General features: G+C 35.9%; 2 protein-coding genes and 1 long non-coding RNA gene across 5 annotated transcripts in view; 2 read left to right on the forward strand and 1 right to left on the reverse strand.

Annotated features, from left to right (window-relative positions):
• Nucleotides 1-23,202: 23,202 nt before the first annotated feature.
• Nucleotides 23,203-54,478, forward strand: LOC106079846 (uncharacterized). Of its 2 annotated transcripts, none has more exons than XM_056010883.1 (7): nt 23,203-23,309; nt 23,410-23,730; nt 46,660-46,891; nt 50,730-50,824; nt 51,587-51,666; nt 52,021-52,246; nt 53,236-54,478. In XM_056010883.1, the coding sequence occupies exons 2-7, from the start codon at nt 23,691-23,693 to the stop codon at nt 53,304-53,306; spliced, it is 744 nt and encodes a 247-aa protein (XP_055866858.1). In that variant the 5' UTR covers nt 23,203-23,309; nt 23,410-23,690; the 3' UTR covers nt 53,307-54,478. The 2 variants fall into 2 exon arrangements, with proteins under 2 accessions (XP_055866858.1, XP_055866857.1); XM_056010882.1 differs by having other exon boundaries at nt 23,264-23,319.
• On the forward strand, nt 30,243-32,293 carry LOC129922879 (uncharacterized). The gene is made up of 3 exons (XR_008774836.1): nt 30,243-30,281; nt 30,519-30,614; nt 30,699-32,293. It is a non-coding gene; the product is annotated as an uncharacterized LOC129922879 (long non-coding RNA).
• Nucleotides 54,479-70,159: 15,681 nt separating the features above from the next.
• The window catches only part of LOC129922878 (uncharacterized), an 11,832-nt gene continuing 9,902 nt past the window's right edge, over nt 70,160-72,089 (reverse strand). For both annotated transcript variants that reach the window (XM_056010878.1, XM_056010879.1), the window contains exon 3: nt 70,160-72,089. This exon is cut by the window's right edge and continues 1,197 nt beyond it. In XM_056010878.1, the coding sequence (XP_055866853.1) occupies nt 70,182-72,089 (1,908 nt within the window). In that variant the 3' untranslated portion in view covers nt 70,160-70,181.

Raw genomic sequence — 72,089 nt, forward strand, 5'->3', positions numbered from 1 at the left:
TGTCGACGTGTAAGAAAGCAGACACGTCAAAGTAGCAAAACCATGAAAGTAACTGATGCAATTGTGTACATGTATGATTGATTGATAGTTGATGCAATTGTGTACATGTATGGTTGATTGATGGTTTATGCAATTGTTTACAGGTATGATTGATTGATAGTTGATGCAATTGTGTACAGGTATGATGGATTGATAGTTAATGCAATTGTGTACAGGTATGATTGATTGATAGTTGATGCAATTTCATTCAATATAGGAGAGGTTTTTGTCTAAAAAGTATTTTTTTGTACACACATGTTCCAGGTAATTTTCAAATGCATCATGAAAAATACGATTGTCTTTCCATTCGTGTACATAGGTTAGTGCGTATTCCTAGGTTAGTGCGTATTCCTAGGTTAGTGCGTATTCCTAGGTTAGTGCGTATTCTTAGGTTAGTGCGTATTCTTAGGTTAGTGCGTATTCCTAAATACTGGTCCATTCATGAAATAAAATCTTAAGGTTAGGTTAAAGAAGAAGACTTAACTCTGTCTATATATTTAACTCTGCGTGCGTGGTTAGCGTGTCATGAGGATTAACAAACTTAAGAGTATGCTAATTTTATAAATCTGTTTTACTTTAGAATTGTTGAGACATGAGGGAAGAGAAAAAAAGGACAGGGAATTATAATGTCACTTTCTATGATTCTGTCAGATGTCTTTCTTGCAGCCAACCAGAACGTTGGATAAATGAAACGCGCGATTACATCTGTGCCGACTGGGTGAAAAGACCTAGAGCTACTGTGTAACATTTAGCTGGGAAGAACAAAAAATAATTGAGAAAATCTCAGCGCAAAGAATCTTACCTTTTTTTTTTTAGCTGCCCCCGAAAGGGGAAAAGGCGCTACTAATTTTGTGTGGCCTGTCTGTCCGTCTCGTTTAGATCTCAGAAACTAGAAGAGAAAATGAAAATCGGACATCATGATATTTTAGATCATTCAAAGTTCTGATGCATCGTCTCCTTTTTTCTTTTCTGAAAGTGAAAAAATCTAATTTTTTAAGTCAATTATGCAAGCAGTTTTTTCATAAATATACATCAGTTTTACAACTATTCACTATTAATAGTAACAAACACTGTAGGCTTTTTAGTAATACAATAACCAAATTACAAGTCTTTGAACACATTTATGCACATGGTTTTAGATTTTTTATCAAAAAATATTATTTTTTACAATTTTACTAAGTTCTGTCAGATTAAATACTTAATTAAAAAATAATGTTAACTTTTTTTTTAAGACAAAAAATCTATTTACTATGCAAATAATTTGGGCATAATTTAAAACAACAATTAATAAGTAGGTTTTCATATTATCGCGAGAACTGCAGTACGGGTATAACATTATGGAACACAAAACTAAAGGAATTTTTTAAAATATATTTTTATTTACGGAAATTTTTTTTTCTTGAGTCTTTGAATAAGAGATTGTCCCTTTACAAAACAATTACATCAATTAGATATTCATTATAAAACATCATTTAGGCCAGGTTCACATCTAACTTCACATTCACTTTCACCTATCCCTTGGTCTGCTGGACCTTTGGGGCACCACCAAGGATCTGTCAACCTTCTTTCTCCATGCTTCTCTGTCATCTTTCTTTGATAGAATTTCATTATGATATTCTTTCTGAAAATATTGAAACCTGCCTTTTTACCTGCCTGGGTGGACCACTTCGGGGGCTGATGATTTTGAGTTTGTGTTTCCTGTATTTCCACACAAACTATCTTTGTAACCCTGTAAATAGTTAAAATGAATTTAGACCAGCAAAAGTAATTCATGTTAAAAAGCTTCAGCTTAAAAGCTTAAAAAGTAAAGGAAAAAATTCAAAATCATTTTACTCATTTTATATAACGGAAAAATATTTTATTTTTTTAGACATTATATATGTTCATTTATTACGTCGCTGAAAAGAATGTATGTTTTATATGTCTATTGTATGTTGTATATGTGTATTGTATGTTGTATATGTGTATTGTATGTTGTATATGTGTATTGTATGTTGTATATGTGTATTGTATGTTGTATATGTGCATTGTATGTTGTATATGTGTATTGTATGTTGTATATGTGTATTGTATGTTGTATATGTGTATTGTAAATGTGTATTGTATGTTGTATATGTGTATTGTAGTTCAAACGTACGTTTGTGTGAAGGCTAAAAGTTTATTTTATCCAATAAGTTTGTTGTGTAATTAGAGTTAATGTCACTTAACATCTTCATATGTGTGTGTTAGTTTTTAATATCAGGCTGAACCCCCCCCCCCCCCAAAAAAAAAATGGATGCAATTTTAGTTCACTGAAAAAAGATGTATTTACTTGACAGTATATCTCTAACTAAATTACAATTTAACAAGAACACTATTAACAATACGTATTGTAAAAAGACAATACCTCCTTTCTCTTCATGAGTAAACAATGTTAGATTAAAAGACGATGGAACATTTTTACCCCACCCCATTCACCCTTCTCCTCGAGAATGTCTCCTGGTTAAGCGAATGTGTGGATCTGTAGACATTATACTATTCCAATGATAGGCTTTTAGATTTAAGAGACCTAGAAGACGATGCGCAAATTGTTTCCTGAACAGTATAGTCAACTCTTCAATGGATGCGGAAATACCCGAAGACGTGTGAGTCCATTCAAGGTAAATGTTGACTCGATGTCCAGACACATTTAAATGGATATCTTTTTTTTACTTTCAAAACTTATAACGGTCTAACTAGAGATTTCTCTAGTTCAATGAGCTAGTAATTCTTTTTCCCAACGATATGCAGCAACTGTCCAATTTCTAGGAAAATCGTTAGAGCCGTTTTCAAAATCTGTGTTCAGCTTATGCCCACTTAGGTGTTTTCCTAGCCAGAAGGTTTTTGTGTCCACGAAGATACGAGTTGAATAGAAATTTAAAAAAAACAAATTGGAAAATGATGTGTGTCACCCAGTGCGTTTTAAACATCTCGCCTATAATTTATGTCATTATCGTGGTTTTGAATAAGAATCTGACTTTTTTATTCATAACATAATCAAAACCTATATTGAAACTTTTATGCCAGAACGTTCAGACCCAAAAATGGCTGTGCCGAAACGTCCCGTACCGTGACAAAGACATTTTTTTGGTGCCAGCTTAAAGGTTGATTGCGTTATAGCTTTCTCCAGGACCCGATTGAAACATCAGTCCTGGCATCAGCTTGTCTTCACTTGCATAGAGAAGCAGCCAAAGTCTTCCAAGAGACACATTTAAGACCTAATGGTGTGTTATAGCCGAAGGCATGCGAGATGAGCAACTAAATCCTTTAGAAAGAGAGATGTAGCAAACTTTTTAGGTCACTATAGATTTGAATGAAAATATTTCTGTTTCTAGAACATCAACATCAGATACATAGTTTATTTTGAAAGCTGCCCCTCTGAACTAAACATTGAATCATTCCTGTGTACATTAAAAAAACAACATATAAAACAAACACCGTACGATACAATCATTTCAGTTGTTATACATAAAAATGTAGACATGGGCCTCCAGAAGCCAGATAATAGCATTAGTTCTACAAGATTTCAAGTCTATGAGAATCATCTCATCACAGTGAAACGACTTTACTTACAACACTGATACATGACGTCACTGCAACAGGTAAACAAGACATTCATTTTTTTCATGTCATAGAAATATTTGATATAGAGTCGAGTTGAACTTTACCATTTTACCTGACCTCTCAGCTTAGGACAAATAAAACGAATTAGATCTAGTAGGTAAACGAAGCTCGAAAATAAATTGTAATTTTTGGCATGCCTTAAACAAGACTAGAGCATTTTGGAGGGTAAAAGTGCAATACTATATGTACAGTGCAAACCGCCTAGTCCCAACGTGAGGCTATTTTGTATGCAGTTAAACCTCAGTGTGGATACACTAACAGTGTAAAGCTATTTTGAACAAAATAGTGTATAGTAAATCAAGCTAAATATATTGGTGCAAAGCCCTAGGATACTTTGTTAAACAGTTCTCTTGTTGATTTCGTCCTAGGTACTTGCTGTTGATTATTTTATTTCCATAATGGCTTTAGTGAGAAACTTAAATGAAAGGCAAAATGTGTAGCTTATAGGGTAAAGCATGGACTTTGGAACAAGGTTAATTGCTGCACTTTTCTGAAATCGACTTGAAAACATTGTGTTAGTTTTTTAAAGAATGTTTCAGCAATTCCATTTTCGGACATAAATGTCGGAACAGAAAGTTTAAATATTGTTATAACTCTGCTTTCACTACGCTTTTGGTGCGCACTAGCTCCCCATTTTAAAAGAGTGATAGACCTCATGTTGATAGGAGAAAGAAGGAGTGTTTGAGATCCGGCTGAAGTGATCAACAAGAGATAGAAGTTTGAGCTGTCTGGAGACGTCCTTCGTGCTACCACTGGAGCAAACACTGGGACAGGACATTTTATATATATATATATATATGTGTGTGTGTGTGTGTGTGTGTGTAGAAATAATTAATCTTTATTACATTCTGACCCTTCATTCTTTCGGAAAACGTTTATTGTACCCTCGAGTTAGTAGGAATATTGTAGACTCCCCGCCATAGCCAGCAAGGGGGTCTGTGGGAGCGCTGCGAGCTCCCCCAGCGGGGTCCGGGGCAGAGACCCTCCGCTAAGCACTATTTCCGGTATTGAAAGCCAACAAAATGCATATTCCGAGGCAGGGGTGGACTGGTTATATGGCCAGTACCAAATGGGCCGGTCTGGTCGCGACCAAAGAAAAAAATGTTTTTCAATGCAGACAACTTTTTAAAAAAGTGACAGCAGCATGACACAGATGGCTGAACACGTTTTTTGTTGGGGTTTTTAAAAATTATTATTACAATTAATTTTTTTTGAAATTCAACATAAATATAAAAAAATTACACTATACACTGTACTTGTTATCATTTGCAAAACGTTAGACCGTACTTTTTGCTATGCACGATCGGCATGGACTTCAACACTGCTTTGATGTCTTCGAGGTTGTGTTTTGCCTAATCATTTTGCTGGTCGGCATGGACGTTTGATGACACTCCCATTTGTTTTTGCTCCTTCCCTCCCTCGTCTTTTGTGGTTCCGTTGACAGATAACGAAGAAGAGGGATGAGAAAGGGTAAGTTAGGAAACAGTAAACAAAATAGGGGCGACAATGAGATCTTTGAAAATATTTGATAGAAATTAATTTTAAGGACAGCTTAAGCCCCCCTACCGTTCAAAATTATCTTTTTTTTTATAAATGAATATTATACAACATTCATTTCTGAACAATTTGGTGTATACAACATGTCCAAATTCAAAGTGGAAGTATTTTAAATATTTGTGTATGTTTTGTATACTAACTTAGTTTTTACCACAGAGGTTGTCCTTTTTTGCTGTTTTCGATTTCTATATTCTTGTATACACAGAGATGGCGTGATAAAAAAATTGTTTATGAATATTTTGCCTTGAAATTTGGCAAAGATAATGTTGTATTTACAAGTATGAAAGTAAAGTAGAATAATTATAAAAAGTTGAAAATTTTTAGAGCAATTAATTTTTTCTATGTCTATCCCCCTTATAAAAACTTGAAATAATGGGCCACAATCATGTTTAGAGCTGTAACTTTTTTTTATATTCAATGAATATGGTTAATTCTGCTTCACAATCTTCTTCTAGTATTGAATAATCAACAGCTGAAGTTTTATTGAACTAGATTTAGTAGTTTTCAAGAAATCTTGACATGAAAATTAACTATTTTTTCATCATTTTAGCTAAAAATAGCCCTAAAAAATTTTTCTGAAAAAGTTGACAAGATATTTAGAAAAATTATTTATTTTCTTATTATTTGCATGCCTACACATAATTAAAAAGCATTTTTTTATTCTTAAAACATGTAATTTCTATATGGGGGTTTAAGCAGTCCTTTACCCACACACACAGCCGCGAAAAAGCAAACTACACAACTTATTCACAGCTCAATATGGGTATAGAGTTCTACTTTCTGCGATTTGTAAAGACAAAGTAAGTTTCCTTTTTGTTTATTTTAATAACATAGATGTAAAAATTCTACACTTAAGGCTTACAAAATAAATATTATTTAATTTTTAAAAAATCTAGATCTAAATATTTTTTTTTACTATTATAATTAAGTATGAAATCATTGATGATGGAAATTTTTATAATAATTATAATAATTTATATAACGCTGTCACATCCGATATTTAATGAAAGGAGACTTATATTTATGTTGTAAATAATGGGTCATGATATATTCATATACTATTCTCGTTTTTGAAAATGTACTACGACGAAGGAAGAGCTTTTCACATTAAGTAAGTGCCTCTCTAACCGTTCTGCTTTCTCTTATCTTTTATGAAATGGGTTGCCTGAGTCAGCCAGGAAAACCAATGACTTAGCATATTTTAAGTCACAGATTAGCATGCATGACTAGATTGACACATGAAATGCGTAGGGCGTAACTATCTTATTTTTTGAAGAAACGTCTGTAATCTATAAGTAATACCAAAAAGTTTAAAACTCATTAAGGCTGCTATTGTAGTGTTTATAGTTTTCAGACAACATAATAATAATGCTTGTCTTCGAGTCCGAAGATCAATTAGGAATGCAGTATTTCCCGTGACTACGCAGCCCCAGCTGTGACCTACATATTTTCAGACTACATACATGTAGGCCTATAAATCAAATACATTATGTAATCCATCGCAAGCATGCATCCCGTTTTAGTTGCGTTATTAAACTTTATATATTTTGAAGAGAAGTAGGCTTACACCTATAATATGACAAATGGGCATAGCCGAGAGGGTGGGGTTGGGGGGGGGGTTAAAACCATCACTTCCCTCAGACCTCATTGTCTGAAGGAGAAACTTTACTTACTTAATTGCTATTTCCATTGTCATTTGTCATACAAGTCTAGCTAGATCTAGACCTAGTTTTAGATCTAAATCTAAATTCAGGATCTAAGTCTATGTCTGGATCTGGATCTAAAGCTATTATAGAATATATGTCGACTAGAACTCGTACGAATTTATTCAACAAATGTACATTGTACTAGACATAAGCAATGTTATGATCATTAATAGTAGGCCTTTTGTAACCACGTTATGGTTTACTATGCTGTTCTTATCCGATTCATTTCTTAATGTGCTACTATTGTTTACATAATAAATAAATCTGCACCCCTAATCTGTCAGAAGATAAATAATTGCCTTAATAATTAAATTTTTTTTTCAAATTATCAATACATATATAGTATATATAGTACGTGTACAATGAGTTAGCGCCAAAACGTCCGTCGCCAAAACGGAGTTGCAAAAATGGCGTCGCCAAAATGTCCTTCTTCGATTCTATCCTGATATTGCGTGCTTACCTTGTGAGAGCCGAGTATGCCTACGTAGTGATTACCCAGTATGCTTAGCTCCCTAATGATTACAGTGTCTTTTCCTGACGATTACCCAGAGTGATTACCTGATGACTACCTTATGTGCTTACCTATAAGGCTCTATACTGGTTTTTTTAGCACGAGCTTCCAATAAACGGCCCGCACTTCAACGATGGCCCTAACCTCGCCCATGATGTCTAGTATGTCTTACACTGTATTGGAACGGCGATCTTTTCTCTCTCTCTCTTTCTTTTTCTCTTTTTCTCTCTCTCTCTCTGGAACTTACTTTTTTGTTGGTTTTAAAAATCCTGCGCATCGTCTGACCTAGACTTATGGATTGAAACGACCCGTTTTATTACGCCCACACTTACACGCACACACACACACATTTAAAACTTTGATGAAAATCACTTTGACTTTCACTCTCTCCACTCTTCTCCCACAACAAAAAAGCTCTACTTACAACTTCTACTTACAACCTCTACATACAACCTCTACTTACAACCTCTACTTACAACCTCTACTTACAACCTCTACATACAACCTTTACTTACAACCTCTTCTTACAACCTCTACATACAACCTCTACTTACAACCTCTACATACAACCTCTACATACAACCTCTACATACAACCTCTACTTACAACCTCTACATACAACCTTTACTTACAACCTCTACTTCTATCCTCTACTTACAACCTCTACTTCTAACCTCTACTTACAACCTCTACATACAACCTCTACATACAACCTCTACTTACAACCTCTACATACAACCTCTACTTACAACCTCTACTTACAACCTCTACTTACAACCTCTACATACAACCTTTACTTACAACCTCTTCTTACAACCTCTACATACAACCTCTACTTACAACCTCTACATACAACCTTTACTTACAACCTCTTCTTACAACCTCTACATACAACCTCTACTTACAACCTCTACATACAACCTCTACATACAACCTCTACTTACAACCTCTACATACAACCTCTACTTACAACCTCTACTTACAACCTCTACTTACAACCTCTACTTACAACCTTTACTTACAACCTCTTCTTACAACCTCTACATACAACCTCTACTTACAACCTCTACATACAACCTCTACATACAACCTCTACTTACAACCTCTACATACAACCTCTACATACAACCTTTACATACAACCTCTACTTACAACCTCTACATACAACCTTTACTTACAACCTCTACTTCTATCCTCTACTTACAACCTCTACTTCTAACCTCTACTTACAACCTCTACATACAACCTCTACATACAACCTCTACTTACAACCTCTACATACAACCTCTACTTACAACCTCTACATACAACCTCTACTTACAACCTCTACTTCTATCCTCTACTTACAACCTCTACTTCTAACCTCTACTTACAACCTCTACTTCTAACCTCTACTTACAACCTCTACATATAACCTCTACTTACAACTTCTACTTACAACTTCTACTTTCCACTTCTACATACAACTTCTACTTTCATCTTCTACTTACGATCTCTTTTTTCCGGCTTCTCCATTTAATATGAAACTACTTCTAGTGCTCTAGGTTGCCCTCCCCCCCCCCCTCGCTTTCACAACTTTCGTTTCATTGAATTACACACCAGAACTATTTATTTTGCACCCCTCCGATTGACCAACCCCTCCCCACACACCTTTCTTCTCTTGAATTCTACTATAGCACCTTTGGTCAGTTTTACCTTTTTTTTAAACCTTTTAATCATAATGCAAAAATTTCTTGTATTAGAAACCGCACACTAATAGTTTTAGCCCTAAAGGAAAAAAATGTATTTTCTGAAGGCGGAAAAAATGCATTTTCTTTTTGCTAAACAGTATTGAAATCTTATCTACACACGCAAAAAAAAAAAAAAAAAAGAAATCATTATCATTCTTTGCTCTATCTAGAAAAAACAAATAGATTCTAGATCTATCTTTATCATGCCACTATGGCCTAGTTTTGTTCTTTGTCGAAAGGAAGCAAAGATAAAACTACAATATACATTTTATCTAGTTCCATGATATAACTTAAGGCAAGCTAAAAATAAGTTGACTTTGGAAAATTTAAAAAAGTGCTCTAAAAGTAGGGCAGTCCTATTTTGGTGCTCTTTCTATTTAGGCTTTATCTATAGACTACGATCTCTTGTGGAAACACCGAAAAAAAAAAGATAAAGTTTTAATTGAAAGCTTGCAGTTTTTCGCGAATCGCGGTATTCAGGGTCTAAACTGTCAGCAAGTGAGGTAAACTAAACTTATGTATGAAAATTCATTCGAATCCGTACGACAGTAGATGAAATATCTATATACATAAATCAGTTTATGGCATTTATGTGTCTAAACTGTTTAGCGCCGAAAACAAATGGGTCATCGAAAAAAAAAAGGCCGGAAAAGGGGGGGGGGGCTAGTGGCGCCAAAATATCCTGTTTTGGGTTAGTAATAAAACAAATTCAAGACATAAAATAAACAGCGTATTCAAAACATAATCCTATGTCTAAAGTGAGGACAAATGTAATTAAAAATAATATTCTTTTAATCTTAGCTGCAATTTTTTACAATACCTCTATTCAAATGAGAACTTCGTGGAACCTTCGGGAACCAGTCTGGGCGATAATCTCAGAAACGGCTCTAATGATTTCCCTAGAAATGTAACAGTTGTTGTATATCGCTGAGAAAAGAATCGCTAGCTTGTTGGCCACATGGGGAAATCTATAATTTTTTAAAAGTAAAAAAAAAAAAATATGTAAATTTGGCTTGAGAATTAGATCTAGAGCCAACATCGGTTTTTGAAGTGCTATGGCGTACTTGAAAGGACTATAACGTTTAGGAATTTCCGAAGCTATGTCATTATTGATTCTAGAGTTTAATAAATCAATGTTCAGGAATATTTGCGCATCGTCTTCTAAGTCTAGATTAAAAGGCGTATCATTGAAATTATTCAATAATTAAAAAAAATCATGGCGTAGTCAGCCGTAGTGTACTGATTATGCGATTAATGAGTGGATTTAAAGTTGCTTCAAGATTATTGAAAGAATGTTAAAGTTGCATTACTATTTTTTTTTAGGTAAATGTAATGTGGAATACATATAGATTTCAAATCTAGAAGTAGTGAACAACGTACGATCACCAAGCTGACGATGTCAAAATCACGTGTTCGATACTTTGTTTGAACTAAACATTTTATAATTAATTATTTTTTAATAATTGATTATATTTTTAGTTATATAATGGAGGTATATTCTTTTTAAGAAATGTATTTTTTTTATAAATATTTTTAGAGTATTAAATACAACGCTAATAATAGCCTACATTTTACAAAAAAAAAATTATATTAATGGGCTTTGTTGCTGAATTATATATGTGTCAGACGCGAATAGCCCAATTTTTCAGTAAAAGAAATTACAAAAGTCATTTCTCTATAGAAGATCTATTTATAATCTAGTCAATCTAGATCTATACAATATTCATTATAATACTTCTACTTATAATGACTTATTTAATAAGTTAGTACTTAGAATTAGATCTATTATAGTTTAATAGATTTACTTTTCAATGCCTAGACCTATAAATAAAATTGCGAATGATGTCTATAATGACTGATTTTTAGCGGCCCTCGTAAGGGGAAAAAGCCGCTATTAGGTTTGTGCAAAATGTCCGTCTGTCCGTCTGTCCGTCTGTCACACTCAGATCTCGAAAACTAGAAGAGATATGAAAAATATTATTTCATCATTAAATCCGGCTTGAAAAGTTTAGGTGCAACGGCTACTTTTGGTTTTCTAAAAGCAAACCGTTTAATTTATAAAATTCATTATGCAAGCGATTTTTTCATAAAAATACACCAATTCTAAAACAATTACGTAAATGTAAGGGAGGCAATGTTACAATATGCTAACAAAGATGGACAATTTGTGTGTATTTTCAGTATCACTAAGTCAAATATATTTTTAAAATGTACAGGAAATGTTTACAACAAATACAAATAATAGTTAAAGACGTTTTTTCTGGTCAACTAGCTGCTAAAATTAAAAGAAAACATTTCTGTTTGTTTATAAAGGCTAATAATGCACTTTGTATGTAAATATCACGCACATTTTTTTTAATGGACTTTTTATGCAGCGATTTTCGTGCAGTAGCGTAACGTCGCAACATGATCAGGTGCTAAACCAATTCCTTAAACTTTTTTTAAAAAATCAGATTTTATTTATTTTTTGTTTAGTGCCCCCATCCGAATAAAAGAAGCTTATTTTTGTGCGTTTTGTCTGTTGGTCGGTCTATCCGTCACGATTAGATTTAAAAAACTAGAACTCTAAAAGCTATTGAAAATCTGATTTACCCTTTAATGTTCCTCCCATAACATCTCAATAGTTTTAAGTATCTAAAATTGATTGTTCCGGATTTTTTTGTGCAAAACTAATCAAGGCCAACAAATGTTTGTTTGCTCTTCTAACTTATATTACATTCAATTTCCATGCTTAAACGTTGCAAAAACACATTATCAATAATATGTTGTTCCGTTTTTTATGTAAATAGCATATTAATGCTAAATCATAATCTCTATACTGACTTATATTTCATTAAGTGTAAAAATGTTCCGGATATTGTTTTATAAAACATGAATTATGCCTAATGATTGTTTGAAATCGCATAAGGCTTTTAAAAAAAGTAATTTACTAGAATTTATTTAAAAATCTACTAACGCCAAATAATTGTTTGAACTCCCTCTTCTAATTAATAAACAAATAATCTTCTCATTTACGAAATAATGTTTTTACGGATTTTTATGAAAAATATTTTAACTCACTACTCTCTTACAGTACATTTAACTTTGTACATAAAACATTAAAAAATCTAATTATCGTTAATATTATGTTCCGATTTTTAAGGAAAACAGAATTCAAACACCAAAGTAAGGTATGAAAATCTCTCCACGTGGCTGTAGTACATCTAATTTTTATACGAGACCATCCAAAAAATTTAATTAACGGTATTACATTTATCTGAAATTCTCTTTTTCTTTTACTATTTATACAAACATCCGGAACAATCTATTATATAAACTTTTCAATTGTGTTCATACCTAAAAATTATTGCGATGTTTTGAAACGTAAAATAAAGGTTAATCAATTTTTAATAACTTTTAGTTGTTTTTTTTATATCAAGATAACGGACAGACCGACTGACAGACAAAACGCAAAAACAATGTGGCTTTGATCCTTTTTAAATAATATCTATTAGAACTCAGTGCACCAATGTCTATGAACCCTCGTTAAATATCTCGTGTAAATAAAGACATTTTTTTTTATGGTACCGGTACTAGCCTATTGTGAGGTAATGGAATTTTTTTTCTTTGACGTCATATGAATGGACTCTTTAAATGTAATGTTAAAAGAACGCACACGGTGCACCAATGTCTATAAACCCTCGAAAAAATTGCTTGTATTAATGAAAACATATTTTAGTCTAACTAAGCCGTGTGACGTAGTGTTTTTTTTTCCTTTGACGTCACATGGAATGAATTCTTTAAATGAAATGCTAAAAGAACGCACTCGGTGCACCAATGTCTATGAACACTCGAGAAATGGCTCGTGTTGATAAAGGTGATTTTTAGTCTAGCTAGGCCGTGTGACGTAGTGTTTTTTTTACCTTTGACGTCATATGGAATGAATTCTTTAATTGAAATGCTTAAAGAACGCACTCGGTGCACCAAAGTCTATGAACACTCGATAAATGGCTCTTATAGATGAAGGCGATTTTTAGTCTAGCTAGGCCGTGTGACGTAGTGTTTTTTTTTCCCTCTGACGTTATATGGAATTAATTCTTCAAATGAAATGAAAAAAGAACTCGGTATAGTAATGTTTATTAAGCCTCGTTATGTGACTAGCGTTTAAAAAAGGAATGATATCTTGATTTAGATCTAATCTAGATTTTTTAAACTAGATCTAGAGTTTTATTACAGTATATCTAGATCTGGATTTATATTCTAATTAAAATTATTTTAGAGTCTAGATCTAGAATTTCTAGATCTAGTTTAGACTAAAATAGACTAGATTAAGATGTAGAATTTCAATTTCTAAACTTAAAGTGTAAAAAAAAAAGTGTAGATTTTCATTTCCAAACGTTTTGATCAATATTGTAATGTTTTAATATACTAAAACTAATCTACTATTTTTTTATTAAATTTAAATTTTAATTTACGGCAAATGAATCTTTGAAACATTATTACTTTTGACCATCGGATGGCTGCCTGGTCGTGCGGTTTGCGCGCTGGACTGTCGTTCAGATTTATGGATGGCCCAGGGTTCAAACCCTGCCCGCTCCCATCCCCCGTCGTCCTGCGGGAGGTTTGGACTAGGAAGTAATTATCTTCAACTCTGAAGGAACATCCGAAACGTGTAAAACATTTTACATCAAAATTAAATCACCTCTTGAATATTATTTGCGAATATGCAGATCCGACAGGGATCCGACTTCGACGGGGGCTGCCTCTGAGTTTGTGTAACACAAACTCTCTTTGTAATCTTGTTTCTTTATAATAATAGGCCTACTAAATCTAGGTCTAGACTCTACTTAAATCTACTTTAAAATAATGACTGTCTAAGACTCTAGATGATTGAGAAGTTCACATAGAGGTGTTGTTAATAATACGGCATGTCGGCTGAAAGTATATAAATTGCTTTTTTTTTTGTAAAAAATAAAATAGGTGCCGGTACTCAACTTTCAACTAAAAATAAATTAACAATTAACGTTGAAATACCAAAAAAAAGTAATAATTTTTCCCGACATTGAAAAATGGTGCCGGTACCCCGTACCGAAGCGTACCGTCAAAAAATATATGTATATCTCAATCTTCTTTCATTATTTTTTTTTTTTTTTGCGTGGTTATTGCTACTTAATACATTTATACCGGATCGATTTATATAGGGCCTAAGAATACAAGCAGGATCTCGAGCATTGGATAAATTTATTTTTTAAATACAAAGTTGTATGGAAGAGGCAATATATTAGTTGTTTGAAGTTTGTAGGTTCTTAAATTCAAGCTAAAAATATCGAAGCCTACATTTTTTACACTCAATGCTAAACAATTAGAAGAGATGGACTGACTCATAGTGTATCTTGTGTACATTAGCAAAAACACAAACTCTCTTTGTAATCTTATCAGTTAGACTTTCAAAACTATTAATAATAAAATAAAAACTTAGTCATTATTTTTACTGTATAATTCTATTATTATTCCTTTTTAGAATTACGATATAAACAAAAATTTGCCATATGACTTTGTCTAACAGAAAAAAAAGGAAACTTACGTCTATTTATACAGTTATTTTTAGTTACCTAGTAATATAAAATATATTGAACTAACACGTACATTCATCATAATGCAGCCATGTGAATTTTCGTTTATGAACATAGCATTATTGAGGACCAATATTTTACAAAGGCTGCTTGGAGAAATCAGGTATACCTATTAGGAGAAAACACAACCCCTTTACTCAAGAAAAATTTAAGAAACCGGAACAGACACAAAATAGACAGTGACATTCATAACAAATTAATATTCAAAATTGATTAGAGTAACACCTTTTAAGTAATCATTTAAGATTTAAAATTGTTTTCAACAATTATTTTGTGTATGAAATTGTGTATCGGAAAATGCCGGGTACTTGAAATAAGCTAGTCCTAAAAAAAAAAAAAAGATCTTGGGTAAAATACTCATCAAATAAAGTACTGTAAATGTGTAGTTTCACGCGCTAGTTTCAGGTCTTTGCTTTTTATAGCCTCTATCGGGTTTGATCCCAATTACCCGTATTTTTGTGCAGAATTTTTTTCTCTATCAAGCACACTTAAAATTATAGCATAATAATGTCATTTTAATTTAAAAAGAGAACTAAAAAATACAAAGATATATAATGAAAAAAGGCACTTCCGGCCCAATTTGTGATTCTACTTTTTAACCAAAGAAACGAAACGGACTAGTCCAACATAGCCCATTAGTTATCGAACAAACTAGTCTTATAATAATTTAGTTAGAACTAGAAGTCAAAAATATGTAAAAAAAAATGTGTAGTTTCATTGGAAGTTCTGTTACACATCATATCTAACAATTATGAAATTAAATTGACTCGATACCAGAACAAAGGACGAGAGACATTTCGATGCAGACTTGGTGAACTGAACACAAACCATACCATGACTAACACGCTGTAGTTGTTCCTCGTACCTGGCCAGTGCTTGAATCCCAAAACAACAACATCTATTTTTAGATGTCTATTTGTCTTGCCTTTCTTTCATGAACTAGCTGCTTGTATTAGAGTTACCTTTAAATCCACACACACACACACACACACGCAAGTGAGAAAGACAATTTCTAAGGTTAAAAATAGCCGGAAATAATGTAATATGGTAGTCGTGACTTCATTGCTATGAGCAGACAACTTAAAGAGCTATTTTGGTCTCGGTTCATTTTCAAGCTCTAAATGACCCAGTTTTTGCCCCTTTTTGTCTTTTTCCTGTCACTACTTGAATACACTGTTTTAAATACACAGAAAGTAGAGGGATTTTAGACAAAACTCATGAGTACACTTTTTTTAATACAGAGAAAGTAGAGGGATTTTAGACAATTTCAAAAGTAGAAACATTGCTAGGGAAAAAAAAAAGCATAATAATAAAAATCTCTTCTTAAAATAAAATTTTAATTTACGACTTAATCTAGTCCAATGGACAATAGACTTTTCCTAACTCGAGATCAAATAAAAATACAGAACCATACACATAATACACAAACACGCGGACATGTACAGAGCATTTTTTTTTACACTATCAAGGAATTTAATGATTGATTTATTATTATTATCATTTTTTTTGCGTTCGCTTGTCTCCCTTCTCCCTTGTTTACAGCTTTGTAAAGATGTCCTAGACAACGTAAAGCTCATTAATAATGTATGATGTCCTAGTACAGATGTTATTACATTTATTTTAACACTTGATCATTGACTTTTTATAAATTCCCTATTATCATAGATTAATATATATATATATATATGTTACCGCAAACTTCCAGGCAAAGTGAGAAATTATTATATTTTATTTTTTTACTTGACCTAGGGTCCTAGGCTTTCTATAGAATGACTACAACTGCTTTAGACAAACTTTTAAATATGATTTCAATTATTTATAAATAAAATAAATTTCTTGGAATAATATTTCTATTCGCCAGAAATCTCAATAATTTAGTCTTGTTCTTTAGACTGTGAAGTATTTTTAATTACCACTGACGAAGTGTGCATGCTTTGTAGTTAAAAAGTTGATACAAAAGATGGTTCATATTGTGTTGTAGGCGACAGAAAATAGGTCTATTATGTGAAGGCAAATCTGACTTCTAAAAGGGAATCACTTGACTAGATATTGATAGATAAAGCTGATAACACGTTTTGTTGTAATGACCTTGAAAAACACAAGAAGTTAATTTCTCAAGTTCAACAAGATTTCAGTGCAATTCATTTTTCGTCTGGCATATTGACACAGATTTTGCCATCGAAAAAAGTAATAATTCATTGTACAGCCTAGAACTTCCTAAGATGTTTCAGTCAATACTTAGTAAGTCTAGTCTTTAACGTTCACTTTGTCTTGTCTTCTGTCCTCCTTGGTGAGGTCTTCTCTCTCTGATTGTCCTCCTTGGTGAGGTCTTCTCTCTCTGATTGTTTTCCTATGCGTTTGAACGTGTCTGGTAAGCCTCAGTAGGTTTCACTGCGTTTTGTTCGCAACATAAGATGATTCATATTTTATAAGAACAAAGGAAAAGCGTACAAATAGATTATGTAGACTTTGCTCTATCGACAGATTTATAAAAATTATCCTTTACAAAATGTGAATTAAGACAACTGATTGGAACATTATTAAATTGATTTTGTAAATGTATTTAAAATGAAACTAACAAAAATATTTTTTAAATACTAGCAGTATTTAAGAATTCCTTTGATTCACTTTTGCTGTTGTGTGTAGACAGTTTTATCCGCTCAATATTTCGGTATCTTTAATGCATCATTTCAGTCAACTTAAAGTAAATATATATATATATATATATCATGGGCGTAGCAAGGGGGGGGGTGGAGTTCGAACCCCCTCCTCTAAATTAAATCTTCCCCCCATAAAGGGGGGGGGGCGGAATTTAGTGACTAATTTTTTGCTTTGATTTTGTTTATTTTAGGTGAGATTTTAATACTCAACCATCACTAGCCAAAAATGAGCGCAGCCAATCCAATGGAAGGTTTTGAATTTAAACCCCCCTCCACCAGAGGGATTTTTTAAAAGTTTAAAACCCCTCCAGATTGTTTTGAGTTAAAAATTCCTCTACAGAGAGTTTTGAGGTTGAAAACCTCTCTCTTCAATAGTATTCTAAATGTGAATTCTAATTTAAAAAAAAACACACACAAAACAATTCGAGATTTTAGTTTAAAACCCCCAACAGATGATTTTGACGATAAAAATTCCCATTTCGGTATAAAATCTAAAGCAAACTACAGTCAGCTAATTCCAAAAGCGTAGCCAAGAGAGGTTACAAATTTCTACCAATTGCTGGGCTCCATTACTAAAGTGCAGTGAATAGTCATCTGCCGAAATTTAAACATTAAATGTGGCTCAACAGAGATGGCTATGACAGATTTTAGGAGTCAGTTATAGAGATCGGGTCTAAATCAAAGAAATCCTATGCCGAACTGGGAGTCGACCCCTTAGTATGGTTGTGAAAGAGCGTCGCATAAGGTTTTCGAGACATGTTCTCCGACAAATAGAATTACGCATAATAAGAGTTGCGATGACATCCTAGTACAATTCGGCGCCACACTTTCATGGAGTTATTCAGAGCAGGTGGGAAGAGGCTTCAGACAGTGACAGATTTTTGTGGAAATAGCTTGCCGTCAAATACGCCGAACGGCGCAGGAGGGTCTAAGTCAGTAAGAATAGCAAATTAGGTTTTTGAAATAGCAGCATAATTAATACACTGTAGATACCTCAGAATATGCATTTTGGTAGCTTTCAATACTGGAAATAGTGATTGGCGGCGGGGCTCCATCCCGAACCCCGTTTGTGGAGCAGCGCTCCCCCAGACTCCCTTGCATGCAAGGGGTGGGAGTCTACAATTTTTCCACTAACTTCAGGCAGAACCTACAATAAACGTCTTTGAAAGAATTAAGGGCCAGAATGTAATTAAGATTAATAACGTACATACACACACACACACACACACACACACACACACACACACACACACATATATATATATATATATATATATATATATATATATATATATATATATATATATATATATATATATATATATATATATATATGTTGGCGGGGGGGGGGGAGAGAAATTTCCCCCCAACCACCCAAAAAAAAAAAAATCCTGGCTACGCCCATGATATATATATATATATATATATATATATATATATATATATATATATATATATATATATATATATATTTATATATATTCTTAACTATTATAAGTAAGTAACTTTACAATGAAGCACATGACGACCTTTTAGACTTTTGAAGCGCTTTAGTTTATTCTTATCAATGTAATAAAACAAAGTAAGTGTCATTGTGTTGACCGAATATTTTATGCCAACAACCATATAATACAGAATATAGGAAGTGCACCTCCTAGCACGGTAACATACACAATTTTTAAGCTCTGACTTTTGTAGCAAAAACTTTTTTTTTAATTTGCTGTAATCTTTAATAGTGTCACCTTGACATTGTTGAGATTGTCTGAGTATTTGAAAGTCTCTCCCGATTGTCCTCTTTTCATAAATGAAAGTTTTTTTGTTTGTTTTTTTTGGTGTCCTTATATCACCTGCTAACGTTTTCCGTATACCTCTTTCGTACGTGGCTAAATTTGATTGGTTAAGGAATATACACCAGATGTCATACAGGGAAAGGTAAACAAAGAGGAAACGAATGTGTTTCAAATTACTCAATTTACTCAATCTCAATTAAAATTTAGCAACGTAGAAAAAGGAGAAAGTTATCTATATATAAATATATACGTTATATATATATATATATATATATATATATATATATATATATATATATATATATATATATATATATATATATATATATATATATATATATATAAATATATACGTTATATATATATATATATATATATATATATATATATATATATCTTCATAGCTCAACACCAAGAAGTAAAGGAAAGATCTCTCTTTTATTTCTGCAAGTTGGACTAGAGTTACCCCAATAAAAAAATAGAGGGGGGGGGGAAGAACAATTAGTATTCACCCGTCACTAAATAGCCGGCCGGATATAACCTTTGTGACCAAGAAGTCATGGAAAGATCACTCTTTTATTATTTTTTACCCCACGTAACTTAAGCGGCGAAAAACAATAGGGGTGGGGGGAAACAAGTGATCTCCTCTGTATTCACCCCCCACTAAATAGCTTGTGGGGTCCTATTCGAAACTAATTTCATGGGCCAAGTTTGGGTAGGGAAGCGGACAATAAGTGAAAATTAAGAGCTTGTATTAGAAAATAAATTCGTCTTCGCATTTTATCCATCCTTTACTACGTACAGAACTACTTTACGAGCCTTGCGTGTGGCGAAGTCATACAGTATATCATAAAAATTATGTTTCCTGTATAGAGATTGGACCAAAAGCGCTCTGAGCATGCTATAAGCATGAAAGTAGCGCTATATAAAAGCTATAATTATAATAATAATACATCATGCTCAATAGCAAGAATTGCCAAATGTTTCAATCTATCAACAAGAATTGTTGACCTCAAGTAATTCTTCACTAGTTTGAGGCTCAAGAAGCTTCTGTCGGTAGATTCCACAATTACGGGTATTGCATAATGCCGTTTTTTTATCGCGCGTAGGTTTGGCGTTTTCCATATTGAATGACACCCCAAAATGACATTTTTTGTCTATATATTTCAGGAGATTTGTATGAGTTTTCAAAAAAATTTTAATAATTTCCGGAGATTTCCAGGACTTTTTCATATATTTTGCAATTTCAGGAGATTTCCAGGAGCTCCTGGTAAATTAGGCGGCCGCGGGAAATCTGTTATAAGTTATAAAATGGTTTAATTTAATAATTTACACTTAGAATTAGCGCGGGTCCTATGAAAGTGCGGTCGCATAGGTTGCAGTGGTCTAAGGCCGGCCCTGCAAAATAGCGGCGTATGCTACGCCGTGGGTGGACTAGTCTTATATAATACACATTTTACTTTAAAAAAAAAGAAGATGATTACGTCCTAAGCGTCATTCATCTAGTCGTGCATGTAAACCAATGAGTTAAATTCTGCCTAGTCACTGGTTCTCCTGGCTAGCTCAGGCAACCCATTCCATGCTCTAAAAGTACTAGGGAAGATCGAGCATTTGTACATATTTGTCCTAGAATATGAAATGAGGAATGTACCTTTATCTTTGTGTCTTTCTGAGTATTTTTTATTAGATTTTGTCTTTGTATTTGAAGATTATGGTTCAGTGTTTTATGTATAATTGCTACTTTACTTTTGAGTCTTTTCTAAATTTAGTGATTTTATTAAAGGATTTCTCTAGTCCAATGTGAATATCACTGCTCTATATTGTGTCTGCTTCAGTTTCTTAATGTTTTCTTGAGTCCAGTGTCCCAAATAGAGGATGCATATTCTATTATTGGCCTAACCAATGTTAAACTTAAACATTATACAACATAAAACAGAGTCTTTTAAGCATCAATTCATCATAGAACTGGAGGATTTATAGGAAATAACAAACTGGATCTTTTTTGTTTCTATGACTAAGCCTGCTAATGATAATCTTGATCTATAGCTGCACTGTTCAACTGAACAAGAATAATATTTACTATTATTTAATAATAATTTAATTCAAATCAAATGTGAATTCTTTTTTATATTAAAACTAAATTAGCTAACTGTTTTGTTTTGTTATGTACTTTTTAAAAAACAACTTTGATTTGTTGAGCTAAATATTTACAAAAGGAACAGTAAAGTCTAATTAAAATAATGACAAAAAATTAGACATTTATTTTAATGTGTATGCTAAAAAGCCTTCATAATAAAGTTCTTGGTTGGTGTATGAAAAGTGTGGGGAAATACTTACTCCCATAACAATTTAAAACAATAAACAGTAAATATGTTCAATGACAACATTATGATGCTGGTCAAAGTGAATGCATAGTTCAGACACACAAAACTGTAGTGCTGGGATATTTGAGAAGAAAAAAAGCATAAAGTCGTTTAATCTTAAGATAAAGGACATTCCTTACAGGCTTTCACCTTGCAACTATAATCCTGTTCAGTTCTGAAGATCCTAGGTGACCTCAATGCAGAAAAAGTAGTGCATTCTAATGATTAATATTCTTTGTCAACTTTATAGATGAGATTAGCATTGCCATAGCTAAGAGAGATGTTAGCATAGACATTCGAGTGGAAAGGAAAAACAAAAACATCCAGAAACAAACAAATAGAATAGATGTCATTGTAACCAATGTCACCATGACCTAGAGTCAAGTGTCAAGTCACAGACGGAAACAAATTCGTATCCGATAATGATCAGATCACAGACCTATATAGAGATCTATATATTGTTATGTACGTAATTCGTTTTCAAGTTGTAAGGAATCTAAGAAAATCAATTTCGTGGGCTATTATTAATATCAATTACACAGATTTATGATATAAGCCATACTAGGACGAAATTATTCAAGTCAGTTGATTTTAAATTATCTTATGCTTATAGAGTGTACTTTTAACTAGATTGATGACCTAGATCTAGGACAGAGTGTACTTTTAACTAGATTGATGACCTAGATCTAGGACTCTTTTTTCTGGATGTGTTCGACTTCTCGACTACGAGATCTTGAGCTAAACATTAAATGCTATCTTACATAGGTCAGGTTTAGAAAAACCAAACTTTACTTCCTATAACTACTCTACAAAACAACTAAAGTTTTTCGCGACATTTCTGTGTAGTGTTTTAGACATAGACATAAATAAATATAGACTGGCCAATTAAAGAGTTTTATGAAACGAAAATGTGTGACTTGCAATTTTGTGTACTTTATTATAAAGCATTTATGAGCAGTATAAAAGTACTTTTTTAACTTTGATACACACCTATATATATTGTAAATAAGGAGGCAGTGTAGCTTTGTTTAATCTCTAAGAATGAAGATCGTGCAACTTTTCATAATTCGGAAATCCGAATACAATAGATATACATGTTTTCAAGTTACATGAAGTTATTTCCTTTTTCCAGTCTATATTTATTTATGTCTATGGTTTTAGATCTCCACGTTCAGTCTAGTCATAATATATATAGGTCTGTGTGTCAAGTACTGTGTTGTATTTCCGGTAAACTTTTAATTTCTGGGCTTTATGAATTGAATCCTTTAATTTAATTACGGAAAGTTTTAAATTTATGTAACAAAATATAACAACTTTACAAAAATTATTAGTGACACATTTTACCAATCTCTAAATACTCTAGTATTTCTATGTACTTTAGTACTTCTATGCACTCTAGTACTTCTATGTACTCTAGTACTTCTATGTACTCTATTACTTTAGCGAGCTTAAATAGAATTCGATATTTTGTTACTATGCACAAAATGGCGTGATATTGTATTATGCATTGCATGCTCATTATTTTAAAAAATGTACTTGGCTTGAATGCAAGTGAAATATGTTCAGGAAATGGTCGCTGTTCACGACTGATACACTGGGAATGGGGGTAGTAGGTGAACATGGTGGGGGCAGGCATATAAAAGTAAAGGGAAGCGACTGCCTTCTTAGGAAGGTGTTTATTTTGTGTTTATGGTGTCAGGTAAGACAAGGTTGTAGAAACATGAAATGCTTGGAGATAACATTTTGTGTTAAATTCAATTGAGTTCAACGTTTTATTCTTTTTTAATTTCACATTTCAGGTTGCCGCGGGCGGTAAAAACTTGAACCAGAACTTAGATGTTTTAAACCATTTAGTTTTTTGGCCAAAGTTTTATTTTATTGCCAAGCTGCACCTATCAAGTCACACAATTTACAGAAATCTGGCAAAGAAAAGTAGTTCGTTCAAATCAGCTTCCAAATTTTGAAAGATTAAAACAGTGTAAAGAAACAAATTCCAGAACCCATCTGACCATCTCAATATCAATTGGTTTGAAGTGGACATTTTCTTAGTTTTAAAAGTACACCAAGATTCAACGTAACAATGAAGATGATCGCAGTTTTATGTTTGAGCTGTGCTCTAGGTAAGTACAACAATACACACGCACACACACACTAGGTAAGTACAACAATAACTCTAGTTTGACAAACTCACAAGCACACACACATACTCAAGCACGCACATAATTGCATCGTACGAAAAAAATGGACACAAAATCTTTGCGTTTTTTCAATTAAGGGTGAGACTCCATCTTTTAGGTCAATTTTGTTTGTTTTACAAGTTTCGGATGTTCCTTTAGAGTTTAAGATTTTACCTCTTAGCTCAAACCTCCCACAGGACGGCGAGGCAGCGGGGCGACGGATAGAATTCAAACCTAGGACCGCCAAGACGAGAGTCCAGAGCGCATACCACACGAACATGACAGTCATCTATGAGTCAATTTGTATCATGTAGTCAAAAGTCATCACTCGGCTAATTGTTTATTTCATGTAGTCAAAAGTCATCACTCGGCTAATTGTTTATTTCATGTAGTCAAAAGTCATCACTCGGCTAATTGTTTATTTCATGTAGTCAAAACTCATCACTCGGCTAATAGTTTATTTTACGATTCTCTTACCACCTTCCCTTTCAACTCGTTACTGTAAGCCTCTTGATTTGTTCATTTACAATGTTTCATTGCCATGCAAGTGTTCCTGTGAAATGAACGTGTATGGAACTAGCCTAGGTAACTTGATCAAGCTAGTAAAGTCTTACTGTAGATTAAAACATCTACTTGTGTGTATTAAAGACAGCTACAAAGAACAAACTAAGGAAATGAATCAAATTATGTGAAGAAAAATCTTTCTCTCGAACATGTGTAACCTATCAGAACTTCACCAAGCTGCATTCAACTTTCAACAAACATACTTATCAGAAAAAGACATTAACCAACCAGTTGATGACCTCTGGAATTTCACTAAAAGCCATCTTAAAAACATTATAGAAAATCAAATACCATCTACATGAATATCAAACAAAATAAATTAATGCTGGTTTTAATACTAAATTTAAGAAACATGGCAATCAAAAGTAAAACCTATATAGAAAATTTAAAGAAACTAAAGCGGAAAGAGTTTGTAAAAAGTATATTACAATTCAATACCTAACCCCCCCCCCAAAAAAAAAAGTAAGCAGACAACTGCAGAGTGAATACAAAAACAGTGTAATATCTATGGATCATGGGCGTAGCCAGGATTTTTTTTCGGGGGAGGTTTTGGGGGGGATTTCCCCCCCCCCCCCCGCGAAATTTTTTTTTAATGTATTTATGTGTGTGTACATAATTTTTATTACATTCTGACCCTTCATTCTTTCGGAAGACGTTTATTGTGACCTAGAATAGGTTCTTCCATGAGTTAGTGGAAAAATTGTAGATTCCCCGCCATTACTAGCAATGGGGTCTGGGGGAGCGCTAGGAGCTCCCCCAGCGCGGGGCGAAGCCCCGCCGCCAAGCACTATTTCTGATATTGAAATGCATATTCTGAGGTATCTACAGTGCATTTTCCTGCTATTAAAAAGTTTTTTTTCAAAAACCTAATATGATATTCTTACTGACTTAGACCCTCCCGCGCCGTTCGGCGCATTAGCTGTTAAGCTGTTTCCATAAAATTGTAGATTCCCCGCCATTAATAGGAAGGGGCCTGGGGGGAGCGCTAGGAGCTCCCCCAGCGCGGGGCGAAGGCCCGCCACCAAGCACTATTTCTGGTATTGAAAGCCAACAAAATGCATATTCTGAGGTATCTACACTGCATTTCAAAAACCTAATGTGATATTCTTACTGCGCCGTTCGGAGCATTTGACGTCAAGCTGTTTCCATAAAAATCTGTCACTGGTAATGTCTGAAGCCTCTTCCCACCTGCCATGAGGACCTCCATGAATGAGTGGCGTCAAGTTGTACTATGATATCATTGCAACTCTTCTTATGCGTAATTTATTTTGACGAAGAACATGTCCAGCAAACCTCATGCATCGCTCTCTCACAATCTTACTAATTTGTCGACTCCCAGTTCGGCATAGGATTTCCTTGATTTAGACCCGATCTCTATAACTGACTCCTAAAATCTGTCTTAGCCATCTTTGTTGAGCCACATTTTGTGTTTTTCAATTTCGGCAGATGACTATTCACTGCAGTTTATTAATGGAGCCCTGCCACTGGTAAAAATGTGTAACCTCTCTTGAATACGCTCTTGGAATTAAGTGACTGTAGTTTGCTTTAGATTTTTTATCGAAAAGAGAAGTTTTATCGTCAAAATCATCTTTTGGGGGTTTTCCACCTCAAAATGCTCTGTAGGGGGATCTTAAACTCAAAACTATCTGGAGGGGTTTTAAACTAAAAAAAAAAGCCATCTGTAGAAGAGGGGTTTAAACTCAAAACCCCCGATTAGATTGGCTACGCTCAAATAATTTTAGTGTGTAATTTGCTTTTTTTTTATATTGAAGAGGTACTTTTAGCATCAAACCCCTCTGAATGGGGGTTTAAACTCAAAACCCCTTTTGGCTACGCTCATAGCATTTTGAGTCCGTAATTTGCTTTTTTTCTTACACGGAAGATGTATTTTTTATCCTCAAACCCCCCTGGCGGGGGGTTTAAACTCAAAACCCCTTTGGCTACGCTCGTAGATTTTAGAGTGAGTAATTTGCTTTTATTTATATTGAAGAGGTACTTTTTAGCTTCAAACTCCACTGGAGGGGAGTTTAAACTCAAAACCCCTTTGACTACACTCATAACATTTAGAATGCATAATTTGCTTTGTTTTTTATTATTAAAGAGGTATTTTTTACCTTCAAACCCCGCTGAAGTGGGGTTTAAACTCAAATCTGAGTCAAAACTCATTTAGCTACGCTCATAACATTTTGAGTGTGTAATTAGCTTTTTTTTTTATATTGAAGAGGGGGTTTATCGTAAATTTTAGAGGGGGTTTTAAAATCAAAATCTTCCTTAACTGTGCTCTTGGAATTAGTGGATTTTCGTTTGTATTTTTTTTGTTTTGTTTTATACAAGAGGGGGAATTAACTGCAAAAACCTCAGGTAGAGGGTTTAAAACTCAAACCCCCTGGTAGGGGGTTTTAAACTCAAAATCCCTGGTAGGGGGGTTTAAACTCGAACCCATCTGGTAGGGGTTATAAACTCGAACCCCCTGGTAGGGGTTTTTAAACTCGAACCCCCCTGGTAGGTGGTTTTAAACTCAGAACCCCCTGTTAGGGGGTTTTAAACTCAAAACCCCTTTGGTTGTGCTGGGGCAAGTGATGGTTTAGTATTAAAAACTCACCTAAAATAAACAAAATCAAAGCAAAAAATCAGTCATTAAATTCCGACTCCCCCCCTCTGTTTATTTGTTTGTTACAGTCTGGTAAATCGTATCCTTGTATTCACGTGAACATTTTCAGTGAATTAACTCGAATGATAGGGAAACTTGCCTACAAAGATTCATCTATCTAATGAATAGTTCATGGTGAAGCCGTGTCATAGTTGAAGCTACTCAAAGGACGTGTTTGGCAAGGTGGTTAGAGCGTCTGTCTGTAGATTCATGAATAGTGTTCCTATCCTGAGTGGGGGTGAAGTACTTGAATCATGTCTTGGGATTTGAACTCATCTCTCTTAGTTGGCTCCAGTGTGTGGACGTGTCCATGTGTGTGTGTGTGTGTTTGTGTGTAAGAATCAGTAAGAGAGTTAGAGTGCGACAGAGAGAAAGAGAGTAATATATTAGGAAAAAAAAATCACTCTTAAAGTGATAGATCAAAAATGTTTAGTGAACAAAAATATAATATTGATAAGCTTTGCTTATATTTGTTTTCGTAAAATCTAATATAGATTACGTCAAGATCATAGACTTATATATTATATCTCGACTGGAAACCTGAAATAAATTCTTATCCGCGACTGATCAATTCACAGAATTATACATATATAGATTTTTTATGTACGTAAACTCTTTTTCCCGGCTCTAAGGGAAGTCGCCCCAATCAATCTTTTCTGTGTTAGAAAAGTAATGATCTTTAGTTTTCAAAGTTTAGAAATAATGCAAAATCATTTCTCGGATATTCACGCAAATATATGAAACAAAACCATTTCCTGTTTGTTTCCATTGAGAAAATGTTTCAAAAATCCTAGATCGAAATAATTCATGTTTATTTAAATTATCTTATGTACATTTAAATAAATTGATTACCTAGATCTTTCTAGATTATGTATCTAACAATTTCATAATGATAATTATGAGTCGAGAGTATTCTTAATTTTGATGTTCAATTACTAGATCTAGATCTAAAAACTAAATTATATGTTACGTAGGTTAGGGTTGAGAAAAAAACAACTTTACTTCTTTTAACTACTTTACAAAACAACGCCTTGATCCAACTTTCTAAAAAATTTTCCCGACTTTTTTTGTAGTGCTAAAAAAACTCCATGTCCAGTCTAGATATAGTATATATAAGTCTATGGTCAAGATTCTAGATCTTTAGAATTTGTGTTTTTGTAAAATGTTTTCGGATGATCCTTCAGAGTTGATGATAATTTACTTCCTAGTCCAAACCTCCCGCAGGACGACGAGGGATGGGAGCAGGTAGGGTTTGAACCTTGCACAATGGATAAGTCCGAAGGACAGTCCAGCGCGCAAAGCGCACGACCAGGCAACCTAGGAACGTAATCATCTTCTTGTTTGAAGTAACGTCTGTATTTTATAACATAAGCTAAGATAGATCTATATCTAGACTAGATCTTAAGAGTTCTACGTGTAATGTACGTACCAATAACTAATAGATATCTTATAGAATCCCCGCGGCCTAATTAGTAGAGTCGTTTAATCAAGAAGCTGATGGTGTCAACATCACGAGTTTGATACCCAATTTGAGCTCACATTTAAAGAAAATACTATATTTTAATCTGTACAATGGAGGTATTTTCTTTTTAAAGAATGTATTTTTTCAAATGTTATTTCTGTTAAAAATCTCGCTTATATTTGTGACATTGTATCCGCTATTATAAATCGATCATGTAATCAATCAAGGAAATTTCTGTGCTGCATTTTCAAAAGCAATATACATATATATATATATCCAAAAAACCGCCAGCTGTTATGCTCCAATCAGAACTATGCCATGACATGCGAGTTCCCACAGCTGCTCTTGAAATAGCTAAGATACGCTCTTCAAACCTTTAACACGTTTATTTACAAGGGAAAATGGTCGTCGAGTCTTCTGTCTAAGCGTCTCTATCTTCCTTTCTTCCTAGCGTCGGTATTGGAACTTGAGCCTTCAGGATGGAATGGCAACCTGTCTATTCACTGACACATTCACGTACTTATAAGTCAAATTTAATTTTTTTTTTATCGAACGACATTTATTCTCTTCCCTTTCCTTATAAACAAAATTAATTAATTATATACGACTAATTAATGTACTAGACTATCACTTTTTAGATTGATTCTTGTTTTGTCGTCGACAGTGAATAATTTGCAAAGTTTCAACTTGATCCGGAAATGGAAAGTGGGAGATATAACGCGTACAAGATTTTGACCAGACAGACTGACAGACGGAGTCCATAAAGCGACAACTTTGATACAGTTAGTACCACTTAACATATTGATAAAAACAAATTCAGTATGACAACAAAAAAGAATTTGGTTCATTTGATTGAGGATGAAAAAGTAAGACTCCATTTTATTTGTCAGCCTGGAGCTGTCAACAACAATTACAAAACTACTTTGCGTAGCGCGAAAACAAAAGGAGGTCACAGCTTACGTAATAGTTTCTAAATCTTCAGAAAAAAATATATTCACGTCACGTCATTTGTCTATGACAGTGTCACTTGAAGTTTATTTCACTTTTATTTCTTCGAAGTATTACGTTACCTCTCTGCGCAACAAGCGTGCTAACAAAAGATTTGTCAAGGAAAGGCCGGAAGTTGTGCGCTGCAGACGACAAGACAAATCAACGTTAAAGCAAGACATACTTTATCTAGCGTGTCCTGTAGAGGCCATGGGGAGATTTCCATTTAAAAGAAATATTTCTATCTTGTTTACATCGTTCAATTCAAAGTACTATTTCTCTAAATAGACGAGTTGCTTCAAAATGTTTTGTAAACTGGGACCAAAAAAAAAAAAGTTATTCAGGTCAGACAGGGACAGCAATAAGATTGTTTTTATCTCTAAACATTTCTAGGTCTTGGGGTTCATTTTCATTTTCTGTTAGTTAAGACTTAATCGTTGATCCGAGGAGCGGCAGTTCTATACTTGCATCATAGTGGTAGTAATCACGTTAGTTACATGACATTATTTAGATATTGTATTGTTTAATCTTGTCTGTCTTGTCACAGTTCTATATGATGAAATAAGTGCATCAACAGTAGTGGTGTGCCGTGGGTGTGTGGAGACAACTTTCCGAATTCGCAGTGTTTCCTGCTGAAAAATAGGCATGACCAATCAGCAGGTCCTGTGAAGTTTGAGATTTAGAAGACTCTCTGTTAGTAGGTGTAAGGTCCAGTGAAGTTAGAAGACTCTCTGTAAGTAGGTGTAAGGTCCAGTGAATTTTTTTAGATTTAAAAGACTCTCTGTTAGTAGGTGTAAGGTCCAGTGAAGTTAGAAGACTCTCTGTAAGTAGGTGTAAGGTCCAGTGAAGTTTGAGATTTAGAAGACTGTTAGTAGGTGTAAGGACCAGTGAAGTTTGAGATTTAGAAGACTCTCTGTATGTAGGTGTAAGGTCCAGTGAAGTTTGAGATTTAGAAGACTCTCTGTTAGTAGGTGTGAGGTCCAGTGAAGTTTGAGATTTAGAAGACTCTCTGTTAGTAGGTGTGAGGTCCTGTGAAGTTTGAGATTTAGAAGACTCTCTGTTTACTAGATGTGAGGTCCAGTGAAGTTTGAGATTTAGAAGACTCTCTGTTAGTAGGTGTAAGGTCCAGTGAAGTTTGAGATTTAGAAGACTCTCTGTTAGTAGGTGTAAGGTCCAGTGAAGTTAGAAGACTCTCTGTAAGTAGGTGTGAGGTCCAGTGAAGTTTGAGATTTAGAAGACTGTTAGTAGGTGTAAGGACCAGTGAAGTTTGAGATTTAGAAGACTCTCTGTAAGTAGGTGTAAGGTCCAGTGAAGTTAGAAGACTCTCTGTAAGTAGGTGTGAGGTCCAGTGAAGTTTGAGATTTAGAAGACTCTCTGTTAGTAGGTGTGAGGTCCAGTGAAGTTTGAGATTTAGAAGACTCTCTGTTAGTAGGTGTGAGGTCCAGTGAAGTTTGAGATTTAGAAGACTCTCTGTTAGTAGGTGTGAGGTCCTGTAAAGTTTGAGATTTAGAAGACTCTCTGTTTACTAGATGTGAGGTCCAGTGAAGTTTGAGATTTAGAAGACTCTCTGTTAGTAGGTGTAAGGTCCAGTGAAGTTTGAGATTTAGAAGACTCTGTTTACTAGATGTGAGATCCAGTGAAGTTTGAGATTTAGAAGACTCTCTGTTAGTAGGTGTAAGGTCCAGTGAAGTTTGAGATTTAGAAGACTCTGTTTACTAGATGTGAGATCCAGTGAAGTTTGAGATTTAGAGATTGTCTGTTTAATAGATGTGAGGTCCAGTGAAGTTTTAGATTTAGAAGACTGTCTGTTTACTAGATGTAAGGTCCACTGAAGTTTGAGATTTAGAAGACTGTCTGTTAGTAGTTTAGTAACATACAGCATTATTTAAAATACCTCCATTCAAGTCTTTCTTTCGTGAAAACGTCTGAGTGAGTGGGCTTTAAAACTTGGTCACGGCTCTAACTATTTTCCCAAAAATCTGACAGTTGATGAATAGTTACAAACAAAAAGTAAAGTAAATTTTTCAGACCTTGCGATCTATAGGTCAGATGATGTAAAGGTTAATCTGTTTCTATGGCCCACGGCTAACTAGGGTGTCATGCGGCCAGCATAACGACCAATCGCCTTTACTTTTCCCACATAGAGCTAGATGACTTGAGAACGCCCTAAATAAAAAATTCCATTCTTCACCGAGATTCAAATCCGAGCCCCTCTAGTTCGGTAGCCAAGCGCTTTACCACTCGGACACCTTATATCGTTGGAAAAAGAATTACTAGCTCGTTGGCCACACCGAGAAAACCCTGGTTTAACCGTCATTATAGTTCAGAGTATAACAAGAAATACATTTAGATTTGGCGAGAGAACTAGTTAATATTGATCTAAACATCTTGTAGGTATTCTATTATTAAGAATAAACTTATGTTCAGGACTATTGTGCGCGTCGTCATCTCAATGGCTTTCATTAGAATAGTATCAATTCTGAGGGTGAGGGTCAGCCAGTGCTAGTATCAAGTCTGAGGGTGAGGGTCAGCCAGTGCTAGTATCAAGTCTGAGGGTGAGGGTCAGCCAGAGCTAGTATCAAGTCTGAGGGTGAGGGTCAACCAGAGCTAGTATCAAGTCTGAGGGTGAGGGTCAGCCAGAGCTAGTATCAAGTCTGAGGGTGAGGGTCAGCCAGTGCTAGTATCAGGTGAAACTATGGTCTCTGTCCACCACCAGCATGTGAAGTCTAGCTGCGGCTGCGTGGTGCTCAGGTCTCCGAATTGAACTACAAGGGTCATCAGGTGTCACCTAGCAAACGTCGTGGAACATGAAGAGCACACTGGTCATCCACTGCACCAAAACATAACTCTGTCTGGACTCTAATCTGCCACTGGATTTAGCTGGCAAGCGGCTTTAACTATTTTTTCGCTTGGCTTCCATGCCTTTGGTCCTGGGTTCGAATCTCGGTGAAGACTGGGATTTTGAATTTCGAGATTTTTAGGGCGGCCCCGAGTCCACCATACTCTAATAGGTGCCTGACATTAGTTGGGGAAAAGTAAAGGCAGTAAAGGCGGTAGGTCGCAGTGCTGACACCATGACTCCCTGCACGTTAACCGTTGGCCATAGAAACAGATGACCTTAACTGTTTACCTTAACATCATCTGCCCCACAAATCGCAAGGTCTGAAAGGAAAACTTTACTTTACTACACTGTTTAAAACCCCTCCAGATGGTTTTGAGTTTAAAATCCGCCTACAGACCGTTTTGAGGTGGAAAATCTCTGTCTTTAATATTATTCTAAAGCAAACTACAGTTACTAAATTCTAATAACGTAGCTAAATGGTGTTTTGAATATAAAAAGAAAAAAAAAAACTCTAGAGATTTTTTAGTATAAAACCACCAATAGATGATTTTGACGATAAAAATTTCCCTTTTCGATAAAAAATCTAACGCAAACTACAGTCACTTAATTCCAATAGAGATTCAAGGGAGGTTACACATTTCTACCAGTGGTGGGGCTCATTTAATTAAATGCAGTGAATAGTCATCTGCCGAAATTGAAAAACACAAAATGTGGCTCAACAAAGATGGCTAAGACAGATTTTAGGAGTCAGTTAAAGAGATCGGGTGTAAATCAAAGAAATCCTATGCCGAACTGGGAGTCGACCCCTTAGTAAGATTGTGACAGAGCGTCTCATGAGGTTTGCGGGATATGTTCTACGACAAAATGAATTAGGCTCGTCAAACGTGGGTCAAATAAATAGATGACCTCAACGTAATCTGTCCCATAGATCGCAAGGTCTGAAAGGGGAAAACTTTACTTTTTTTTTTTACTTTTTCTTGGTACAGAAAAAAAAATATCTAAAAACTATTTGTATATTTTTTTTCATTAAACTAATATGTAATATAAGAGTTATACTCAATAGGTTATACATTCTCAACATTAAATGTTAGTTAATTTCATTATTTAAACAAAGTCAGAGCAGGACTGGCATAAGGCAACTAGGCAGCCATCAAGGGCCTCTGATCGGTGTTGGCCTCGGACAGGATGTATAATTTTTTAGAGAAGAAATAGCGAAACATGTGCCCATTGTTATTGTTGGAGTACACTAGTTAGCGGCCCCCGAAAGGGGAAAAGGCCCTATTAGTTTTGTGTGGAATGTCTGTCCGTCCGTCCGTCGTCCGTCTCGTTTAGATCTCGTAAACTAGAAAAGATAGTGAAAATCTGACATCATAATATTTTAGAACATTCAAAGTTCTGATGCAACAGCTACTTTTTCTCTTTTCTGAAAGCGAAAAATCTAATTTTTAAAATCAATTATGCAAGCAGTTTTTTTTTATAAAAATACACCACTTAAACAAGTATTCACTATTGATAGTAACAAACACTGGAGGCTCTTAAGTAGGGGAGATGACTATTTACCATATTTTGTAACACATTTATGTAATTGGTTTTAGATTTTTGTCAAAGAAATTTTTTTTTATAAATGTATTGCCAATTAAAGTAGGTTCTGTCATACTAACTATTCAATTACCAAAAAAAAAATTTACTTTTTTTTAAAGAGAAATTTTTTTTTTTACTATGCATATAAGTTGGACATAAAATTTAAAACAACTATAAATAAGTAGGGTTTTTTTTTTATAATATCATCTATATCACCACAGTGGAGACAGCAGCAAAACACTGAATTAAACGAAAATTTATTTTTTTAGGATTTGAATAAAAAAATTACCCCTTTGCAAAACAATTTAGATCAATTAGTACATTATAAGACATTAGTTAGGCCAGGTTCACATCTAACTTCACATTCACTTTCACTTATCCTTTGGTCCGCTGGGGCACCACACAATATCTGTCAACCTTCTTTCTCCATTCTTCTCTGTCATTTTTATTTGATAGAATCTCATTCTGATGTTCTTTCTGAAAATATTGTAACCTGCCTTTTTACCTGCCTGGGTGGAGCACTTCGGGGGCCGATTTTTTGAGTTTGTGTTGCCTGGTCGTGCGGTTTGCGCGCTGGATGTCGTTCGGATTTATCGACGGTCGAGGGTTCAAACCCTGCCCGCTCCCATCCCCCGTCGTCCTGCGGGAGGTTTGGACTAGGAAGTAAACTATCTTCAACTCTGAAGGAACATCCGAAACATGTAAAACAAACATTTTTATTTTACACAAACTATGTTTTTTTTTTGTGAATTGCGTTATTTTATTTCAAGAGCTAAATCGTTGTTTCCTCAGTATCATTATAAAAGAGAAGTTATCTTAGTATTTATCTAATTGTACACATCATGTCGTCTTTGTCTAACAAAACTTTGTTCGTTTCCTTAACATTGGTTTCAGAAGTATCACATGAATGAACTATTACACCAACTGGTCTTTCAAGTTTTATCTTCGTATTTTTATTGGACTCTGATGGACAAGCTGCCATGCACATTTACCTTAAATGTGGTTGTCTTTTCTCTTCCCAGGTCCTCATCGTTACCTGAGCTCATTCATCTTAGTCATCAAAGAGGGGGGGGGGGGTTAACCACTCGGCTTCCTTCTTAATAAGTGGGTAGTGGGTTGGTGGGCGGGGGTTGGTCTGTATATAGAAATACCTCCCTGACTCGGCTATTTACTGGTTGTTATGTTGTAGCGAAATGGTGACAGTATTTGGACGGGTCACCTAAATGTGTTGACAGTGTAAACAAAGGTTAACTTAAGGAGGACACTCTATACATCGCTATTTAGTCAGATCACTGTAAACTATTTATGAAGATTATAAAGTTTACGGGAAATATTAAATTCACTTTATTATGAAGGACACTATGTCTTTTGAGAATCTCTACGCTAGAGAAATGTAAAAACAAGTCTATGTTACTTGAGATAATTAGTTGACTTGTCGAGTATTTAAATAATTGTTTAAAGTATCAACTTGATCGGAGAATGAGCGAGGGAGAAATAGCATATACAATTATATACAATTATTTAAGTAGACTAAACCCAACAAATTTAGCCATATATGAGAAAACTATAGTATTAGTTTTCTTTGTTGCTATGAAACAAAATAAGGAATTACCAGTAATTAATTATCCAATCGGTTACTCTTTTTTTATTGATTTATGTATGTCTATGTCAATGAATAATTGTTCCAAGTTTAAGCTTGTTATGAGAATGGGTGTGGGAGAAATAACGGGTAAAAACCTTTTACAGACAGACAGACAGAGTGAGTTGATAGAAGCTTTGTAATACACATTATAAATAGACCTACTCGAATCAAAAGTGCAAGTAACAGATAGCATAAAACTTTGATAGTATGCCAAATATGAGAATCAGAAGATGAAACTTGAAACATGAAATGCATTTAACCATTTTGTCAAAATAAGAAACATTGTTACAAACTTCCCTAGCGGCAACAATGACAAGTAAAGCACGTTATTGCCTGATCAAGTTTAGCCGATAATTTCTAAGTGGGCAACAAATTGTATTCAATAAAGTTCAACGTTATACTTTACATATGTAAACTCACTCTGTAGAACTGTAAACCCAATATATATGCATATCTTATATGACATTGACGATGTCAAAAGATGACATTCAACAAGAGTTTTTATTAGCCACTCTGACGTCATTGAATTAATGAATTATATTATTTCACTTTATGTTTTTGACTACAGTGGCTATGTGTTAATCTTGCCAAATAAAACTATGCACAGTACATTAAACCAAATTAAAAACACAAACAAGTAATTATAAGTTTAAAAAAATAAAATCACACATAAAATTACAACATATATAAAGCTACATAAAAAGAGAATGAAAGCACATAACTCGTAAACAATTACGTTAGAAAATGGATTAATCTTCATATTAAATATAATCTCAAGAGAAATACATTTTTTATCAACTACGAATTCCAACAAGATTTAAAAACCATGTGAGACCAGCAGACAGCACCTCGTCGACGTCATTCGGCCTTGTATCAGAAAGTAATACACTTTCTACGGGAAGTTATCAAATTTCGCATACCTATTGCATCCCCTGTCACTCAGGATGTCAGCAAGTGATTTTTGAACGTAAATGTCATGGCTCTCTGTATCTGCAGTCGTCTTCAACAAAAGACTCTGTAGTCATTAAAGATCCTCTGCCGTGACGTGTAGTATGCACACTGCTTTTTAATGTTGGAATGAAATATTTACATATAGATTGAAATAAGAATGAGAAAAGAAAAAGAAGGGGGGGGGGGGCGAGGGGGTAGTGATCGCTACTAGAACTATTTTTAGAATAGATGAAATTAAGTTTCAGTTTGTCTGAGCCAGCTGACATCCATGACGGAAGATTGCTTGATGTCTGTTGAAGGGATGAATTCCTTATACCGTCTATATATCACAGTTTTAACCTTGATGGCACTCGAGTCTCATTGGAGGTAGGAAAATGATCAGAAAATATGCAATTGTCTATTAACCGACTTACCTTAGATAGACAAAGCTATTTTTAGAGTACATTTACCTGTAGTCTGCCACAACACAATTGACCGACGATCGTAGAGTTTTTTTTTTCTTTTTGAATAACCCAATTATAAATAGCGTACTTTGAAGTCTAAGGCTCAGCGACCTTGAGAAGAACAAAAAACTACCACATATGAATGAAACACAACAAAACAAAAGCGACAGTAATTTATACACAATATTTCTAGGACATTAAATGTACTGTATTTTTCTAATCTAAGTCTTTTTATACTATACACACATTATTCTGTATACGATATGTTAAAATACCTCTGGGTAATAATAATAATAATAATAATAATCTTTATTATCCGTAAGGAAATTTGTCTTACAATTTGTGCATTACACCAAACAAAAAACATAACTATAAGAAACCAAAGTGTACATTCACACCAGACTCACTCATAACTTACATGTGACAAAGTATATACCAGATTGTTCTTATTTAATGATTTGATTGCCAGGGGAACAAAAGAGTGTTTGTGTCTGTTTGTCTTTGCTATCGGTGTCTTGTATCTCTTTTGTGATGGTAAAATCACAAAGTCCTGACACAACGGGTGATTCTTTATTTCGAGGATCTTGTTAGCTTTTTTATAGATGTTTGTCTCAAACAACTGCCCAAATGGGGTTTGTTTTTTGCCAATGATTTTGCCAGCAGCATTTAGGATTCTATTAAGTTTATTTTTATTTTTAATGCTCAGATTGCCATACCAGGCAGTGATATTGAAACTTAAAATATTGCAGATGTGAGCGTGATAAAACATAGCCAAGGCCTTTTCGCTAACATTAAACGAGGACAGTTTTCTTAGTAGTCGTAATCTTTGCTGCCCTTTTTTGCTGATATAATCAGTATTTGCAGTAAAATTTAGTTTATTGTCTAGGATAGTACCAAGGTATTTAAAGGTTTGCACAATTTCAATAGTCTCTCCAGCTACAGAAACAATATCATTTCCCTTCTTGTCCCTACGAAAATCGATTATCATTTCTTTGGTTTTTTTTACATTTAATAGAAAACATTAAGTTTATTATAACTTCCGCTCCATATGATTGATTCATTGAGTTCAGCTTTTTCTTACACCTTACTTCACTTTACATTTCATCAGCTGCGATACACATTCCTTTATATTTCATCAGTTGTAATACACTGTACTTTAAATTTGACAAACCTCTTAACACTTAATAATAATTTTATTTCTAAAGCACTGCTAACAAATAGAATGTAAGCTCAAGACGCTCTAGTGACAATACAAAGATAAACATAAGAGTGAAAATGACAAACTAATCTAAACAAGTTTTGAACAGATAGGTCTTAATGTTCTTCTTGAATGTAGTGAAGCATGCTGTCTGTCTGAGATCGATGGGGAGCGAGTTCTAAACCTTTGGTAAATGCACTGAAAAAGCCGCAGACCGTAACTTTGAAGTCCACGAAGCGCGGAGTGATCGGTTCCCTATGGTACAAGGGAATTGCTTTGTTGTAGATGCACTGATGACAAAGTGTGGCCACCTTGTAGTTGATTCTTGTTTTCACAGGCAGAAAAAGGAGTGTAAGCAGGGAGCTGTAGCAGAATCTCGTCTTGTTTTTCGTAAGACAATTCGTGCAGCGTTCTTTTAAATTGGCAGCAGCCTATTGATTCTGTCATTGGGTATACCTGTTAGCACGGCAAGGCATAAATGCCACAGCTAGTTTTTTGTTGACTCATTTGTCAAGGATGGCTATGACCTAATATGCGAAGCTGCAGATAGAGACACTTGAGAGCTGACATATGATTGGGTCGTAGACAAACTAAAGGGAGCCTAGCAGTTAGTGATGGATTCTGTACTCTGTACTTTTGCCATGTTGTTTCGAGTTCGTATCTTGATTACTTCTGTCTTGTCTTGATTACTTCTGTCTTGTCTTGATTACTTCTGTCTTGAGCTTATTTGTAGACATTGAGGCGACGCTGATTTGAATCTTTTAGTTCGCTGTGTTCTCTGATCCTAAAAGTTTGCTGAGTTTTGTGATCTAATAAAGTAGCAGTGCGGGTTTTAGTAAGTGGAGGCCCTGCTATGGATTTTTAAAAGGAATCTACCCTCGGTTTTTGTTCACTGTAAATTCATGTCTTATTTGTGAAGATGTAGGTTTTTGTTTCTATATTTCCTTTTTCTCCTTAAAAAAAAAAAAAAAAGCATTATTTAAACTCGTTTTGTGTGTAGCTTTTATAAGCCTTCTATGGAGTGTAACTTGCTTTTGTTGACAAAGTAAAAAAAAAACAAAGAAAAAAAAACTTTCTGTCTGTCAAAACTGGGATAGATTCCATATTTTCTAAAACGACTTAATGGCCACAGTCTATATATAAAGCCTACATACAAAAGTTCAATATAAACACAATAACTGCCGTCTTATTTGTTTCAAGCATATTTTTTTCTATTTTTTTTTCTAATTAGGAACTAGCTGAAGACTTGTTTTTGTGCGCACAAAGTTATAAAGAGAAATGAAAGAAAAGGAAAAGTAGGTCAAGCTCTATTATTCAGGGTGGAGCTGACCACAAAAATAAATTGACTTCTTGGGAGAGAGACCATTAAACGCCAAAGTGATGAGAAAATACAATGTTAAGAACTTATGAAATATTTTAATATTCAATTAAAAGCAGAAAAAATGTCAGTGATTGTAATCTTGTGATCTTACGTAAAATCACTCAATGTACACGTCAATATTTACTAGCTATTTCTTTTTAACTTGCCTTGGCTTAAGACTAATCGTTATAAAGGCCTCAGCACTGAGCTTCGACGTCGCAACCTGTGGGCAGTTTAGACAAATAGGTCGTTGCTACGTCACAGGTCTGACGTCATGAACTGTGTCTCGCTTGGCGCGTTTTTTTTGTGTTCTATCCTTGTTTTGTTATAATATAAAAGGCATCTATATGGTTTTAATAGTTAACATTCTTGTCAAGATTCTTCATTGACCTAAATCTAGTAAACTCTCTTGTTGTAGGACATCTCCTAAGATCACCGCTTTTATCCATTAAACGTTCATGCAAAGTACCATTAAGATTGGTCAAAGGGTTTTGAGTTCTATAAAGGACATACATATATACATACATAAATACATCCATACTACAAACATACATTCATAGATAATTACATACATACATACATTAATAAATACATATGTAGTGAGGTGGGATATTTCTTCAGGCCGCACCCCCCACCCAGAAAAACACATGAACTTTCTCTAGATGGCGTCTTGTGTCCGCACTTTAAAGGCAAAACAATGTGTACATTGTCCACTCTACCGGTATCACCTGTCCCTGTAGTGACTGTACCTTAATGGACCTACTTTGTCTCCATTGCCAATTGTGCTTAGTTCAACACTATGTGTTCTGAAATAGGTGCAGGTCTTTAGTGTACAATAAACAGATTTAAACCAGCCTAAGAGTTGTCTTCGTCAATCATTTCTTCTGTGCCAAACCCACCACACATACACACATACATTCATCATATATACATACATACATGCATACATACATACATACATACATACATACATACATTCATCATATATACATACATACATACATACATACATACATACATACATACATACATGCATACATACATACATACATACATACATACATACATATATGCATACATGCATACATACATGCATACATACATACATACATACATACATACATACATACATACATACATACATACATACATACATTCATACATACATACATACATTCATCATATATACATACATATATACATGCATACATACATACATACATACATACATACATACATACATACATACATACATACATACATACATACATACATCATATTTACATACATATATACACGCATACATACATACATACATACATACATACATACATACATACATACATACATACACACATACATACATACATACTACTTACACTCTACTTTCTATATATTAGATATATATAAGAAATATAGAGACCCTCTTCCAGGGTGAGGACCTGAGGGTGGGGAAAGGGGACTGCACAATCTTGTACTGCCGTCAACTTGGCCGTGTCATACATTACTGTTTGAAGTTGAAGAATATTGCAAAGTTTGTATGAGTCACAATAACTAAATATTTAAGAAACGCTTTAATTATGAAAAGATTTTTTTCCTTCAAATTTATGAGAATCATATTTAATTTGTTTTTTTATAAAGAAAGTAACAAGGTGAGTCACGTGACAAAAATGTAAACGTTTCAGGTGAAAAACGTCATTCTGTCTCTTGTGCTACATAAGTTGAGTCCGTAACTGTGTTTGTGAAACAGGAGTAGGTAGGGGACACAAACAAAAACGGAGATCATAATTTTGTTGCCAGTAACTTCCCTTTTCTAAACTTTTAGTTATAGGTGAGGATGACCTCTTTCTTTGTCTTAAGGGTTACAGTGCCATTGAGAGGCCAGTGCAACCTAATTCCTTTTTTTTTTAAAATAATGTCAGGTCATTAACAATAAGACACAGGTGGACACATTCTTACCCTGCGTACATTATTATATTTCTACACTACTATAATTCGCGGAATTCGGTGTAATCAATTCAAACATTTTTAAACGTATAGGAATGTACGTGGGCACTTTTTAGTATTTTCTAAGCACTTCCGTTAGAAGCACAACAATGGTTTCACTAAGAAGGAAGCGGTAGACTTTCACTCAATGTTTTAGGAAGCAGTAGACTTTCACTCAATGTTTTAGGAAGCGGTAGACTTTCACTTTATGTTTTAGGAAGCGGTAGACTTTCACTTTATGTTTTAGGAAGCAGTAGACTTTCACTTTATGTTTTAGGAAGCAGTAGACTTTCACTTTATGTTTTAGGAAGCAGTAGACTTTCACTCTATGTTTTAGGAAGCAGTAGACTTTCACTCAATGTTTTAGGAAGCAGTAGACTTTCACTCTATGTTTTAGGAAGCAGTAGACTTTCACTCTATGTTTTAGGAAGCAGTAGACTTTCACTCAATGTTTTAGGAAGCGGTAGACTTTCACTCTATGTTTTAGGAAGCGGTAGACTTTCACTCTATGTTTTAGGAAGCAGTAGACTTTCACTCAATGTTTTAGGAAGCGGTAGACTTTCACTCAATGTTTTAGGAAGCGGTAGACTTTCACTCAATGTTTTAGGAAGCGGTAGACTTTCACTTTATGTTTTAGGAAGCGGTAGACTTTCACTCTATGTTTTAGGAAGCGGTAGACTTTCACTCAATGTTTTACATCTTAGTGTTTACTAAATGGTCAACTAACTAGTGGTACTAAAAGAGATTTGATTCTAAGATCAACAGCCACACCCTGAGATGGTGTTTAAAACTATAAGCACATTTTAAAAAAAAATGTATTTCGTTGGCAATAGTAAAGTTCCATTTAGTTTCCTTGACATTGTTTAGTAAGTGAAAATCTCCAATACTTTGTTGAGACATCAGGGGAATGAAAGTACTTTTTGTGACATTGAACTTTAACCCGGAAATTGAGCTGAAATTGTCAACCTGCAGCTTCTTGAGTTGAAACGTAGTGGCGCATCTAAATATGGAAATGGAAGGATTTTATAAAAGTAGAACTGCCGAGTATTCAAATGTGGTACAGGCATGCTAAATGAGTCAACCACTTAGTCACTCTCTATATAAATACCGATTGAAGTCAGCTATTTTAGCATCTTATGACAAGAGTCATGAGAAAGACAAATTGAAATAGTTGACTGTTTTGGTCAAGTAAATAAACCCAAAAAAATGTTTGTTGAAATGGTAATCATGTAACGTCAGTGTATTGCCAACTATGTGGATTTCTTTGCTTGCATCTTTTTTAATTCTCTTTACACTTTTACTTTTGTTTTTTAAAACTAGTTCAGTATTCTGGTTATTTACATTGGCTATTTTTAGCAGCTTTGTTAGGGGGAAATGTGCTGTTAGATTTATGTATTCTGTCTGTCCGACAGTCTGTATGTCGCGTCTGTATATCAAAACTAGAAATTTCATTTTTTGGGGCTAGATTATTTCAAGTGCAACAGATAAATTTTTGTCTACTGAAAACAGTTTTGTTGTTCTTGCAAAGATTACATCCTTCTAAATGTGTTCACGTAAATACAGACATTTACAAAAATAGATTTTTAATAGTTCCTGCATCTCCATTATAATTCATCATCATTAATGTCGTCTGTCCCTTGAGTCGCAGGGGTGATGTCATAGCTCACCCAACCCAACCCCCTCCTTCTTAGCAGGATTTCAAGAGCGAGCCTGGTCCATTTTATGATTTCGTAGTGCAGTATTCCTTCATTTATACACAGAGCAGGTCGTTTCAAATGTCATTGACACCTTTGACCAAAAGAAAGGAGATTTCACGTCTACCTTACCACATTACAAATTAATTGGTACAGAGGAGGCTCTCTCCCCTTTCCCTTGTTCACCTCATTTTTTCCTAAAAACTTTCCACGAGTGTATCATGATGAGGGATGGAAATTATTCTATACACTAGATGCCGTCATCAATCTGATTAAACTTGAAATAAGATTAAATTAATAGGGACAATTATTATCTATAGTAGAACATACTTGTTTGGTTTAGGGGATCAAATGCTGTGCAACTACTGTAGGCGTATTATACGGTCAATAAAATAAACTTTTAATAATTTCAACAAACTTCTCTGTGAGCAAAAGCAAGATATAACTTTTATGCTGATCCAACTTGAGATGATATAATGACAATAATAAGACAAAATAAAATGTTGTTGTTTTTTTTAAATTAACAACTATACATTTATACTGTCTCGCTTCTCATAGTCGTCTCCCCACTAACTGTCACCTGATCGTAGTATTTGAAGTACATACCTCATTTCATCGGTCTAGACTGCACAGTCCAATACCAATCACCTTCCCTCTCCGTCACCTTGGAAACACACACACACACACACGCACACACCATAACAACACTCAGCAGGACTCGTTACTACAATGTTGGCATCAAATTCTTTTTCGCCATGCAGAAAAGTATTGAACAGTCTAGAGATTCAGTTGCGGCTCCACTCTGAGTTCAAAGTGATAACCAACATGATTGAATTGATCTAAAACAACTTGTTGACTTCAATAGTTTATACACATATATCATTGCAACGAAATCTATGAATCTATGTTTTATTTCGCCCCCCCCCCTCTAGTATGTTGGCCGATTGGTGGGGTCGGGAGGGGGGCGATGGTATCAATCCCGCCCCCCCCCCATACACTTTCGAGTGGGGGGGGCGGTCCAATTTTTTTGTAGAAATCACAGCTAGCTAATAGAATCAATGTAATATCTATATCGTGTAGACTTGTTATTGATTTTTTAACCGATCTTTATATTATGTCGTTCCTTGTTTGCCGATTGGTGGTGGGGGGGGGGGGGGGGCGAATACCTCTACTGCCGTTCCCACCTAAACCCTTTGAGTGAGGGGGGCGGTCCGTTTTAATGGAGAAATCATAGTTTGTGAACAAAATTAGTTGAATTAATATATACATTTTATATTATGTCGCTCCCTTTCTGGTATTTTGGCCGATTCGGTGGGGTAAGGAGGGGGCGATTGCATGTACTGCCCTCCCCACTATAGCCCCCTGAGTGCTGGGGGGGGCGGTCCTATTTTTGTGGAGAATCATAGTTTGTGAACAAAATAGTTGAATTAATATATACATTTTATATTATGTCGCTCCCTTTCTGGTATTTTGGCCGATTCGGTGGGGTGAAAGGGGGGGGGCAATTGCATGTACTGCCCTCCCCACTCTAGCCCTCTGAATGCTGGGGGGGGGGCGGTCCTATTTTTTATGGAGAATCATAGTTTGTGAACAAAATTAGTTGAATACCTATATAATATAAACTACGTATTGATATGTGACCCATTGTATATTATGTCATACCACAATCTAATCTCAAATAGTATCATTAGTAAATTTCAATGAAAAAGGGTTGTACCAGGAGGGAGAGGCGATACATGCAATCGCATTTCCCCCATCATAATTTATATACACTATAAATTAAATTCTTATATTGAGTCGCCCAACCCCTATTCTTTAATGTCAAATGCAATCTTTAGCAGAAATTATTAAAGGAGCGAGGATTAATCGTTTTCACTCTACCGCTCCTCCCATTTCCAGACAGAGTTTATTTAATTTCACATGAATTTATCATAATTATTTTAAGTAAGACTTTGCATTGGAAAAGTTAGAATTCAAACGAAATTTTTCTGTATTAGAGCCATGATTGAGATGAGTTCTAAACTCAAATAGTACTGTCATAGTCGCCTTTTACCAACCTTTACTCAATCTGATATTTTTCTAGTTAAATAAATTTGGGACTATAATTCACAATTTATACTTCGGTCTTATTGAATACTATTTATTGAATAATAATGTTTTTTCGGCGGCGATCCCCAAAGCCAAAATCTAAATATGTGGGGTATCTTATCTTTTCAATGAACAAATCGGTTTTATTTGCAATGTATAAAGGGCCTATAAATTCATATTAAAATAATTTTCAAGTACAACATTATTCAAAAGGTCCTTTTTTAATAGTATGAATAATGAGCTTGGAACTCCATTGATGAATAATGAGCTGTAGATGTCAGGAGAATACGTTTCTGCAGTGAAAAAAGAAGAAAACGCTTATGGCGTCGGGGCTTCGCCCCGAAATCCATTGATGAATAAAGAGCTGTACTTGTCAGGAGAATGCGTTTCTGCAATGAAGAATGCAAGAAAACGCTTTTGGCGTCGGGGCTTCGCCCCGAAATCCATTAATGAATAAAGAGCTGTACTTGTCAGGGGAATGCGTTTCTGCAGTGAAGAATGCAAGAAAACGCTTTTGGCGTCGGGGCTTCGCCCCGAAATCCATTGATGATTAATGAGCTGTAGAAGTCAGGAGAAGACCCTTTTGCAATGAAGAATGCAAGAAAACGCTTTTGGCGTCGGGGCTTCGCCCCGAAATCCATTAATGAATAAAGAGCTGTACTTGTCAGGAGAATGCGTTTCTGCAGTGAAGAATGCAAGAAAACGCTTTTGGTGTCGGGGCTTCGCCCCGAAATCCATTAATGAATAAAGAGCCGTACTTGTCAGGAGAATGCGTTTCTGCAGTGAAGAATGCAAGAAAACGCTTTTGGCGTCGGGGCTTCGCCCCGAAATCCATTGATGAATAATGAGCTGTAGAAGTCAGGAGAAGGCCCTTCTGCAATGAAGAATGCAAGAAAACGCTTTTGGCGTCGGGGCTTCGCCCCGAAATCCATTGATGAATAATGAGCTGTAGAAGTCAGGAGAAGGCCCTTCTGCAATGAAGAATGCAAGAAAACGCTTTTGGCGTCGGGGCTTCGCCCCGAAATCCATTAATGAATAAAGAGCTGTACTTGTCAGGAGAATGCATTTCTGCATTGAAAAAAGCAAGAACCCCAAAAGAGAACCTTATAGCGCTGCCCCAGTTGTTTTGTTTTTCGCTGAAGGTTGAGAAATGCTGCTTTTTTATAATTCTAATATATATATATATATATATATATATATATATATATATATATATATATATATATATATATATATATATATATATATATATATATGTATGTATATGTGTGTGTGTGTGTGTATGTGTGTGTGTGTACGCACGTTTATGCATAGGGTTAGGGTTTACTGGGCGTTAGGGTTAGGGTTTGGAAAAAAATCCCCCCCCCCCACTTCAAAGTTCTGGATCCGCTAGTGTTTCAGCGTCTGTGATTTCTTTGTTTCAGTGGCTCTAGGTCAGGCTCAGGACATGACGTCAATGATGTTTCAAGCGATGGGCATTGAAATGCCCCCATTGCCGCCTTCTATGCCTCAGTCTCTAAGAGAACACTTGTACCCACAACAGCAACAGCTCAGAAGGCAACAGCTTTATCGACTACAGCAAGCGGCTGCCGCGAGGGCAGCGGCGTATCGGAAGGCGGCAGCCCTGCAAAAAGCTACAAAAAATAACCCGTACAGGTGAGTTGGGGTGGTACAGATAACATTAGTACTGCTTCGTAATGTTTATACATTGCAACTTCAAGTTCAAACTGAGTAGCTTTCCGCCTGAATACACAGTCCAGTTCAACACAGAGCACTTAATTCTTTAAAGCTCATTCAATGTACATGGTCTTTGTTAAACTCGAGAATAGGGACTTGTTAAACCTAGAGTAACATGGACTTTTTAAACCCAGATTAACATGTACTTGTTAAACTCAGAGTAACATGTACTTATTAAACGTAGCTCAAGTTAAGACAAGGTTACAAAAGACAGTTTGTGTGGAAACACAAACTCAAAATCGACCCCCAAAGTGGTCCACCCAGGCAGGCTTCAATATTTTCAGAAAGAACATCCAAATGAAATTATATTAAAGACAAATGAGATATAAGAATGGAGAAAGAAGGTTAACAGATCTTGTGTAGTGCCCCAACGGTCCCGCAGATCAAAGGATAGGTGAAAGTGAATGTAAAGTTAGATGTGAACCTGGCCTAACTATTTCCCCTTTTAGACCTGGTGGTCTATAGGGCAGATGATGTAAAGTTCATCTGTTTTTGTGCCCTACTGTTAACGTGGGTGTCATGTAGCCAGCACAACGACCAACCGCCTTTACTTTTTCCCAACTAATGTCAGGTACCCATTAGAGCTGAGTGGACTCAGAGGCGCCCAAAGATTCCAAAGTTGAAAATCCCAGTCTTCAACAGGATTCGAACCTGGGGCCCCCGGTTTGGAAGCCAAGCGCTTTATCGCTCAGCCACCGCACCTTCCCTGGCCTAACTGATGTTTTATAATTGATCTAATTGTTTTGAAAAGGCTCAATCTCTTATTCGAATCCTCAAAAAAAATAATTATGATGTGGATATATGTGATCAATTAAAGTGAAGGAAAATGAAATTTACAAGATTACTATTCGTTTCTAATTAGGTCTAACTTATAATGCATACTAATTAGCTTTTTCTCTTTAAAAAAACTGCTTGCATAACTGATTTTAAAAATTAGATTTTTCGCTTTCAGAAAAAAAAAGTAGCAGTTGCATCAGAACTTTGAATGGTCTAAAACAGGGGTGGGCAAATGACTGCCCGCGGGCCACATCCGGCCCGCCGGAGTGTTTTATGCGGCCCGCGAACACCTAAAGAAATCACATTACACATAAAATGAAAATATATTAAAAATAAATAATTGTAAATATCTATAGTAAATCATTTAGGTTCTTTGTAAATTAGGAATAGTAGTCTACCTAAGACTGTTCCCTGAGCCCTGAGTTACACCCGAGTTTACTGTTATTGGTTTTTATTCAGATCCGTATATTATTATAGTTTGTTCTCTACCTACTAGAAAATTCTGAATTCATTGATTTTATGAACCAGTAATGCCAGAATATCAGTGCTGTATTTGCAAGCTATGGTGGTAAGCTTTGGTTAAATGCCTTAGAAAAATGTAATAAAATAGCTTCTATTTGCTCATTGTTATTAAATCCTTTGAAAAATTTAGTCCTATGGATGTGGGTATGGAACTAGAATAACATTAACATTGCAAGTTATCAAGGCTTTGGGTATGGAACCTGTATGACAATGACATTTGATGCTTCAAAGACTTGGCATTAATGACAGAAAGGTTAAAGACTTTTTATTTATTTCGGACACACATTTGAATAGTTAATAAGCAGTGCTAAGATTTACAAACTAACTTCCAATGTGTGAAAAAACTGTTCAAGTAACAGTTCCTCTCGGTCGTGTTGTCGAGTGTATTGTATAGGTTGATTGAGCTGTAGAAATGTACGTACATTTAAAAGAAACTATAGAATCAGGAGACATACATTAAAAACAGGCCACCTGGCAAGAATATATGAAAGCTTTAAAAACATTACACAAAAAGTAGATTTAAAACAGAAAATGTAGTGGGCTGTGTTTAATACTCAGAAGGTTCTCACAATTTTAGTAAAGTCTTAGAGGAGAACAACTCATGATATCCTGACACTTAGATTACATTAGATGTTTGTTTTTGTCTCCCTTTGTTTTCCTGTTCTTAAAAGTATCATTAAACACAATTGTTTCTCCATATTCCTCTGTCTGTGTAAACCATATACTTATATATTATACTAGACTGGAAACCAGAAATAAATTCATATCCGCGACTGATTGATTCACAGATTTACATATGCATAGATTTTTATGTACGTAAACTCTTTTTCCCGGTTCTAAGGGAAGTCAACGCAATCAATCTTTTCTGTCTTAGAAAAGTAATGATCTTTAGTTTTCAAAGTTTAGAAATAATGCTAAATCATTTCTCGGATATTGACGCAAATATATGAAACAAAGCCATTTCCTGTTTGTTTCCATTGAGATAATTTTTCAAAAATCCTAGATCGAAATAATTCATGTTGATTTAAATCATCTTATGAACATTTAAATAAATTGATTACCTAGATCTTTCTAGATTATGTATCTAAATATTCCATTATGATAATTATGAGATGAGTGTACTCTTATTTTTGACGTTCAATTACTAGATCTAGATCTAGGTCTAAAAATTAAATTATATGTTACGTAGGTTAGGGTTGAAAAACAACTTGACTTCTTCGAACTACTTGACAAAACAACTTGACTTCTTCGAACTACTTTACAAAACAACTTGACTTCTTCGAACTACTTTACAAAACAACTTGACTTCTTCGAACTACTTGACAAAACAACTTGACTTCTTCGAACTACTTTACAAAACAACTTGACTTCTTCGAACTACTTGACAAAACAACTTGACTTCTTCGAACTACTTTACAAAACAACTTGACTTCTTCGAACTACTTTACAAAACAACTTGACTTCTTCGAACTACTTGACAAAACAACTTGACTTCTTCGAACTACTTGACAAAACAACGCCTTCATCCAACTTTCTACACAAATTTCTCGACATTTTTTGTCGTGTTAAAAAGTCTCCATGTCCAGTCTAGTAGAATATATAAGTCTATGGTTAAGACATTTTAGATTTTTTAAAAGTTGAATTATTTTTCCACAATGAGAATTTATTTGGTTACTTTAACCAGTAAACGAACACTAACCGTGGAAAGGGGGTGGGGGCAATGTCGCTGCTCATAAAGTAATTAAAGAACTGTAGAGAACAAAATTAAAAGTATTTACAAATATTACTAAGAACTGTAGACGATAACGAAGAAATTGACCTATTTAAAGAAGATCTTTGAGAATCGTCAAAAGTGAATATTCATTCTAAAAAAAAAACAACCAAAGTTACGTGACCCTAGGCAGCAATGTAGAGACTAGATAACAATACTGCCATGACATTTTCTTTTTTATTGTGGGAACTTGAATAGCTGAGGTAATGCTAGACTGATACCTGGTCCCTTCTAGTCGATGGTTCTGGTTTGGAGGTACTGGACTCGTAATGGATTTAACTGTTCCGGACCGACTTCATACATGTATCGGTCTGAATCTTTAATCGTGAAATGTGAATCACTCGATCAGAATCGTGAAGTGACTTAACCATGCTCTTTCTGTAGGGAAAGCGATAGAATAATTCCAGTACCTTCAGGGGAATGGCATGAGTAGTGTTCACAACAATGATTTTTCCTGAAGCGTCGCCCCCTCGTCACACGTCACGGTTGACCGCTCGTCTCGCGCTGGCCTGTATCAGCTGAGTACACGCACGAGTACCCCTACCTGCGTCGCCAACGCAATATTTTACATGTCTTGTTTATTTATTGTGAACACTGAGCTTTTACTATTTCTATGCTATGTGTCTAGCGAAAAGATTTTATTGTGTCCAATATTTGAAGGACTATTTTTTGTGTGTTCTCCTACAGTGTTGTGAACAAAGCCCCAGAAAAACCCGAGCTTCTTGTTTCCCAGGCCAACGTCATTAGACAACCAGGTGTTGTCAATGAACTCGTCAACAAAGGTACAAGATTTGGTTTATAGCAATACCTCTGACGCCCAAACAAATTTAACAATGTGTACAAAAAAAAAATAAAAAATTATTGTGTGTGTGTGTGTATGTGTTCACCAAGCACCGCTGAACTGATTGGCTTCTAATGTTGTACACGGTTCCTTTTCATTCTTAGATGTTGGCTAAGAAACGATTTTAATAGATTCGCAATCAAAGTACAGCTTTCTATAAAACCTTTGTTTTTAATTTTAAGTGTGTGTATGTGAAGACATTAATAAGGCTAGTCTTGGAGTCCGAAGATCAGTGAGGACTGCAGTATTTCCCGTGGCTGCGCAGCCCCAGCTGTGACCTACAGATTTTGCCACATCTAGGCAAGCATAACCATTGTCCGAAAGTGGTCAATGTAAAGTGTGTAGCATTGAATAATGTGAGGCAGTATTTCATAACAACTAGATCTATATCTAATGAATTGGCAATCTAGAGTATATATACCTTGGAAATTATATGAAAAACAGAGGGATGAATTTAATCAATAACCCACTTAGCGTATCTTTCATCAATATTTAGTGTACAAATATTACAATATGATCATCTTTGAGATTAAAGACAATTGTTAATATTGTCTCTCACGATGCAATTTTGAACTAGAAACAAACTTAACTTTTATTAAGCTTTAAATCAACTTGGAAAAATTAAAATTTGTCAGTTATAAAATATAAGAAAAACATGTGAATCAAAATCAATATTTGAGAGTCAACTTTTCTGTTTCCACAGGCAATCCTTATAGTGTTTCTAGAGCTGGGTCATCTAACAATCCAATTATTAGGAAAACAGCCTTAGGAGCTCGAAGACCAGTAAGGAAATAATGGAAAACCTATCTATCTATCTATCTATCTATCTATCTATCTATCTAACTATCTATCTATCTGTCTGCCTGTCTGTCTGTCTGTCTATTTGTCTACTGTCTGTCTGTCTATCTATCTATCTATCTATCTATCTATCTATCTATCTATCTATCTATCTATCTATCTATCTATCTATCTATCTATCTATCTATTTGTCTACTGTCTGTCTGTCTGCTGTCTGTCCATTCATCCGTCCACCTGTCTGTCCATCCATCCATCCATTCATCCGTCCGTCTGTCTTTCTGTCTGTCTGTCTAGATCATAATGATATCATATTCAAGCTCACCTATCTGAAACTTTCAGGCCATGCCAAGTATAGAGATGTACAGACAATACAGGCAGTGGAGGGACCAGCCAAGGAAGATTCAGGAAGCACAAGCTGCAGGTTGTAAGCTTCCAGTGGATAGCAGTGCTGCTAGCATACTTATGTTTGGTGACTGTAGGAACCCCACAGCCAGAATGGTGTGTCAGATGGAAATGATGTCATGTGTCAATGTAGGGATGTCAGCAATGTGTTGTCCATTTGGCAGTAAGTAACTTTCTAGTATTCTGTTCATTTAATAGTTAGATGAAAGGGCTGTAAGGGATAAGGGATGAGATCAAATGTAGTTCTATAAAAATGCTCTAAAAATATTTTCAAATGAGATCTCACAAGCATCAGCTATGAACAAATCATAAACAGCTTGAAATTAAACTTAGACTTAAATCCTCCAGTGCGTCGGTTGCCTCAACGGAGATTGGTCTCAGACGATGTTTATAGGGCATAGCTTCTTCTCAACTGGTGTCCACTGACCTGAGATCCTCCAAGAAGTTGCGGCGCCATGTTATACGAACGTGTATCTGTTTGATTGGTCCTAGTTTCCTCCTCCGTGGTATCGCGCTCATTTAGTTCTTTGTTTCCTTTAGTCTTGGTACGACTATGCTAATTCTCAGAGTAAGGAGATGAAAGCCTGGGCATTAGCTATGGTTGGAATGATGTCGCCAACAAGTAGTCCCCCCCCCCTCTCAACTAATGTGTCCAATGAAACGGCAGATAGCTAATACATCACTGTGTGCTACAAGTGGACCGAGATTTCCCCATGTTGACTCCCAAAGCCTTTACGGTGTATGGGTATAGCCACAAGGCAGCAGAGGTTTGAGTTTTCCTTCTCTTAGACCGTCCTGCCTGAAACTTACCTTGACCTTTCTTCTGTCTGTGATGACAGTTCCGCAGCACTCAATATCTGCGCCAGGAGTTGGACTGGTTGTCAGAAGCCCTTTGAGGAGTATGCCATTAGAAGTTTCTTATAGGTAGTGAAGTGCTTATATCCATTACCAGTTCCGGCAAACACACACTTACAGAACTTTTTAAGAATTTAAGTCATCATTGGTTAGCATGTCTAGATTGACCTAGGAACGGGTAGGTCGTAATCATTTTCTTTTTTGAAGTAACGTCTCTTTTGTATAAGATAAGGTCTAAATTTCACACTATTATATGTCTACACATGTTTAGTTCTATTTCTTTCCTTTTTCTTTCAGTGAACAAGTTGGCGATGGACACCATCTCTTACGTCAACAAACTACAGCATTTTGTCTCGGAAGTGGCTTAAGTTGAAACAGTAGAGTCTGGTCAAAGCAATTAGTTTGTAGTGGGGGGTTTTTGTTGGACAAACACAAATATAAAAAAAAAAACAAAAAAAAAAACACACAATTGTCTAATTTGTCTACAAAACATTTTGTTCGCGGCTCAACGCTCTCTCGTGGAGAATAGTACAGCAATTGTATACACGACCTTTATGCTCCTTTGGCTAGATTAATTTCATTACTTTGTCAAAATTTTGTGAGTTATTTGAAACAAGGTTTGATGAGCTAAATATACAAAGCACAGATCTTACCCATAAAACACATTAACGCTAACCACACCTTTGGAGTGGTCCTGAAGTGACACCTACAGAGTTCAGGATCACCAATCAAGAATGATATTTTCTTCAGTTTCAGACTCCACTATCATATTTCTCACTAGAATAAAAAGTGACTTCTAGTTGAAGTTTAAATTTATGTTCTGCTAAACTAGATGAAAGAGTGAATACACTAGGATTACTAATGTGTCAATGTGTTGTTCTGGGTTTTTTTCTTGTACATTGGAATTGTTGAGTAATTTGATGCTTTAGACTTTTTTTATTTTTATACTTTTTCATAGTTTAAATGAACAACAAAATTTATTAGCCAGTTTTTTATTCGTTGATTTGTCTGTCTGTCCGATTTTCTTCTTTCTCTACATTTTTGTCTTTCTTTACATTGGTTTTTTCTTATTCGTTCTTCAATCTTCTTGTTCAAACTAAGACTTTTCCTGTCTGCCTCTAGCCTCTCAAGACTTTTCTGCCTCTAGCCTCTCAAGACTTTTCTGTCTGCCTCTAGCCTCTCTAGACTTTCCTGTCTGCTTCTCTCCTTTGTAAATGTAACGTTAACATGAAATGTTGGTATCGTGTCCCAGAGACTGACTAACCAATGCAGCAGGACATTGTCCCAAAGACTGACCAGCCACTGCAGCAGGACATTGTCCCACGCTGCTAGCATTCAAGTTGACGATGAATGACTTAATGTTGTCTGATTAGAAGATTATTTACAAAATAATGCTTGAAGAAAGAAAATATTATTTGACATTACGTAATATTATTAGCAATGTAAACATTATGACCTAGGCTAAAGATATGTTACATTTTGGGTTAAGGTAATGCACTTAGTTTAGGTAGAGATTAAAAGTTATTTCTTTTAATTATAACTAGGTCACTGTTGTTCTTTTTTGTTTTAATCTACAATATCTACACGTCGTAACTGTCTCTTATATAGGTCAACTGTGACGGATCAAAGAATGTCTCTTGTTTAGCGTCACAGTGTACCAGTAGGGGGAGGCTGCCCTTTAAGAAACCTGATGTCACATATTCGCACCTTGACGACCGCTATTCGCGAAAACACCGCAAACTTTCTATCATCATCATCATCAAACTCTATTTGAGTGAGGGCTTGAGAGGCTTAAATCCTCTTTTGCAAAAGCCCTGGACAGAAACCCTGCTGTCTTGCGTAGTACATACATGTCACCATACAGGTCAAGAATTTCTGGTTTCCCAGACCTGTCGAGACGGAGATCAGCAAACAGAATATGAGGCACGGTTTCCCCTTCTTCCCCGCATCGGGGGCACCGTGAATTTGGCCATAGCCATTGATATTCTTTTATTTTCGATATTTCCCCAAAATACCGCAGTCTACATACAAAGCATTTTTATAAAATATCACAAATTACGTATTTTTAATTTTTTTTTCTTTTTCCCTAAGATGCTTATTTTTAATGTGCCTTACGTCATTTCCGCTTCCTTTTAGACACAAAAACAATCCTACTAGCTTGAAAAGATAGATGTAGAGACTTTATCTTTTTGAGAGAGAGAGAGAGCATATAAATTGTGGCATTCTATTGGGTCCTTCGGAGGATGCATTTTGTTTCTCTCTGATGGTATGAAGGAATGTATTCGGTACCTTATACCATGAATAAAACATTGTTTGCATTAACATTATTCTTTTTTTTTTTTATGCAAAAAAAAAAAAAGTAAAACGAACCAAAAAAAAAAGGGGGAAATCAAAATCGATTGAATTGAGAAGCTGAAAAAAAAGTCATAGAGTGTACGAGGGACTAACAATTTGTTTTGAGTCGGGGTGGTTGTGGGGGAGGGGATAAGTGAAGCTGCTGACAGCGTTTATGGGCCCAAAATAGGAGTGTGTGTATTTGTCGGGGGCGCATTATGAAGCGGGTCTTTTCAAATCAAGTCTATGTCGGGAAACTGACGATGCACAGTGTTATAAAAGAGGGAGTTTTCAGAGAGCGAACAAGAGAAAGAGAGACAGCGGGCCGTAAAATTTCCTTATAACAGAGACACTAATTCATGGGCTAAAAGTATGTTAGGTTGATTGTTCAAATGTGACCGTTGAAAGAACAGAAGGATGTGTTCCGGCCATAATAAGCAATATATAGCCAGGGAACACATCAGCGGGGATAGCCGATGTGTTCTGCAAGTATAGAATATATTTCTACCTTACTACTGACTCATGGATCAAGAAATCTCTAAAACGGTTGTACTGGTCTGCTTGAAATTTAGTGCACAGGTTCCTTTCACCTCTGATGCGCTTGATAAGAAACGGTTTTGACAGATTCCTTACCTGACCACCGCTAGTAGCTAAAAAAACGCAAGCTTTCTGAAACCTTTGTATTTTTTTTTTTGGTATTTTCCCCAAAAGGCCACAGTCTGAATATAAAGCATTGAAAATAATCACATTAATTATGTATTTTTAAGGTATTTTTTATATTTTTTTCCTAAGTCTACTTATTTTTAATATGCCTTAAGTCAATAGCGCTCCCTTTTAGACGCAGTGCAAATAAAATTTTATTAAATAATACAAATACTCTAAAAGCATCAAAGCATAAAAAAAGAAACATCTAGAGTCTATTTCTTTGTTGCTTTATTTTAGAGAGAGCAAGGAATCATGCTATTATTTATCGGCAAATTGGAGCATGTCTTTCCACCCAGAAAAATGTCAGTTGTTAAGAGTAACAAAAAAACTAAAACAAATTAATTCCACTTATCTTATTCAAGGCAAACCAGTAACACAGACTAAAAACGCAAAATACCTAGGTGTTATAATAAATGTAAAAACTGTCATGGAATTCACATAATGATGAAGCTACAAAAAAAATCAAACAAAGCATTAGGAATTATTAAAAGAAATTTCTATAAATCAAATAAGAACATAAAACTAAAATGTTATTAAACTTGGTTAGGCCAATAATAGAATATGCATCCTCCGTTTGGGACCCCTCAACTCAAGAAAACATTAAAAAACTGAAACAGACACAAAATAGAGCAGTGAGATTCATAACAAACGAATATTCACATTTGACTAGAGTAACACCTTTAGTAAAATCACTAAATTTAGAAAGCCTTCAGGACAGAAGGCTCAAAAGTAATCATACATAAAACACTGAATCATAATCTTCAAATACAAAAACAAAATTTAATAAAATACTCTGAAAGACACAAAGATAAAGGCACATTCCTCGTCCCTTATGCTAGGACAAATTTGTACAAACACTCCTTCTTCCCTAGTGCTATTAGAGCATGGAATGGGTTGCCTGAGCTAGCCAGGAAAACCAGTGACTTGGCTGAATTTAAGTCATTGGTTAATATGCATGACTAAATGCATGACGCGTAGGACGTAATCATCTTCTTTTTTGAAGTAACGTCTGTATTATATAAGATAAGAAGATAAGATTCCAAAGGAAATAAACGATTACAATTAAAAAGGTGGGGGGTGTTACGGTAGAAAAGCAAAATATGGCATATGTTGTGGGCTAATCTAATCTGACTTCATGTTGTGCAATTATTACTTTAACATTAGCCACAGAACATTACAAAATAGATATACTTGATAACAACATTCAGTTCTATAAAATGAGACTTTATTAACCACTGGGAAATCCGTCCAGTCTTTCTAAAACGTCGCTATATCTAACTACTATTCAAATACTATTGAAAACACAGCCTACTTCTAACATAACGCCATGTTGGTCTCTTGTTCGCCCAAGTCTACTACGTCATTAGTCTGTCTTACTACGTCATTACCTTTACCGTCGCTAAAACTATACACAATATATTTAACTAACAAAACTAACCTACTCTCTAAACTAGTACATTACACATATTAAATATTGAAGTGAGAAGCCGAAGAGCAGTCATAGATTTTATGTAGGACTAACTTTTTTTTAGGGCGGTGAGCGGGGTGGGGGAGGGAGTGGATACGTTAATGCGATACTAGAATTCACTGACCCAAAGCATACGTGCATGAGCGGGCTGTTTCATTTCATTGTAACACAATATTGTAGAGGGTAAAAAAAAGTATGCTAAGAGTATCGTTCAACTGTGGCCCGTTTATTGAAATTAAAAAAAAAAAAGAAAAGGAGGCGATGTTCCAGCCATTATAAACAATATAAAAGGTAAAAAATCAACGGGTGTAGCCGGTGTGTACTGCTAGTACCGTGGCTATTGATAATTATATTCCGACATATTAGGTCTAAACAATAATGCGTATTAATCTGTATTCCCCTAGGACCAATGAATAAAAAAAAAGCCGAAAAGAATGTATTAAGCCAGCAAATAGTTCTCAGGACGCTGCTACACGTTCTATTGTAGAGTGAAAGTAGTCCTACATGTAATTAAACACTTTCTGACGGAGAATTAGTTCAAAGTGTAGGATTCAAGTTTTCAAAATTTTACGCCCCGATAAGAGAAAGTATTTTGAAACAGTAAGTTTCTTTTCAAATACTAGAACATCTAGATTTGAATTAGAGAATCCAAAAGTAACAATTCATCACAGATAGCTTCAAGTCTCTCTCCAGTTACTATGCACGAATATACCGATGTCTATATTGCGGCGCAACATAGATAAACATTTTTCTACCACTGAGGAGTTAGAATGCATATGATCCTTATAAGGAACAACCAAAGTGCCAGATATTTTTAGATGAATTAGTGGAGGGTCTGAAAATTATTAGGTATCGAAATTGAGGATATGCAATATTACGACAGATGGAGCTCTATGTATGTGAGGAAAGATATATGGGTCTGTTAAAATGTTCAATCAATATACCACTCAATCAATATACCACGAAATATACAACATCATAAAGAACGTAATTATCTTCTTTTTTTTTTTTTGAAGTAACGTCTGTAATATATAAGATAAGCTAGCCATTTTCTATGAAACTGCCCTAAAGATAAAACTCAATGTAACTGTAACACTTGTACTTATTATTCGCTGACGTGGGTTTACTCAAAGACTTATTTCAAGAGACCCATAATTATAATCTATCTGAACACTCTGATTTATTTGATTGCACAAAGGTAAGATGTCGCAGAGTGAGAGGCTGAGAGACCTACAATCAAAGTAATGCACACTTCCATGAACCATTTTAAATAGTTGAAGATTGGCTTGTTCTCTGTTTGTTTATTGCATCTTTTTTTTTACAAAATCTCCCGTCACATGAACTTAACAAGCTTATAGCTTGAGTTCATTGAACTGCAATCAATTCTCTCAATTCTTTCTAAATGTTGAATGGTTGAGAGCAGACCGTTATTTCTAGCACACACATTGGCATGAAGGTTGCTCGTTCTTCTATTAAGCTGGTTCTAGCTAATGTAGAGAAGCTGTGACTATCCACAGCATCATGTACTTCTCTTTCTCCATACACAGCAAAACAATGCAACTCTCCTATAGCGCCGGTATTATGGTATTATAAATACACAGCAAAACAATGCAACTCTCCTAAATCGCCGGTATTATGGTATTATAAATACACAGCAAAACAATGCAACTCTCCTAAATCACCGGTCTTATGGTATTATAAATACACAGCAAAACAATGCAACTCTCCTAAATCACCGGTCTTATGGTATTATAAATACACAGCAAAACAATGCAACTCTCCTATAGCGCCGGTCTTATGGTATTATAAATGTCTTGCATATTGCACCTAACCCCACACCAGAGCCTAGAGCGGAATCAAATTAACTTTAAGATCACAGTTAACAAGACAAATAAAAAACAAGGTTACAAAGACAGTTTGTGTGGAAACACAAACTCAAAATCGGCCCCCGAAGTGGTCCAGAAAGAACATCCGAATGAAAATATATCAAAGACAAATGAGAGATAAGAATGGAGAAAGAAGGTTGACAGATCTTGTGTAGTGCCCCAACGGTCCAGCAGATCAAGGGATAGGTGAAAGTGAATGTAAAGTTAGATGTGAACCTGGCCTAACTAGTTCCCCGTTCAGACCTTGTGGTCTATAGGGCAGATGATGTAAGGTTCATCTGTTTTTGTGGCCTACGGTTAACGAGAGTGTCATGTAGCCAGCACAACGACCAACCGCCTTTACTTTTCCAGAACTAATGTCAGGTACCCATTAAGGCTGGGTGGACTCAGAGGCGCCCAAGGATTCCGAAGTTGAAAATCCCAGTCTTCACCAGGATTCGGACCCGGGAACCCCGGTTCGGAAGCCAAGCGCTTTACCGCTCAGCTATCGCGCCTCTCCTGGCCTAACTGAAGTCTTCTAATTGATGAATTGTTTTGAAAAGTTTTGATAGTTTTGAAATCTCTTCTGTGGAATCTTGCAATATATATTGTGTTTAAGAACATGCTGTTTATAAGATTACTATTCGTTTTAAATTAGGTCTAACTTATAATGCATACTAAGATACTAAATAGCTTTTTCTCTTAAAAAAATTAGATTTTTCGATTTCAGAAAAAAAAAAAGTAGCCGTTGCATCAGAACTTTGAATGGTCTAAAACGGTGATGCCCAAAATACGGCCCTCGGGCCAGATCCGGCCCGCCACATCGTTCCATCCGGCCCGCCGAAACGTCAGCACAGAGCGTAGAAAATCTTCCCCTTTACGAAAATAAAAGATGAAAATGTATTTTTCCCTATGTTAGGACAGTCACACTTTCATAGATAGATTGGTACTATGACCTTTTAAACTTCAATTTGAAATCTTCCTGGAAAAGTTAACGACCTTTACTTTTTTTTTTTAGGAACATGATAGTGAGTCAACATATTTGTTTGATAAGATACTGTGGATGTTTTAAAAAACAAAAACATAATGAAACAGGCATATCTGGTACCGCTTAACTCTTGGTATTTACGGTATAAGCAGCAATATTGCAATAATAGAGGAGTTAATAGCTATAAGGAGGATGCATGGGACCATCACGCAAAGACCTGTTCAAAAAGGTTTCAACCATCATGAATGATATTTTTCTTGGGAGAAATTTATGAGAGAGACTACTGATGGCGCCAAAAGTATGGTTGGATTCCACTGTGGACTGGAAGCAAGAGTTATTAGAAAGGTTGTCGAGTCCAATGGAACCAAGGGTCTGCAGCTTCATTGCTTTATTCACCAACTAAACCTCTGTGACAAGGGTTTGAACCTGGAGCAGATGATAAGGTACTAAAACGTTTTTTTTTTTTAAATCAATATTTGAGACAGAGCATTCAAAGCAAGTATCTCAACTGAACTACCACACAAAGTTGTGGGATTTTGGCTATTTGATGAGACATTACATCACATCGGAATGAACTCAATATCAAACTACAAGTTGATTTCTCTTAGCATGTCTTATGCTGACATAAGCGCTTTCGAACAAAATTGCAGCTCTTCATTCAGCAGGGGAAGGGGTGCATCTTTTCAAGTTCTAGCCTGTACCGCTCTACCAAAATACAAGAAGCTTAATGTGTCTATCCCAAAAGATCAAAAAACTATCAAATTTCTGAGGCCAATGAAGGATTATTCACTGAAAGATTTATCGATTTTTAAAGAATGAAATAAGTCTATTAGAAAATCCATTAGCGGCTGATGTGTCAAGAGCCCTGTTATACCTGTAACTGGAACTGATTGACTTACAAAGCCGGACATCCCTTCTTGATAAATTTCTAACCATGCAGACTATTGATTTCTACTCCGTGTTGCCTGCAGAATCTTGACTAAATCCCCTGAAAAAAGAGTTAAGGATGGTCACCTTGTTTACAAGCACAAACTTTTTCAGTGATGAAACAGGCGAAACCAATATTAAATCCTCTTATCACAGACGAGAGTCTGGATTCAGTGCTCTGACTTAGTGTCTCATCTATGCAGCCGGATAGTCAGAAGTATGTTTTCGAATAAATTTCTTACAAGCAAGTAATATGGAAATAATTACATACAAATGATTTCAAGTCAATTTTCTTTCTTTCTTTTTTATTTGATCATTTCGGTGGTGTGGCCCGCGACACGAGTGTTAAAAATTAAAATGGCACACGGACAGAATAAGGTTGGGCATCACTGGTCTAAAATATTGTGATGTCGGATTTTCACTATCTTTTCTGGTTTACGAGATCTAAACGGGACAGAAGGACAGACAGACAGACGGACAGACATTTCACACAAAACTAATAGCGTCTTTTCCCCTTTCGGGGGCCGCTAAAAATACTTAAAAAACAAGTATACAATTAATAGAGCGATTATTTTGTTCTTGATAGCTAATGAATGTTAAATTTGAAATGGAATTTTTTTTACCCAGCTCCATTTCAACCCCTCCCATCCCCCCCCCGAGAAAAAAATTCTGGCTAAGCTATTGTATAAGTCTACAGGACTTAGTAGTACTTCTATTTAAATCTACACTTAGATGACGGGGCGTAAAACAGGGGCGTAACTAGGGATTTGGGGGCCCGGGGGGATTGACCTCTTTGGGGGCCCCTTGCATTTTGACATTCGACATATGTCATGAGATAATGGTCGCAAAAATATATAAGCCCCAAATCAAATTGGTTCAGTATATCAGTAAACTTAACAAAAAGTAATCATCAAGACTCTTTTAATGAATAATACCGTTGTTTATTAGTTAAATAATGCACAAGTGACAAATCTAAATTGATATCGCTTCACGTCGTGCATTCTGTGCAGCAAAGACATCTATAACATCAACTACATCGATACTTTCTAGTATTTGTGACTTCACTGACATTAAAACCATGATAATCCTTTCTTGCGTCATTGTGCTCCTGAGATACTTTTTGATGAGCTTGAGCTTTGAGAATGATCTCTCACATGACGTAATGTCGTAATGGAAGTGGCCTGAGTTAGCGGTATTCGGAGGAGGTTGCAAAGTCTGAGCACACGTAATTCCCATATGAAGCCTGTTTCCTCAATATGTCTATTGGTGATTGTATTACTGTTTGTTGATGAAAAGTGCTCGTGCATCAATGACATCATTGAAAAAGCTATTTTCCATTTATTTCATCATACAAACAGGAAAAGTAGCACAGTTTGTCACAAGCGTGTCTTCAAACAGGTGTCTTGGTTCAAGAAGAAACCCAGAGGTATCCATTTTCTTTCCAGCCTTTGGAATCTGCCCTTCATCTCCATATGAAATCTGTCCAGCACTTCTGTCACAACACGTTTGAATTGCAGTTGTGTTGACAGTCCTACATTAGAACTCAACTTCCCATCAAGTCTTTTCTTTCATATGGTTGTTTTGATTACAGGGAATCCATAGTATTCACTACCTTGTTTTGCTTTTTCGATGGATTGGGTTTTTGTCAGTTTCTCATCATTTTGCAGAAAGCATGGAAGGGTACTAATTTCTTTAGCAGATTCCCGTATATGCAGTCCAGACTTTTGTAGTTTCTTCCGAACTATATTAATTGGGCACAGGAGCTTTGACCAGAATTCCAGATAGGCAAAAAATTCTTAATCTTCCACTGCATGAAGAAGATTCTGTGCTAATATTATATGGCATTACGTCATTGTTGATTGTTTATGTTTTGTGCGAAAGCAAAAGGATTCAGGGTATACAAAAGTGGAAAAGATCCATATCTCGTTATGCTCGAGTATAGAAATACTCCGATAAGTGGACTGCCGGATTCACCATCACAACTGCTGACGAGTAGAAGAGTCAGGGAATCATTCCAACTGATCACAAACTATTGAAACCATTGGTAGCTGAAAATGCAGAGACATTACTCAACGAACGACAGATGAAAAGCTAAGTGAAATACGATGCAAAAGCAAGACTACCTAAAGATTATTCTGTCGGAGAGTTCGTCTAGATCAAACATGGCAGAAAGCAGTTGTCATAAAAACATTCAGCACCCAGATCTTACATCATAAAGACAAACAATGGAAAAACATACAGAAGAAATCAACGCTTTTTAAATAAGAGTTTCGATGAAGACATCTCTGGGTACTATGATACCGATGAGGACAATGAACTGCAAACTGTTGCAACAAACGAAACAGACAGTTATAGACCAACGTCTAGAGAACTTGTTCAGTCAAGACAACCAGAAGTGGACGAATTGTTGAAGTTCCTAGTAGACAGTGCCGGTCGCAGTGGGCGCCGCGCTTTCATAGGACCCGCGCTAATTCCAAGTGTACATTATTAAATTAAACAATTATAACGTATATAAAATAACAGGGTTTTCGCGACCTCCTGATTTTTCAGGGCCTCCAGGAAATCTCATAAAAAGGCAAAATATACGATAAAGTCCTGAACTTTTTTTGAATTTATTCAAATCTCCTAAAGAATAGACGAAATTGACGTTTTGGGGTGCCAATAAATAAAAAGTGGCATTGCGAGCTTTCATTTGATAAAAATTTATTGCAAAGACGAAAGTAGGCCTATTTTCTAATTTAAAAAAAATAATTTTGACATTATGCTTATCCCTACCCAGACTAGGCCCCGCGCGATCCGTTTCGCATAGGGCCCCGCAAATGCTAGGGCCGGCCCTGCTAGTAGATATCACTATTAAGAACTTTAAAAGGAAGGGTGTGATAATAACTTCAATAGGAAGGATGTATTAATATTATATGATATTACGTCATTATTTTTTGTTTATGTTTTGTGCGAAAGCAAAAGGACTAGATCATAAGATGTAAATAAAAAGAGAGAGTTTCCATTGGATTGAGGAAAGATGAATAAAGGGGTAATAACTCGAGTGTGAAGTTTAATTCTGAAATTATTGACGCCAAACCCGAAAAATGGACAATTTTAGCATTGTTAAGAATAACTTTTAGTTATACTCGATTCTGTAAATTTTGCTTCAAGGTTAATTAGTGTAGCCATATAATACTCGCCATTTAGATCTATTATTAGTAAAGGTAACAAGATACCTGGAATTCGCTGTATATCATGCAGTTTTATTCGTGGCAACAAATTATAAAACGAAGACCTACACTTCACCACAAAAACTGATCTCTGCGGCAAAAATATTTTTAAAATATCTAGGTTTAGTATTTGTGATAAATTTAATCCATAAATGTTGATTAAAAAAAGACACCCGTTGACACTATTTGTCAATCAAATATATTAATTTATGTATTTACAAATAAATTTCGGACACCCATTTGGGGGCCCCCCCTAGGTGGGGGCCCGGGGGGATTTTAAAATTCTCCCCCCATCCCCCTAACCCTTAGTTACGCCACTGGCGTAAAATGTTACATTAGTCTATTAAACTCTTGAATGACTTGCTGAACGTACTCCGTAATCAGTCTTGTTTTTGTTGAGCTGAAAGGTAGTTGACGTGACAGAGGTGCCCCACATGGAACTACGTGAACGACGTGACAGAGGTGCCCCACATGGAACTACGTGAACGACGTGACAGAGGTGCCCCACATGGAACTACGAGAACGACGTGACAGAGGTGCCCCACATGGAACTACGTGAACGACGTGACAGAGGTGCCCCACATGGAACTACGTGAACGACGTGACAGAGGTGGCCCACATAGAACTACGTGAACGACGTGACAGAGGTGCCCCACATGGAACTACGTGAACGACGTGACAGAGGTGCCCCACATAGAACTACGTGAACGACGTGACAGAGGTGCCCCACATGGAACTACGTGAACGACGTGACAGAGGTGGCCCACATGGAACTACGTGAACGACGTGACAGAGGTGCCCCACATGGAACTACGAGAACGACGTGACAGAGGTGCCCCACATGGAACTACGTGAACGACGTGACAGAGGTGCCCCACATGGAACTACGTTATCGACGTGACAGAGGTGCCCCACATGGAACTACGTGAACTGACATAGAACAGAACACCTGGTTCAAGACAACTTTAAACCCAGACAGCTGGAGGTCACTTATAAAGGCCGCGTGATACACATTTGAGACGAAAAGAAAATATGCTGCCGAGGACAGATGTAGACTGCAAAAAGAAAATCTAAATCGACCACCGGTAGACTGGGTGTGGCCAAATAAGTAGGTCACAGCTGGGGCTGCGTAGCCACGGGAAATACTCCATTTCTCAATAATCTTCTTATTTGCGGAAGTACCCCAAAACATATTGATGATAAATAATTCTAATACTATTCATCTTCACCTATCCCCTTGGTCTGTTGAACCGTTGGGACAAGACACATGATTTGTCGACCATTTTTCTCCATTCCTGTCTTTTGTCTTGGATAGAACCTCTTTCAATCGTAGGCCTGTTCCCATCGATTTCTCTGCCTCTTCTTCTTCTTTTTCGTGGTACTGTTCCCTGTAGAAAGGTCTCTGTGGGCCTTAAAGACCTGAAGAGCTTTAGTTTTAGTTTTGACAACCCATTTTTCAGAGGATCCATCTATGCAATCGCTGGCCCATTGGTTGTTTTTAGAAAAGAATTCACTAATTCCTTTAGATCTGTTTAGTTGTGATCGGATTTTTAGCGGCTCCAGAAAAGGGAATAGACGCTATTAGTTTTGTGTGGTCTGTCTGTCCCTCTGTCCGTCCGTCCGACATCTTGATAATTTAGACCATTCAAAGTTTTGATGCAACGGCTACTTTTTTCTTTTTGGAAGCGAAAAAAATCATTTTTAAAATCAGCTTTGCAAGCAGTTTTTTCAACAACTATTCACTATTAATAGTAACAGGCACGGGAGGCTATTTTTTTTTCAAAATGGCGCTGCACTGTGGCGACATACAATTTGTGCTTTCATTATTCATTATTATTTCTTTGCTGGATGTATATTAAATGTTCTATTGTAATTAGTTATGCAGATGAAGACTTCTGTTTTCAAGGTGGGCTCCACAATGAGTATTTACATTACACGTTTTACTAGATCTAGATTGGTTCAACTTTGGTTATTTGGTTAGAAATAAAAGAAGAAAAATGGCGATCCAAGATGGCGGCCGATCTAGTACTAGATCTATTCATTATAGTAAAGATCAACTCCTCGAACTTCGTTCAAAGAGGAAGCCTCTTCCACCGTGTTATGCACATATAAATTTTCTCTACCCTTCCTCTGTTAGTACAAGGAAAAATGGAGGTATACGGCGAAGGCTGAGAAGAAGAGGTTTTCGCCCGCCACTTCCTACGATTCTTCTAGCTAACGTTTCGCTCAATTAGAAACAAAATGGATGAGATATGTGCCCATGTACGCTACGACCACGTTTTTAGGGAAAGTTGTCTATTGGCATTTACTGAGACATGGTTAGAGGAGGATGACAACGACAACCTGATTGCTATTGATGGTTTCTCTTGCGTGAGATCTGACATAACGGTTGAGTCTAAGAAGAAGAAAGGTGAGGGGCTTTGTGTGTACATCAACCTCAAATACTGTACAAACTACACGGTTAAAAAGAGAATGTGCTGTCCGGATCTAGAACGACTGGCGCTCTCAATGGGACCTTTTTATTTGCCACGAGACTTTGGTGTTATTTACATAGTCCTGGTTTATGTTACGCCTACAGCCAAGGCGGAAGTTGCAGCTGCAATCATCGCTGACGTAGTGCATGAGTTTCAGACAAGGTCACCGGACGCACCAGTAGTTATACTGGGTGATTTTAATAAATGCGCCTTGAAGGTTGACCTACCCACCTTCTATCAACACATCTCATGTCCGACAAGAGAGAACAGAACTCTGGACTTATGTTACTGTAACATTAAAGGAACATTCACATCTCGTGAAAAGCCACCACTAGGATCATCGGACCACAAAACAATACAACTGCTGCCTACTTACCGCACGAAACGTAAAGAAGGAAAAATCATTCAAAAAAACGTACAAGAATGGACTCAAGACAATATTCTCAAACTACAGGGATGTCTAGACTGCACTGACTGAAATTTGTTTAAAGAGACCACTTCAAATCTGGAAGAATGGGTCGACGCAGTGACAAATTACATCAAATTCTTTGAAAACATGTGTGTCAGTACTAAGAGCATCAAGATATACCCCTACAATAAACCATGGGTCAATGCAAAAATAAAACGGGAAATCATCAAAGAAAAGAGCATCATGTGAATGGCGTGTGACAGGAAAGGAAAATAGCTCAACGAAATCTCAACGTCGTTCTTGAGGAAGGGAGGAGAAACTACCGCACCAAGCTGGAAGACTCAATTAAGACAAGTGACATGAGACAGGCGTGAGGCATCATGAACAAAATGGCAGGAGCACAAGTCAAAATAAAAAATAATCTTGCTACAAGAGACGAAAAAACATTAGCCTACGAGTTAAATGATTTCTATTGTCGCTTCGACACGAAAGATTTTAATTACCTAAGACTCAAAGATTTTGAGGATGTCAATGTTAACAACTGTTTACAATTAGCGATTACTAAAGAGCAAGTTTGTAACATTTTCAAAAATGTTAACCCAATGAAAGCTGGTGGGTCTGATGGAATAAAAGGGCGAATCTTAAAAGAATGTGCTGAACAACTAGCTGAACCTTTCCAAGATATTTTTTCTACTTCATTACTAATCCTTGAGATACCACCTGTGTGGAAGTCATCTATAATTGTACCTGTGCCACCAAAGGTTTCCAAATCGAAGGAAATGAATGACTATTGACCTGTTTCACTTACTTCCATTGTGTCTAAATGTTTAGAAAAATTGGTTAAAACGTTTCTTCTGAATGATCTTTGTAATAAGTTAGACCCTTTACAATTTGCTTACCAAAAGGGTAAAGGTGTAGACGATGCCATCCTAAATATTTTAAATTGTGTCTACAAACATCTGGACTTACCGAACACTTATGTAAGATTGTTCTTTATTGATTTCTCATCAGCTTTTAACACTATACATTCATTTACTCATTGAAAAGATGAAAGCGTTGAAGATTAGTCCATACATAATACTATGGGCTAATGAATTTTTGACCCAGAGATCTCAGAGGGTTAGGGTAAACAATGTTATATCAAATGAACGCATAGTTAACACAGGGGCGCCCCAGGGGGCTGTGACATCGCCATTGTGGCTCATTTTGTACACCAATGATTTTCAATCCGGTAGTCCTTTTTGCTCCTTTACAAAATTCGCTGATGATGCGGCTCTTCTTGCCCTGCTCTCAGAGAGCTCAGACGTAAATGAGTATTTCAAAGAAATAGAACACATTGGAAAATACTGTAAAGATAATTTTTTATTATTAAATGTAAAAAAAAAACAAAGAAATGATAATCGATTTTCGTAGGGAAAAGAAGGAAAATGATATTGTTTCTGTAGCTGGAGAGACTATTGAAATTGTGCAAACCTTTAAATACCTTGGTACTATCCTAGACAATAAACTAAATTTTACTGCAAATACTATTTATATCAGCAAAAAAAGGGCAGCAAAGATTACGACTAAGAAAACTGTCCTCGTTTAATGTTAGCGAAAAGGCCTTGGCTATGTTTTATCACGCTCACATCTGCAATATTTTAAGTTTCAATATCACTGCTTGGTATGGCAATCTGAGCATTAAAAATAAAAATAAACTTTATAGAATCCTAAATGCTGCTGGTAAAATCATTGGCAAAAAACAAACCCCATTTGGACAGTTGTTTGAGACAAACATCTATAAAAAAGCTAACAAGATCCTCGAAATAAAGAATCACCCTTTGTGTCAGGATTTTGTGATTTTACCATCACAAATGAGATACAAGACACCGATAGCAAAGACAAACAGACACAAACACTGCTCTGGCAATCAAATCATTAAATAAGAATAATCTGGTATAAAATTTGTCACACATGTAAATTATGAGTGAGTCTGGTGTGAATGTACACTTTGGTTTTTTAAAGTTATAATGTTTTTTGTTTGGTGTAATGCACAAATTGTAAGACAAATTTCCATACGGACAAAAAAGATTATTATTATTATTATTATTATTTACCTTATTTTCAACACATTTATGCAAACAGTTTTAGATTTTTTTGTAAAAAAAAATGACTTGTCAAGTGAAATAAGTTGTTAAATACCAACTACTATATGTAGAAAAAAAAATGTTTACTTTTATTTTTAAAGAAAAAAAATATATTTAGTATGCATATAAGTGGAACATCATTTAGTTTTTTAGAACAACTTAGTAATAAGTAGTTTGCTTTAAAGTGAAAAATAATACAAACTACAAAAGTAACAATCTCACCTTCAAATAATAAAAACATGACGATGACTTGAATATTGTTGGTCCATGGTTGTGGGGGCCGCCTCTGTGTTAGCACACAAACTCTCTTTGTAATCTTGTTTAATTAATAAAAAAATATAAAACGAAGTTAATGTTGATTTTGTTCTAGGGTTCAAGTTCATTTTACTTTTTCTACTCTGCTTTTCAATGTTGCTACAAATATTTTAACCGCCATAATAATCTAACATTCATTTCTATAGTTGTTGAACCACAGTCAGAAATTATAGACCTATAATAATAAGGTTCTATGTGTCATTCAAGAATTTTAGTGTTCTTATACGATTACATTTTCTTTTCGTAGATACATTTTGTTTGGTTATACAGCCACAATGTAAACATTTAATTAGAAAAAGTTCTTAATAAATAATTACTATTCATCTTTCAGTGTGCGATATTTGTAAATATAAATAAACATATTTTTTAAACAAAACAAAAAAATGCAACTTTGTGGCTACATTTCAATAAAAGTTTATTTTATTTTTTTCCAACAAGAAGGGGAAGGGCTACTCCAGCAACTTCCTTGACAATATCCCAGAAATTATCTTGTTGCTCGGTGCTTCTGCCAGCCAGAAGGGGAAGGGCTACTCCAGCTACTTCCTTGACAATATCCCAGAAGTTATCTTGTTGCTCGGTGCTTCTGCCAGCCAGAAGGGGAAGGGCTACTCCAGCAACTTCCTTGACAATATCCCAGAAATTATCTTGTTGCTCGGTGCTTCTGCCAGCCAGAAGGGGAAGGGCTACTCCAGCAACTTCCTTGACAATATCCCAGAAATTATCTTGTTGCTCGGTGCTTCTGCCAGCCAGAAGGGGAAGGGCTACTCCAGCTACTTCCTTGACAATATCCCAGAAGTTATCTTGTTGTTCGGCACTTCTGCCAGCCAGAAGGGGAAGGGCTACTCCAGCTACTTCCTTGACAATATCCCAGAAGTTATCTTGTTGTTCGGCACTTCTGCCAACGAGAAGGGGAAGGGCTACTCCAGCTACTTCCTTGACAATATCCCAGAAGTTATCTTGTTGTTCGGCACTTCTGCCAACGAGAAGGGGAAGGGCTACTCCAGCTACTTCCTTGACAATATCCCAGAAGTTATCTTGTTGCTCGGCGCTTCTGCCAACGAGCAGGGGAAGGGCTACTCCAGCTACTTCCTTGACAATATCCCAGAAGTTATCTTGTTGTTCGGCACTTCTGCCAACGAGAAGGGGAAGGGCTACTCCAGCTACTTCCTTGACAATATCCCAGAAGTTATCTTGTTGCTCGGCACTTCTGCCAACAAGAAGGGGAAGGGCTACTCCAGCTACTTCCTTGACAATATCCCAGAAGTTATCTTGTTGTTCGGCACTTCTGCCAACGAGAAGGGGAAGGGCTACTCCAGCTACTTCCTTGACAATATCCCAGAAGTTATCTTGTTGCTCGGCGCTTCTGCCAACGAGAAGGGGAAGGGCTACTCCAGCTACTTCCTTGACAATATCCCAGAAGTTATCTTGTTGTTCGGCACTTCTGCCAACGAGAAGGGGAAGGGCTACTCCTGCAACTTCCTTGACAATATCCCAGAAGTTATCTTGTTGTTCGGCACTTCTGCCAACGAGTAGGGGAAGGGCTACTCCAGCTACTTCCTTGACAATATCCCAGAAGTTATCTTGTTGTTCGGCACTTCTACCAACAAGAAGGGGAAGGGCTACTCCAGCTACTTCCTTGACAATATCCCAGAAATTATCTTGTTGTTCGGCACTTCTGCCAACAAGAAGGGGAAGGGCTACTCCAGCTACTTCCTTGACAATATCCCAGAAGTTATCTTGTTGTTCTGCACTTCTGCCAACGAGCAGGGGAAGGGCTACTCCAGCTACTTCCTTGACAATATCCCAGAAGTTATCTTGTTGTTCTGCACTTCTGCCAACAAGAAGGGGAAGGGCTACTCCAGCTACTTCCTTGACAATATCCCAGAAGTTATCTTGTTGCTCGGCGCTTCTGCCAACGAGAAGGGGAAGGGCTACTCCAGCTACTTCCTTGACAATATCCCAGAAGTTATCTTGTTGCTCGGCGCTTCTGCCAACGAGAAGGGGAAGGGCTACTCCAGCTACTTCCTTGACAATATCCCAGAAGTTATCTTGTTGCTCGGCGCTTCTGCCAGCCAGAAGGGGAAGGGCTACTCCAGCTACTTCCTTGACAATATCCCAGAAATTATCTTGTTGCTCGGTGCTTCTGCCAGCCAGAAGGGGAAGGGCTACTCCAGCTACTTCCTTGACAATATCCCAGAAGTTATCTTGTTGCTCGGCGCTTCTGCCAACGAGAAGGGGAAGGGCTACTCCAGCTACTTCCTTGACAATATCCCAGAAGTTATCTTGTTGTTCTGCACTTCTGCCAACAAGAAGGGGAAGGGCTACTCC

The sequence above is a fragment of the Biomphalaria glabrata genome, chromosome 14, assembly GCF_947242115.1.
Source record: "Biomphalaria glabrata chromosome 14, xgBioGlab47.1, whole genome shotgun sequence".
Classification (NCBI taxonomy): domain Eukaryota; kingdom Metazoa; phylum Mollusca; class Gastropoda; family Planorbidae; genus Biomphalaria; species Biomphalaria glabrata.

Bases quoted from the DNA above. Each gene is read 5' to 3' on its own strand.
- LOC106079846 (XM_056010883.1), top strand. From the start codon at position 23,691: ATGAAGATGATCGCAGTTTTATGTTTGAGCTGTGCTCTAG. The intron at 46,892-50,729 runs GTGAGTTGGGGT...GTTCTCCTACAG, and splicing joins ACAAAAAATAACCCGTACAG to TGTTGTGAACAAAGCCCCAG. The intron at 51,667-52,020 runs GTAAGGAAATAA...TGAAACTTTCAG, and splicing joins CCTTAGGAGCTCGAAGACCA to GCCATGCCAAGTATAGAGAT.